Here is a 72,089-nt window from a genome sequence, read left to right as displayed (position 1 = left end):
CCTCACTCAGCACCGAGCCCAGTGCAGGACTCAAATTCAGGAAACCATGAGATCATAACCTGAGCTGAAATCAAGAGTCAGATACTTAACTGACTCAGCCACCCCGGCAGCCACGCCGAGACACATTTTAATCAAACTTTTAAAAGCCAGAGACAAAGAGAGAATCTGGAAAGCATCAAGAAAGAAGTGCGTCATTATATACAAGTGATCTTCATTAAGATTATCAGCAGATTTCTCCTCAGAAAGCCTGGAGCATAGAGGCAGTGGGCGGATATATTAGAAGGGATGAAAGAGAAATCTATCAACCAAGAATCCCTTATCTGGCAAAACTGTCCTTTAAAAGTGAAGGAAAAATGAAAGCATTCTCAGAAAAACAAAAATTAAGGGATTTCATTACTATTAGACTACCCTGTAAGAAATGCTACAGGAAGTATTGCCAGCTGGAATGAAAGGACATTAGACAAAACCTGAAAGCTCTCTGAAGAAATAAAGGCCTCGTAAAAGTAAACACGTGGGCCATTATACAAACAGTGGTTTGCAAGTCTACTTTTTGTTTTGTTTTCTACACAATTTAAGAGACTAATACATTTTTTAAAGATGTATTTTTCTTTTGTTTAAAGTTTATTTATTTTGAGAGAGGGAGAGAGAGAACTTGAGTAGGGGAGGGGCAGAGAAAGAGAGAGAGAAAGAGAGAGAGAGAGAGAGAGAGAATCCCAAGCAGGCATGGTGCTGTTAGTGCAGAACCCAACGTGGAGCTTGATCTCAGGACTGTGAGATCATGACCTAGCCAAAATCAAGAGTCAGATGCTTAACCAAATGAGCCACTGAGTGTTCCTAAAGAAATATTTCTAAAGCAGTGTCTTTCTTTGGATTCTGATTCATGTCGAATCGGAAAAACCAAAAGCTCTCTACCTGGAGATATTTGTACAATATTGTGAATGTAATTAATGCCTCTGACTCATACACTTAAAATGTTTAAAATTGTAAATTTTGTGTTATGTATATTTTATTACAGTAAAAAATACAAAAAAGTAAAAAAAAATCCCTTCAATTTACAATAGTGTCAAAAAGTCAAGTATCATGGAATAACTCTAATAAAGGTATGCTTGGCATCCACCAGAAATTTATTAAACATTATTTAGAAAAGTAAAGAAAAATTAGGGGCACCTGGATGGCTCAGTTGTAATTAAAATCAATCTGACTCTTGATTTTAGCTCAGGACATGATCCTAGGGTCATGGGATTGGGCCCCATATCAGGCTGTGTGATGTGCATAGAACTGCTTGAGATTCTCCCCCAACCCCCGCCACTTTCCCCCACTTGCACATACTCTCTCTCTCAAATTAAAAAGAAAAAGATAAGTTAAAGAAAAATTAAATGCAAAGCCATTTCAAGTTCATGGGTTTGAAAACTCAGTATTGTACAGAAGTGAGATCTTCTGAAACTGATCTATAGATTCAATGAAATACCAAATAATAATCCTAGGAACTATTTTTATGGAAATTGATGAACTGATTTAAAAAGTTATATAAAAATGCAAATGGAAAAATATATTCAAGACAATCTTGAAGAATAAAGTTGAAAGACTAATAATGCTTGATATCAAGACTTTTTATAATAAATGAGCTTGATGTTGGTGCAAAGATAGACAAATAGACTAATGTACAGAATAGAGTCAGAAACAGATTCTACATATCCAGTCGCCTGATTTATACCTTCAGTGTAGTGCAATAAGATGCACCTGTCTTTGGAAAAATAAATATTGGTCTCTACTCATACCATATACCCAAATGAATTTTAAGTCAGCCGTATATCTATGTAGCATAACAATAAAATTTCTTGAAGAAAACTGCTTTTGAACAGGATATAGATATAGATGATATAGATGACAAGTTTTAGAACAGGATACCAAAAAAAAGCAGAAGGAAAGAGAGATTAGACTTCATTAAAATTAAGAACTTCTGTTTATTCTTATCATTAAGAGAATGAAAAGGCCAGCATTAGTATGAGAGAAGATGTTTATAATTCACCTATTTCTTAAATGTCTAACATCTAGAATGTATAAAGAATGCCCACAAATCAGGGCATCTAGGTGGCTTAGAGGGTTAAGAGCCTGACTTTGGCTCAGGTCATGATCTCATGGTTTGTGTGTTTGAGCCCCACATCAGGCTCTGTGCTGACAGCTCGGAGCCTGGAGCCTACTTCAGATTCTGTGTCTCCATATCTCTCTGCCCATCCCCCATTTGCATTCTGTCTCTCTCTCTCTCTCTCAAAAATAAATAAACATTTAAAAAATTTTAGAAAAAGAAAAGAATGCCCACAAATCAATATAAAAAGGAAACCAACCCAATAATTGCTGAACAAAAAGACTAGCTCGGACACTTTGCCAAAGTAGATCAAGATGGCCAATAAGTATATGAAATGAGTTCAGTATAATTTATCAGGGAAATAAAATGAAAACTATGAGATGAATGCACTATCATGGCTTTTTATAAGCACGGGGGCGGGGGGCAGTATTGGTTATAATGAAGAGCAACCAGAACCTATATTTACTATGGCGGGATTGTAAAGGTGGAAACTGCAGGTATTTGCTAATGCTGAACATGCATAGACTTAATGACATGCCAGTTCCATTCTAGGTATATGTTCAGCAGAAATATATACATATATGTTTCAAAAGACATGTATAAGAATATTCATGGCAGAATTTTTACTTATAGTTCAAACTGAAAAGGACCCAAGGTCCATCATGGAGTATATACCTACAATGGAATGCTATACGGCAATGAAAAATAGGTATTATTTCTTACATGTAGCAACATGGATGTGGTGCATGAAGGAAGTCAAATACAAAAGAGAACATATACACTTTAGTCATTTATTTCCATTCAGATAGCTTTCACACACAGGCAAAATAGTGGCGCCTTGGTGGCTTAGTCTGTTGAGCAGTTGACTCTTGATTTCAGCTCAGGTAATAATCCCAGGGTCATGGAATGGAATGTCGTGTCTGACTCTGCACTGAGCATGCAGCCTGCTTGATTCTCCCTCTGTACGTCTTCCCCACTTGCTTGCCTTCTCTCCCTCTCTCTCAAAAACAAAACAAAGCAAAACAAACCAACCAAAAAAAAAAAACAAGCAAAATTAGTCTATGGTAATAGAAGTCAAAATAGTGGTGATGGAGAGTAATGGCTGGGGGGAGGGCACAAACGGAGTTTCTAAAGTTCTTGATCTTGGAGATGATGATACAAGTGTGTTCACTTGGTAAATTCATCAAGACATACCCTTAAGATATGTACCATTTATTGTATTTATATTATACTTAAATAAAAAGTTAGCAAGTATAAAACAAAGAAGGGTGCCTGGATGGCCCAGTTGGTTGAGTGACTGACTCTTGATTTCAGCTCTGGTCATGATCCCAGGGTTGTGGGATGGAGCTCTGCATCAGGCTCTGCACTGAGTGCCAAGCTTACTTAGGGGTCTCTCTCTCTCTCTCTCTCTCTCTCTCCTCTCTCTCTTTCCCTTTCACTCTCCCACCCTCCTCCCCTCTTCCCCACTAGTTCTCTCTCTCTCTAAAAAGTAAAAAGCTTTGAAAGAAACAAACATACAAAGCATTGCATGTAAAAAATATATAATATACACATACACACCCATATATGTATATATGTGTGTGTTAAAAGTGTATGTACTGGAATAATATCCCTACATTCATAAAAATGCCTTTGGGGTAGGAGGGAAAGGAGTGAGACTGGAAAGGGAGCAAAGGTAAATGTAGTTTTGGCTGAAATGCTCCTTTTCTTCTTAGAACAAAATTATATTTACAGCAAAAGTTACATTGTGTTAAGATGTGTTAATTCTCTTGTTTTTGTATGATTTTCTGTTTTTAAGTGTGTTTTAACTTTGGAAACATACAGTTTCAAAGAAGGGAAATAATTGTTACTGCAACCTAGGAATGAGATTTGGAGGAGGAGATTAGGATTAGAGGCGTGATTTAGGAAATGGTTGTCCCGTTCTGGATGAAGATGGGGAAGACATGAACCAGGGTGGTTGGGGTGGGAGGGACTAGAGCATTAACTCCAGCGACTTTTAAGAGATAGGATGATAAGACCTTGGTGATGCTTTGCATTGGGAGCCCAGGCAGTGAGCAGACTCAGGTGATTCTGAAGTTTCTAGATCTGATGTTTGAGGGATGCCATGCTGTGTTCTGCCTGAGAGGCAGAAATGGGGAGAGGTGTGCATTTGGTAGAGCAAGGAAGGGGCAGGTATGGAGAATTAAAAATTGTTTAACACTTATGTTTGAGATGTTAGTTGGACACCCATGTGGATATCTAAATAAAACAATTGGAAATACAGCTATGATTTGGTAGAAACCTACAATAAGTGATGAAATTATATATGAGAGCTTAGAAGACGACAGTGGAGTGAGAAATGACCATCCCCATTCCCTGTTCTTTGTAGTGTTGTAACAGAACATATGTATAATCTGTATAATTAGGTGTTTATATATACCAGGATGCTATTACATCTAACATGAATTAGAGATTATTTGTGTAAACTTGCAAACAAGGGGTTCACTATATTTGTGTATCTTTCATTGGGTTTAGCACAGGCCATAGTAAGAGCTTGGTTTAGGACTGATGGATGAAATAATGAAAATAATTAGTCTTGCTCCCTTTATTTTTTAAATCAGCTTAATTAAATGTAGTTCGCATACCCTATGATTTACTCATGTAAACTGTACAATTCAGAGAAATGTATATACGAGTTGTTGAGTCATTATATTGTACTAGGTATTGATTAGGTATTGTGTTGTACATGAAACGAATGTAACACTGTATATTAATTATACTTGAACAAAGTCTTTTAATACTAAAAAATTTAAGATAATTTTATTAATTATTATATAATAATTAATATAAAATATAAAATTTTTATACACCAATAATGAAGCAACAGAAAGATAAGTCATGAAACTCATCCCAGTTGCACAAAAAAAACATAAAATACCTAGGAATAAACCTAACCAAAGATATAGGAGATCTGTATGATGAAAACTATAGAAAACTTATGAAGGAAACTGAAGAAGACACAAAGAAATGGAAAAGCATTCCATGCTCATGGATTGGAAGAATAAATACTGTTAAAATGTCATTACTACCCAGAGCAATCTACACATTCAATGCAATCTAAATCAAAATTACACTGGCATTCTTCTCAAAGCTAGAACAAACTATCCTAAAATTTGTATGGAACCACAAAAGACCCCAAATAGCCAAAGTAATATTGAAGAAGAAAACCAAAACGGGAGGCATCACCATCCCAGACTTTAGCCTCTACTGCAAAGCTGTCATCATCAAGACAGTATGGTATTGGCACAAAAACAGACACATAGACCAATGGAATAGAATAGAGAACTCAGAATTGGACCCACAAATGTATGGCCAGTTAATCTTTGACAAAGTGGGGAAGAGCATCCAATGGAAAAAAGAGAGCCTCTTTAGCAGATGGTGCTGGGAGAACTGGACAGCAACATGCAGAAGAATGAAATTAGATCATTTTCTCACACCATACACAAAAATAAACTCAAAATGGATGAAGGACATGAATGTGAGACGGGAAACCATCAAAATGGATGGAGAGAAAAATCTCAAGCTCTGCACTGAAAGTGCAGATATGGGGCTCAAACCCATGAAGCCTGAGATCATGACCTGAACTGAAGTCGAATGCTTAACTGACTGAGCCACTCAGGCACCCCCTGGATATTTTGTGTAGATAGACTTATGCAATATACAGTTCTTTATAACTGACTTCTCGTCAGTCTTGACTAGCTTAATGTTATAAAGATTTATCCATTTTGTAGCATGTATCATTACTTCATTTCTTTTTATTGTCAAATAATTGTTCATTATGTAGATCTATGGCATTTTATTTATCCATAATCGGTTGATGAATAAGTGGGTTGTTTCCATTTTTGGTTATTATGATCATGTTGTTATGAACATTTATATATAAGCTTTTGTGTGGACATGTGCTTTTATGTCTTTTGGGTAGATACCCAGAAGTGAAATTACTGGGCCATATAGTAACTTGCTGTTTACGCATTTGAAGAAATGCCAGATTGTTTTTCTTGAGGAACTTCACCACTTAACATTCCCACCAGCAGTGTATGAGGACTCCAATGTCTTTACATCCTCCCCAATATTTGCTATTATCTGACTTGTTTTAATTTTAAAGTTTATGTATTTATTTATTTTGAGGGAAACAGAGACATTGTGAGTGGGGGAGGTTTAGAGAGAGGGAAAGAAAGAGAATCCCAAGGAGGCTTCCCACTACCAGCACAGAGCCCAATGTGGGGCTCAAACCCACAAAGCCGTGAGATCATGACCTGAGCCAAAACGAAGAGTTAGATGCTTAACCAACTGCCACTCAGACACCCCTCTGACTTTTAGATTATAGCATCCTAGTGAGTGTGAAATGTATCTCACTGTGGTTTAGGTTTGTATTTTCTTGATAGTTAATCTTGTGCATGTCTTTTTATGTGCCTATTGAACATTTGTATACTTCTTTGGATGCATCAGTTTCTTTGGCCATTTAAAAAAATTGTGTTGTCTTTGTATTTTGAGTTCTTTATATATTCTAGATATATTTCCCTTGTGATAAAACTTCCTCCCATTCTGTGGGATGTCTTTTCACTTTCTTGATGGTATTCCTTGAAGCACAAAATGTTGCTGATATTTATTTTTTAATTTGTTGCTGGTGCCTTTGGTGTAATATCTAAAAAACTTTGCCTAATCCAAGTTCACTCTCCTTTGGTTTGAAAAAATAACTTTTATGACTTTTATCCTTTTTTTGTTTTTGTTTAATTATAGTTCTTGTCTTAAACATATTAATCTTCTACTTTTCCCATTCTCTTTCTGAATAATCAATCTTTAGAAAATTTCTTCATGCATACAGGGACATCTGGGGGGCTCAGTTGGTTAAGTGTCCAACTCTTGGTTTCAACTCAGGTCATGATCTCGTGATTTGTGGGTTCAAGCCTCACAGTGGGCTGTGTCCTGACAGCATGGAACCTGGTTGAGATTCTCCCTCCTTTTCTCTCTGTCCCTCCCCTACTCAGGCTGTCTATCTCTCTGTCAAAATAAATAAATAAATAAACAAATAAACAAACAAATAAATAAGGTTTATTTATATTGAGAGAGACAGAACATGAGCATTGGAGGAGCAGAGAGAGGGGGAGACAGAATCTGAAGCAGGCTTCAGGCTCTCAGCTGTCAGCACAGAGTCCGACGTGGAGCTTGAACTCACAAACTGTGAAATCATGACCTGAGCCGAAGTTGGATGGTCGTTTCACCGACAGAGCCACCCATGCATCCCCTAAATAAGTAAGCTTTAAAAAAAGAGAGAGAAATGTTCTTTATGCAGACAGTAGTTTGATTCTATTTTTCTCACTTAAGGTTTTATAAAAGTGAATATTTTTCCATATCATTAAAAATATTTGGAAAAGATCTCATAAAATGCCTGTCATCCTGCCATATAAATTAGGTATTATAATGAATTTAATTATTTCCATATTCTTACACATTTATAAACTACTTTCAATATTGTGGTATTTCTATTAAGTGTTAGTGAACATACATATAAATATATCTTGGTCCAGGGGTGCCTAGGTGAGTCAGTCTGTTAAATGTCACACTTTGGCTCAGGTCATGATCTTGTGGGTTGTGGGTTCGAGCCCTGCCTTGGGCTCTGTGCTGGCAACTTAGAGCCTGAAGCCTTTAATAACAATATTTAAATATTAAATATTTAAATATTTAATTCTTTACCTAGAATAGGTTCTAATTAAGAGTTGGAATTACTGGGTCAAAGGCCTGAGCATCTTTCTAGACTGAATGCAAATTGCTTTCCAGAAAGTTGTGTCAATTTACTCTCTCCTAGTCAGTGCCTATGTCATTATATCTTTATCTGTATGAGTATAATTTTTAAAAATCAAGCAGTGACTATAGGATACTGCTCCTCTCTGCAGTCCCCTCTTTTCCTTAGAGCTGAGAATGTAGCTGCCAGTTCCAGTATGATGTAGTCCCCCTGGGAAGCCATAAATTCTGCCAAGGCTTTTACAGTATTTCCATGACTTTGTGGTGACTTCACATTTCATTTAAAAAGGCGTAAAGCAATTACCAGATCATTAGCAAGCACTTTTTTAAAGGAGCTTCAAAAAAGCGTTTATAGAAATGGCGAGTGAGCTGGTGTTTTACTTTGGAGGGAGAGATGCAGGATGGGACAGGGATCGTTGATAGAAATGAACAATTTATTTATTTATGTATTTATTTATTTTCTTAAGAAAGAATGAGCGGGGAAAGGACAGAGAGAGAGAGAGGGTCAGAGGATCTGAAGCGGGCTCTGTGCTGACAGTAGAGAGTCTGATGTGAGGCTCGAACTCATGAACCATGAGATCATGACCTGAGCCGAAGTCGGACACTTAACCTACTGAACCACCCAGGCACCCCCAGAAATGAACCACTTAAAGGCAAGTATCGAGTTATGGCAAGAATGAGTGGATCATCACGGTCACTAGATCTGGGTGATTCTGCTCATGGCAGGGGCTCTAGTTTACTCTTACAATGAGAGGCTCTCAACAACATAGCCTCTGGGTAGGCAAATCTGTGTTAGAACCCAGGCACAACCATTTTCTGGCTGTGTGACCTTGTGTTGGCCTTGACTGTACACAAAGCACTTAGCATAACTAAGCACATTCTCAATAAATATTAGCTATTTTTGATTACTTTTCATCTCTGTATCCCCAAAAGGACAGCAAGCACTGGGGATGGCCGATAACTACAATTATTAAATGAGTAAATGAATAAGTTCTGGGAAAACTAAAAAGAGTGTGTATGTAAGAAACCTTCCAATTTCTATATTATAGGCCACTCATGATCCTCCATTTCAAACCTGAGCCATCTCAGGCTTGAAACTTCCCTAGGCTATTATCCACTTAGGTTCCTTGGTGAGATTTTACCCTGAAGTAAACCATTATTTGTAGCCTGTCATGTTTCTATTCTTGCAAGGATATGCATTGTGCTTTGGTTCTGCTGGTTTAAATCATTTAGCAGATAACACCAAAAAAAAAAAAATCACTTAGAGTCTGATTTAATCAAGAGGCACAGGATGAAGTGTGAAAAACCCAGTGTTGTTCTGATTCTTGGCTTTATTGAGGGCTGCAAAAAGGTATAAATTAAGTGACCTTTCCAGGTCAGGATTTTATGACTCTGATAAATTCCCCAGGCTAGCAGTTGTCAGTGAAGACAGGGGAGTGAGAATATGAAGATCCTTTCTCCCCAACCACATCTTTCCAATGCGTAGTTAGATAATGGATTTGAAAGTACCTTTAGAAAAGTAGTTTGATAAACTTAAAATATGATTATTATACGCAGAACAGAAAGATGAAGGAATTAGAGTCGAGGCAAAGATTTTTTTCTTAAGTTTTTAAAATTTACTTTGAGAGTAAGAGAGTGAGTGTGAGTGGGCGAGGGGCAGTAAGAGAGGGAGAGAGAATCCCAAGCAGGTCTGCACTAGAGCCCGACGTGGGGCTAGAACTCATGAACCATGAGATCATGGCCTGAGCCAAAATCAAGAGTCAGTCACTTAACCAACTGAGCCACCCAGGTGCCCCATCAAAAAAAAATTTTTTTTAATCATAAGATCTTACAACAAGAGGGACTGTTAAAGAGTTTTGTGATCCAAATCCCTCAATTTCGTATATGAAAAATGAATAATGTTACTTTGTCAAAATCATGTTAATTAAAACTGAAGTCCTATTACTTGATGTAAAAATACTAGATAGGAAAAATTAAAATTAAAAATGTTCCTAAAATACTATTTATCTTCATAAGGTAAGGAAATATAAACTTACATTAATGAGGTTTACTTATGAGCTTGAGTGCATTTTAAATGTTATTGACCTAAGGTAAATTTAAAAACCTGAAATGAGGGGCACCTGGGTGGCTCACTCAGTTGAGTATCCAACTCTTGATTTTGGCTCAAGTCATGATCTCATAAACCGTGAGATTGAGACCCGTGTTGGGCTCAGCACTGACTGTGTGGAGCCTGCTTGGGATTCTCTCTCTCCCTCTCTCCTTCTGCCCCTCCCCTGCTTTCTCTCTCTCTCTCTCACTAAGAATTAATAAATGAACATTTTCAAAAAATCTGAAATGAGAAATTTCTTTTTTTAAATTTTTTATAATGTTTATTTTTGAGAGAGAGAGAGAGAGAGAAAGAGAGAGAGCAAACAGAGGAAAGGCACAGAGAGAAGAGGCACAGCATCTGAAGCAGGCTCCAGGCTCTGAGCCATCAGCACAAACCCACAAACTGGGAGGTCATGACCTGAGCTGAAGTTGGATACTTACCCAACTGAGCCACCCAGGTGCTCCTGAGATGAGAAATTTCAGTTATAAAGGCTTCATTGGAATTGATTGTTATTCTATTTTGAAAATGTTTTTTGCTGCATCAACAACACAAAGTTTAAATTCCTGGTCTCCGTGTTCATGGTAAGTTAACTGAACAGCCTCTTCCTTTGCAAAATTGCTTGTAAGGAAGGTATGATCTTCCCTGGAGGTTAATTTACACTGGAATTAATAAAGGTTAATGGAGTCTTTTGGGAACTCCATTTTTCCCCCTGGGGTCCCATATTTAAAGTCAAGCTGCTTCCCTTCGGCAAAATTTTAAAAATGTTCTTTCCTAGTAGCCAGCATTCACATTACCTTTAGCTATAAAAGTCCTGTCTGCAAGGTATTGAGTGACATTTTGCATGCACAAAAAGAAACACTATGTTGCAATTATTATTATTTTTTTTGCAAATACTACTTGGATCTTTGGATTCCCACACTCACTTTTGGATGGTATTCTATTTAAAATACAGTATTTTTGGTCCAGTTCTATCTGGAGGAAATGAAGAGTATATGTGTGTGTGGCGGGNTATCTGGAGGAAATGAAGAGTATATGTGTGTGTGGGAGGAGGAGGAGGGGGGGGAGGGGGGGGGGGAGGGGGAGAGGGGGGCTCTAGAAAAACTACATTTTACCATTGTAATTTTGAAGGACAAATGGATAAGTGGTTGGAGGTTAAAGCTTTTGTATCACTTGTCATTAACTGGAGAGGCCTACTCAAGAGAGGAGCCCTGGAAACGGTCCAATTGGGCATTATTCTTTCTGCACCTGAGTGGGGAGCACTCTCAGATTCTGGAAGAGGAGGAAAAGCAAAGAGGGAAATGGGGAAAAAAAGATGACTCTGCTCTTCTCAGGCTACCGCATATATTGCTAGCTTTGCTCTTTGAACTTGAAATAATGAGTACTGCAAATTATGTATTGCATAAATGCTTGACATCAGATTATCTTGCATATTTGGGAAGCAAGATGATTCTTTCCCCCTTGCCAAAAGACAAAGTACTTGTTCTTCCAAAAGCAGTACTCTGAGACTATTACATAACGCTCGTTTTAAATGATTTGAAATAATTTTAATTGGTACTTACCTGGGAGCCTATATCACTTTCATTTCACCAACTCTCCCAAAATGGCACAGAGAATTGCTGCTCATCAGCAGCTGTGGAAGTGTGATAAGACAGGATGATGTATACAAACGATTTCTTCTTCAGAAGAATTCATCCAGAAGAATTGTCAAATTATTTTTAAATGGCTATAGTTCTTCTTGAAACATTGCAAGAGAAGTTTAAAGCTTCACTTGCATTCTGTGACCTTGCTGTTTGGTAATCCTACGGGAGGATTGTGGGGTATGTTTGAGCTGGGACATGCTTTAGGGACTGTCTTTTGTAGAGCACTCAGTTTTTTGTTTTTTGTTTCTCTTCAAATGAGATAGAGACCCAGGGAGGTTAGGTAGCTTGAAGGCTGTAAAGTAAATTCTAGGCTAAAAGGAGCCTTCAGAAATCCAAAGTTCAGAGTCACTCATATAATTGATTGTGAAGCAGAATGGAGGAAGCTTCCTCAGTATTGACAATGACACACTGGAGACAGGAGCAAGAGAGAAGGAACGAGGTTAATATGAGAAATGAGTACTTCCTTGATTTTGGTTACTCTGCTAAAATACTATTAGTCTTGTTTTGAGATAGTATTTCAGTAGTCTGTGGCTGACAGTACTGTCAGGTTTTTGTATGAAGCACAGAGGTCAGGCTCTTATTCTGAACAGCTATCTAGGAAGGCCTTTACAGGAACTGGTTAAAGTTCAAAGTAAAAAAAAAAAAATATTTTGCATTTATTTAAATCCTAAATTTTGAGTAACATAGCTTCCAGACCCCCTCTTGGTAGTGCCCCCAGCATGGGGAATTAGAAAGAGGAATTCACAGTCTGTTTTTTTTTTTTTTAATCGTTTTGTTTATTTTTGAGAGAGCGAGAGAAACAGAGCACGAGTGGGGGAAGGGCAGAGAAAGAGGGAGACACAGAACTCGAAACAGGCTCCTGGCTCTAAGCTGTCAGCACAGAGCCCAACACAGGGCTGGAGCCCATAGACTATGAGATCATGACCTGAGCCGAAGTCAGACGCTCAACCAACTGAGCCACCCAGGTGCCCCGAGGAATCCACAGTCTTAATCTCTTTGGTTGCATATGGAGGCCAAGACACAGGGCATTCTGTGACAGAGGCAAAAACGAAACCTCAGTCTGTAACTTCTTGCTTCAAAGTGCTTGTCTGATCCTAACACTGGAGACCAGAATCAGTTGGGGGGAATAAAGAGCCTTGGTTGCCTTGGCAATGATTTGGCCTTTGGCAGGGTTGAAGGGAATAGGAAAGAAGCAGACGAGGTGGGTGGAAGGAGCTGGCCAGACTCTTGAAGAAACTGCTCACTCCTGTAGGCTCTCTTGACAAATGTCATGACCTGGTGACTAAATTTCTTGCCCTAGGAAGGATTTTCTAATAGCCCTGGGATTATTTTGCTGCTCTTAGTATCAATAAGGCGAAGATACGAGCTTATAATAATTGCATTTTAATAAAATATTTCTTATGAAGTAAATATGTTTAAAATGATTATCATTTTGCTGGTTCATATTACTTTATCCATATAAATCATAGCATTCTATGTTAGCATCTGGGATTATTTGCATACTATTAAGGCATTCTTTGAATTTATTAAGAAGAGGAATGTTGAGCAGAAATTCCGTGAAAAAGGATGCTAGTAGCTCCTCATATTTATTCTTTCCTTCTTGCCTACTAAGAGAATCCTGATATTAGTGGGCCACATGGCCACCAGGATAAAAGACTACATGGTCCAAGGTCCCTCGCAGCCAAGTGGGGCCACATGACTAGGTTACATTTAAGATGATGTAAATGGAACTTTTTTTCAGGACCTCCAAGAGATCTTCTAAAAGAGTGAGGTGTGTCCTTTCTCTGTTCCTTCTCCTTGCTAGGTGAGGATGTGGATAAAACTCTAGGAGCAACCTCAAGTTCAAGTATGATATATGAAAAACCTGGGGCAGAAGGGACATGGTTCACACAAGTCTTGGGCCCCTGCTGCTGGATTTCTTTAGGCAACAGAAGAATTAGCATCATTTTCTTTAAGCCACTGTTAATTGGGGATCTCCGGATATGTTCAACCAAATATAATCTTACCTAATACATATTGTAAAATATTATGCAAAATATTTAGCTCATATAAAAAGTCATCAAGCAAAGTGACCAACAAACAACATTTGCCAATAAACACAAAAAATAATGACATCCTTTAAATTGCAATTTGCCCTGATGGTTTGAAACTTTTCTGTCATAATTTTGAGTTTTTGAACCTGATTTCTTCTTACATGCTATAAGGGGAGTCTTGAAAGGAGCACTGGACTAGTGTTTAGAAGCCTCAGTTCTGTGCCACTTGAGTCACTTATTTGTGCTGTGATTTGAATAAGCCATCCTGATCTCAGTTTCTCCCTCTGCAAAATTGAAATTCTAGGCGAAGTTGTCTCCATAATTCTTCCAAGCTCTGCAGGCTGTAAATTTATAAAATTGCCTCTTTCTTTTTAAAATCACTAAAACTGATTGGTCCTAGCTACCTATGCAAATATGTGGTAACAAATACTTACGGCGTGCCTGGTATATGCAGATGATCAACTAGCTTCGCATTGTATGAGGTATGTGTGTGTTGGGAGAGACGGGCCACGAAGCTCATTTTCAAGGAATTTACTTTCTAATTGTGTAGAAAACTAGGCAGACAACAAGTCGCAGGATTTTGAATGACCTGTGTCTCCTGGCTCCTAAGTCAATGCTATTCATGCTTTCTTATCTCAAGGCTATCTTGTCTCAGGTCTATCTTGTCTAGTCCATGTTAGAACTCCACATATTAAATTGACAGAGGCCTACTAGCTATGTGGTTTATAGAGCTCTTATGAAACTCCAAAAACTGTATTTAATGCCACAAAATACCATTCTACTTTATTATTACTCATCTAAGACTTATCTGTTTGCCATGATAACAGTCATTCAACCTCTCCCTAATCAACATTAGTTGTGCTTCCTCTTGTTTATAACGCTACATGTCAATAAAGGCAAAATATTGTTATCAACTGGATGCCCACGTGTTGAAAGAGTTCATGGGACATTTAAATCAGAAAAGGCTTTCTGGAGAGGACGAGTTTTGATCCAGAGTTCTAGAGAGGTGATCAATGTGAGTTGTTAGAGAAATGAGGTCATTTCAATTTTTTTATGTTTATTTATTTATTTTGAGAGAGAGAGAAAGAGAGAAAGGGAGAGAGGGAAAGAATCCCAAGCAGGCTCCATGCTACCAGCACAGAGCCCAACGAAGGGTTCAGACTCATAAACCATGAGATCATGACCTAAGCTGAAATCAAGAGTTGGATGCTTAACCGACTGAACCACGGAGGAGTCCTGTGAGATTGTTTTAAAGGGGGTGTAAATGTTATTTGCAAAGAGACTGAATAAAACTGGTGAAGTGGTTTGGCAAGATGGCAGCCAGGTTGGCTGAAGTAGAGTGTAGTATTGATCTGGGGGGAAGCCACCTGAGAACTTCCCTGCCGTTCTTTTTCTGTCCTGATTCTCTTGTTGGCAGGGAATACTCCCCTTAAGCCCAGTGTTTGTTTGGAGTATGGATGAAGCCTATGGAGCGGAGACATGAATGAGAGTATGACTCTGGTGGAAGTCATTTTATAAGAAACAGAGCCAGGGATGGCAAAATCATCACTGCAAGACTGTGTCTGCTTTGTACAAAAGATACTTCATTTGCATATTTAGATTTCATTCTTCATTGTGTGCTTATATGGTGGGGATGAGATAAAGTTGTAGAAGGGACTAAGAATTCCTTGACTTTTGAAAGTTAAGTCAGCTGTGACTTCCTATTAATAAAATATCTTCATAGGCTTAATTTCCTCGTGTGTGTGTGTGTGTGTGTGTGTGTGTGTGTGTGTGTGTGTGTGAGATAGTTAATGAAAAGAGAATAAGTCAGCAGCTGATTGATTGCAAGCAGTGTATTTACCTGAGTGTATCATTACTGAAATTATCATCACATTAGAAGTGGAAAAACATCATGGTGTTTAGCGTCAGCTCTAGACTCTTCCAGTTGCAGCACAAACCTACCTAACAGAGTCATGACAGGTCCTCAGCACTGATTTGGACATTGTCATGGAAATAAAGTGCATAGCCACATGTTTGCATAACACACCACAGATTCTCTCCAGCAAACTGGATTGGCCAAATGGAAAAGATTGCACTCACAGTACAAATCAATGTTAGTATTGGTTTGTGTTTTCTAGCAGGGTCATGGATGCAGCTTTTTTCTTCCTTCATCTTCTTCCAAGCTTCTTTGCGTCTTGCTTGTTTGTGCCTAGTAAACGCCCATGCACATCAACAGAGACAAACAACAGAGAAACCCTTGAGAAGGCGAAGGAAGCAGGTCCTTTACACTTTCTTTTTTTATATAACTAATTTATTGAATTCCTTTCATTTACTGTTTCTCATCTACCCACCCCTGCATACACATATAGCTGGCCTGAATTTCTCTGCAACAATCATATACAAAAACACCACATTGCTTTATGTTTCTATTTCTAATTGAATCTTCAGTTTAGATTCATTTATTGGCTAGGGTAGCTAAAGACCCAATACAAGTCATTATTGGAGGCCTCTGCACCTGAGAATGACCCAAGAGGCCAGAGGCATTTTGCAGTTTAAAAAGATTAGGGAGGGCCTCCAACTGTTTAAGCCATTGTGGTTACTGATGAGATGCATGCTGTTCAAGCCCTTGTGGTCTATTCCAAGGCAGGAGGCCCCTCTCTCTCAGTACCAGATGTGGTCATGATATTATTCTCCATGCCAACCAAGGCCATGTCTCTTGTGCTCAGGCTCCAGCATTCCAGGCCATCCCATCAGACATCCTGGACAGAAAATAGCAACTGGGGGCAGCTCCTTGCACTTAACCACTTCTAGTCTCTTCTTTTAGCCTTGATGTCTTTTTCACCATTTAAACTCAAAGCTACACCCATCGTTTTGGCTAGTCACAGACTTGAAGGCCTAACTGGGTCTCTGGCAGTTTCTGCTTTCATCTTCTACACCTAAAATTTCTGAAAGCCCTAAACTCAAAACTCAAGAGTTTGTTCTACTTAGAATAGGAGGGCCAAAATCTGCCTTATTTCTCCTAGATCCCATTGAGAATATGGATTCATATTTTAATAGACCATCTTGCCACACATCTATTATAGAAATTTGGGACACCTGGGACGAAAAACAGGAAATTTTTTACCAGAGAGAATTGGCAAACTTTTAAATTTGTTTTTATTATTGCTGTTGACGTTCTTTAAAGTTATAAGGTGCAAGGATTTTCTTAAGTCAGTGTGACTGAAAAATTGAGTCCAAGGCAGGATCAACTAGTTGTTTCTGCATCATGAATCTACCAGCCTGTTGTTCCCTTTACAAGTCATTAATTGTTCTTCCATTCTGGTATTGTGGTGGAGGATACTATATCCCTTGAATACGTGAAGAAGCAAAATGTTTTGCTGACTTCTCTTGTAATAATGAAGAGGTTTTTAGAAGAAGCCAAATAAGGAAGTGTTTCCCAGAGAATTTTGTGAGAATAAGAACCAGGTAAGTGTTGACAGTAACGATGTGTGTTTTGAGAATGAGTACCTTTAGATTACTAAGTTTAACCTTGGTCTGAAAAATGACAGTCATTGTGAAATCAATTAGTATGTGCATCATATGTCCAAACAGCTTAAAATAAAGATGAGAGAGACATGTTTTTAAATTTACGGGAGCTGCAAACCATGAACCACTCCTCCCCAAATTAAGCATAGTAAATATAATGTATATATAATGTATTAGCTTTCAGTTTGTGCTGTAGCATACTTCCACAAACCTTACAATTCTGTAGATTGGAGGTCCTGGTAGTACATGCCTCAACTCGGTCATCCACCTAGAGTAACTCACAAAGCCAAAGTCAGGATGTTGGCAGGGCTGTGTTCCTTTCTGTTTTCAAGTACATTCTGGGTGTTGGTAGAATACAGTTCCTTGTGGTTGTAGGACTGGGGTCTTGTCTTCTTGCTGGCTATTAGCTGGGGTCTACCCTCCCAGGACCTCTCTCTGGTCCTTACCCATGGCCTCCATCACATGACTCTCTCCAGCAAAAGCTCTGAATCCTTCTCAAGCTTGGAATGTCTTTGACTCTTTCTTTTGCTGTGTCTCTTCTATCTCTAGCTGGAAAAATTTCTCTACTTTTTACAGGCTCCTTTAAGTGAGTTGGGCTTACCCAGATAATCCAGCATAATCTTTTAAAAGGTATGGCCTTAATCATGCCTGCAAAGTCCCTTTTGCCATGTAATTTAACACATTCATAGGTTCCAGAGATAAGGGCATAGATATCTTTGGTGGGTCATTTTACCTACCAAAATGCCTTTTTTTTTTTTTGGTAGAAAAAAAGAGAAATATTCAATTCAGCTGCTTTTAAGTTAAAAAGAAAAGAACACAAAACTATTCAATAAAAAGTGAAATTTTTAAACTTTATTTCAGTCTAAGGTAATAGCAAATGGGGATGGGCTTGGCTGAATGGAGGTAACACAGAATCTAGAAGAGAGAATTTGTTTTAAAAGAGGGAAGAGGAAAGAAGGAGAGAGCTTTATAGAGTTAGAAGGGCAGAGCCATGGAAAGAGAGGGTGGAGAGGGAAAGAAACAGAAAGGGAAAGAAAGAAATGGAACTAGAAGTAAAGGTGGATAGAAGATGAAAGGGGAGGGATGATATATAAAGGTTAAGAAAGATGCATAATTATCCAAAGGAAGTAAAACCAGGATTTCAGGGAGCTATCTGAACTCCCTTGAGCACAGCAGCATTATGTATACAGCCAAGACATGGAAACAACCTAAATATCTGTTGACAGAAGAATGGGGGAAAATGTGGCCTGTATATACAATGGAATATTACTCCAACATCAAAAAGAAGGAAATCCTTAAAAAACAAAACAAAACAAAACAAAACAACAACAACAAAATGGGGCACCTGGGTGGCTCAATCTGTTAAGTGTCCAACTTTGGCTCAGGTCATGATCTCATGGCTTGTGGGTTGGAGCCCCTCATCAGGCTCTGTGCTGAAGCCCACTCCAGATTCTGTGTCTCCATCTCTCTGTGACCTTCCCCCACTCACATTCTGTCTCTCTCTCAAAACTAAATAAAAATAAAAAAATTTAAAAAAAGAAGGAAATTCTGCAATTTGTGACAACATGAATGAACTAAAAGGACATTATGCTAAGTGAAATAAGCCAGAGACAAATACTGCATGATCTCATTTATACATAAAATCTAAGAAAAGTCAAGTTCATAGAACTAGAGAATGGAATAGTGGTTGCCAGAGGGTGGGGGATGGGGTGAAGAAAAAGGAGAGAGGCTGGTCAAAGGATCTAAACTTTTAGTTATAGGATGAAAAAGTTCTGGGGATCTGATGTAAAGCATGGTGACTAGTGTTAATAATACTGTATTATATATTGAAGTTGCTAAGAGAGTAGGTCTTAACTGTCCTCACCACATCCCCCCAAAAATAAATTAAAAGGTATCTATGTGAGGTAATGGATGTACTAATGAACTTGATTGTGGCGATAATTTCGAAATGTATACATACATCCAACCATCATATTGTACACCTTAAAAACATACAATTTGTATTTGTCAAATATACCTTAGTAAAACTGAAACAAAGAAAGATATATAAAATATGTAAAGAGGAAAAGAAATGTATGAGGACGTGTAGATAAGTTCAGTAGACTGTAAAGTGAAGGTCAAGTGAAGGTCTTTGGGACATTTAGGGCATTTGTCATCTTTTAGGGTGACCATACCAAGACAGTTACAGGTTACACTGGTTGTCCTGGAATATTGGTTATTAATAGCCTTTCACACTCATAAGTGTCCTGATTTGGACCATACATTATAGAGTAATCCTCCCTTAATAGGGTTCCATCTAGAAGGCACATTAGCTTTTTATCATTTTTTTTTTTTTTTTGTAGCTTTTAACATGGTATCAGGACATCTGCTTCACATCCATTTGGTCTTAGAATTCTGCAAAATGCATGACATTCATTAATGACTGACTCAGGTCCTTGAATCAAGTTTCTAATTCCTAAATTCATCCCTTGTTTGTTTGTCTCCAACATTCACATCTGTAAACTCTATTAATGGTATTAGAAAATGGCTCTGTTTTTTTTCTTTAAACAAATTTCCTTTCTCCTCGCCATCTATCATCATATAATACACAGTTTACAGTGTAATCTTATGCTTTTTGCAAAGAGAAAAATGAAAACTTATTACCACTTAGATATTAAAATGTGATTTCTAGTATTTTAGTTTTTCCACATTAAAATCTCAACTTTTCCTTATCATTTGGATGAACTTTAAATGATTTAAGTTCTTAGAAGTTATATTCATGTTTGCATGCTAATTCATCTGTATTGATGAATGCATGTATAAATAATGATGTTAAATAAAAGAACGGGTGGCCAACAGAAAAATTAACTCAGGCCTTAATGAGGCTGCATTTCATGCTTTTGGTTATTACACAACATATAAAGCTCTTGCCTTATAGTTATTATACTCAGCAAGGCTGGTTATTTGATTATGAGATAGTTTCAATATTGGTTTAAGTAAAATTGATTTTCGCAGACTACAGTTTAGTTCTGAATACTCTGTGTATTATTCTGAATTGTGATGCCTTTAGGAAATAGATAAAGGAAATATCCAATTTGCCATAGATTACCATGGCATCCTTTCCCCAGGTCTAGTAACATGGCAAGGTGGTTAAAAAAGCAATCTTGGGAGCCTGCGTGGCTCAGTCAGTTAAGCATCCAACTTCCGCTCAGGTCATGATCTCATTGCTCGTGGGTTCGAGCCCCGCATCAGGCTCTGTGCTGACAGCTCAGAGCCTGGAGCCTGCTTGAGATTCTGTGTCTCCCTCTCTATCTGCCCCTCCCCCCCACTCTCTCTCTCAAAAATGAATAAATGTTTAAAAAAATTTTTTTAATTATTAAAAAAAAGCAATCTTGAGAGTAAGGAAGATGGACCCTGTCTCTTAGCAGATATGTGTCCTCAGACAAACCCCTCCTCTTCTCTGATGCTCAGTATATTTATGTGGAATATGAGGATATCATTATCAGCCTGGGCAGATGGAGTTGGTGTGGGTTTAATGAGATTAATGACAAATCCCTAGTACAGTTGCTGTACTGTACTCAGGCCGACTTCAAAAATTAGTAGTTACCATCTTGACTTTTGGGGTGGCTAGTACTCTAGTATGTTAACCTTATCTTTACCACTTAACCTGAACTGAAACCTTAATTTTGTGATAAAAAGTTGGTCTATTTAGATTTCACATCCTTTTATATTGTCTTTTTTTTATTTAAATTTTTCTGAATTACAACCTCAGGGTCTACTAAAAGAAGTGTAAGTGTTTTGTAGGATCACTTGCTAAATGAATAAAAAAATGTATTCTTAAAAACATTAGAAATTTGAAATTTTATAACAGGAACAGAAACAATTTGTGATTTCAGTAGCAAATGCTCGCTGTTGAAAGGTCTTACTGAGACCAGCTTAATGTTAGTCACTCTTCTCAAGAGTAGCAAAAATCTCTTTACGTTACATGTTTTTTTTGAGTAAAATAAAATAGTTTTGATTGGTGATTTGGGAGCAGAGGCACAGTCTCCCTATGGTTTCTTTGGTGCCTCCTTTATGACTCCTTAGAGATGCCCCTGTCCATGGTACTGGCCTCTAGACAGGCTGTGCTCCAGTTCAAGTATTTGTGCTGGCCCAGGGTGCCAGGCACATAAAGAGTGACCTTTGGTTTGTAGCTGCTGTTCTTCTGTACTGTGTCTGTTGTCATTTTAAAGCTCTTCTTAGACTCCTCAAATGCTCACAAGGCCCATTTGTTCCTGGTTACTATTTTTTAAACACTCCTATTCAGTGTCTTTTTTCATGCTGTGGTTCAGAGTTTTTTGAAATGTTTCTTGGCCCAACTCACTCCTGGTTGTTGAAATTCAAGTCCCCTACACTGGTAGCTGTTCCACAGAATTTTCCCGATCCCCTCCTATTTAGTAAAATCTCAGTCTTCCTCCTGTGTTTCTCTTTTACTCTCACACTACTACTACACTCACAACACTTCAGATGACAGTGGCAAGTCCAGATTGTCCCTGTGCTTCTGACCAACTGGCTACAGATTCCAGGTTCCAGTGACTCTCCATCTTAGGTTATGTTAACTCAGAGGAAAGGTATAGGTTATTGGTTTATTGTAAAGGATGTAACTCAGGGATGGCATAGGGCAGGGTATGAGGAACAGGTAGGGAGCTTCAGTGCCCTCTCTGGGCACATCACTCTCCAAGCACCTCCATCTGCTCACCAACTTGGAAGCTCTCCTAGCCTTTCCTATTGGGTTTTTATGGAGGCTTCCTCATGTAGTCATGATTGAATAAGTCATTGACCATTGGCTTTTGACTCAAACTACAGCCTCTCTTCCTTCCCTGAGGTCAGAGGTGGGACCAAAATTTCCAACTCTCTAATCACATGGTGGGCCCAGGCAATTAGTTACTGTCCTTAGGTTCTCTAGCAGCTTTCCAAAAGCCATGTCATTAACATAACAAAAGACACGTTAATCACTCTCATCACTTAGGAAATTCCAAGGGTTTTAGGGGCATCTCCCTCAGGAAAGGGATGCAGACCAAATTTGTATTTCTCCTTATAAATCTCAATATCATACCTCTTAAATATAGATTCCTATTGTAGGCACTATAGGGAAATAAAGTTGAATGTAATTTGATAACTGACTTCAAGAAGCTTAAAATTTGGTGAGAGGTAGGGGGAAAATTAGTAAACAGATTCAGGAAAGTGAGGCTAATAAATTAAGTATTGTACGAGAGATACAAGTAATGTGCTGAGTCTACAGCAATGACTCTCAACCCTGGCTACCCAGAAGAATTACCTAGGAGAAGAGAGACTTTTAAAAGTTTTGGTGCAAATGCTCAATCCCAGATATAGTCAGAAGCTCTAGGGATGGAGGTCAAGTTGTCAGTGCTTGAAGTCTCCAGGTGATTCCAAAGTGCAGACTCAGCTAAGTAACACTGGCCTAACCATGGACCTCACATATTCTAACTGGCTTTGCGGGAGAGCAGTAGTAAAGTCTTAGACACCTTTGTTTTTGTTGATTTCTTACACTCATCTTCATGCTCCATATTGAATTTTGATGGCTGCCCATTTCAGTGTTGTGGCCATTAAACCGTGTATAATTAGTATATACTTAATAAATATTTGTTGATAGAGGAATACCCACTTTTTAATGCCTTCTCCTTTTTTTAAAAAAATGTTTTTATAGTTTATTTATTTTTGAGACAGAGACAAGAGCATGAGCTGGGAAGGGGCAGAGAGAGAGGGAGACACAGAATCTGAAATAGGCTCCAGGCTCTGAGCTGTCAGCATAGAGCCTGACGCAGGGCTCGAACCCACGAACCGTGAGATCATGACCTGAGCCAAGGTCGGACGCTTAACCGACTGAGCCACCCAGGCGCCCCTAATGCCTCCACTTTTTAACAACAAGCATTTATTGAACAGCTACTATGTTTGGGGTACTGCACTAAGTGGTGGGGATAGGGCAGTAAGTGCAATCCAGTTTCTTCCTGGATACTTTCTGTTTCCCACACCATGCTTTCCATTCCATCAGAACCATCTGGGAAGCTTGCAAATGGAGCACATTCATGGATCCCTACCCAGCCTATTACTGATTCTCTGAAATCCAGAGATCTTCCCTGTTTGCCAGCTGCCCTGGTGATTCCTGTGCACAAGAGAGCTTGAAAGCACTAAGTTGTGGTATTTGCAAAGCCACAGTGGCAAGACAGAGCTGGGTGGGGAGCGCTGTGGGGGACACCTCAGAATGACTAACTTCTGGGAAGCCAAGAGATGGTGCTGGGAGGGGGTGGCCTTTGGGCTGGGTCCTCAAGGATGACTCCTCAAAAAGAGGGAACAGGAGAGAGCATTTCAGGTGAATAAAGGTTCTGAGTCAAATTATAGAGACATGAAGGAATGGGGCACATTGAGGAGACTGGAGGCCAACTGTGTGAGGGGCCTTTTGTAATTTTAAGTTAATTAACCTTTATTGATTTCCAACTATGCTCTAAGTATTGAGGGTGGTACTGCTCAACGTACAAGGTGTTCCTGGGTCTGGCTCTGAGCTCTTGTTTGGTTCAACAGAGTGGTACCAAGCTCTGGAAGTCCCCCAAGAGCTCAGAGGCCTTCTTGATTCATTGTTCTAAAGCCATACACTGGTGTGGCATTATCTTTATAGGAAAGACAGAGAGCTGGCTTATGTAGTCAAGATCACCTCTCCTGATGCACCCTTGACAGATGGGGTAGGGACTTCCCATCTCCAAGCATCTGGAGGCTCTAGAAGGAGGCAGACTCTGGTCTGGGAGGTTAGGCATGGGGGTTGGTTCTTGGAGGTCACAGCTGGTGATCTTAAAAAATTGGTGGGTTGATTTTATAACACCATTAATGTCAGGGTATAAGCATTATATAGACTTTGGTATCCTAACCTGGAATTCTAACCACCACTTACAACTTGTCTAAGGGAAAGGGTACACCGTGTTCCAAAAACTAAACATTTTAAAGAAACAACAGTAAATGCTATGACTTTTATATTCACGTCTCATTACTACTTATCTAGTTTTCTTATCAACCCTTTGAAGTATGCCATATTATTATAGCTGTTTTACAGATTGTGTGGCTTGTAACTGGCAGAGCTAGGATTTGAATCCAATGTGTAGCATTGGAAAGTGAGTATGTAACAACCATGCCAGGCTATTTTTGGAATGAGGATTTTTTATTAAATTGATAGATTTTTTGCCTTCTTATTTTATATACACATCTCACAGTGTCTGTAAAGGTTTTGGTGAATAGTTAAGGTGAAACAGATTGAAAATAAATAAGATGCCTCAAATAGAAAGAAAAATACTGCCCCTTTTCTTTCTATGCTTCTACAGTGCTCATTGCCATACAAAAAAAAAAAAAAAAAAAGAAGAAGAAAAATCCTTCCTCCTGAGTACTTTGGCTCAAAGAATGCCAGATAAAGGGGTAATAACATGTAAAGTTATTCAGTTTGGCAGGAATTTCAGCTAAGGCTGCATATCTATCAGATTACTTTGGTCTAAGGAGTGTTTTCAGATATAGTGGCTATATGATGATTCTGATTCTGCAAAACAAAACTTACAAGGTTAGGATGAATTCAACAGAGTTATAAAAACAAGTGCTGGGATTTGCTAAGTATGTTCTTTGATCATCTACTTTCCCTTTGATACCTAGATCATTGCTTGGGGGCTTGAATCAGTTTACACTTGGCTATTTGTCTGCAGTACCTGAAGGGAAGGGTAAACTTTTGGCTTGGTGGATTCTGTTTCAAGGTATCCTCTCCACAGGAGAAAACCAGAGATTGCCTTGGTGAGAACTTGTAGCTGAAAGGGGAGTGCTGCAAGAACAAAAATCCTCCACAGTGATCTGGAGTTTCAGAAATATTCAGTTACTATGTGTTTTCTTCTTTTTATTCAAAAGTTGAGTTATTCACACGTTTACGATTTTCTGCATGGCTTGACGTCTAATCCAACTGTTTTATGTTTATTCATTGGATAGTCTAAACATGTTCTCCCTTTCTAAACTACTGCTAATCTTTACAGTCATTTGATATGGTTAAATTATCTCTTATAATTTAACTAATACTCTACTGAGTGCCTTTTATGTACCAAGTATTTTATTGGTAAATCTTTTTGGTACGTGTATAATTTCAGGCACTAAAGGGTTAACAAAGCATTGCATAGTTGTTAGACATTTCAAAATATTTTTAGTGAAGATATGAATTTACACAGCCTCTTAGTAAAAAGAAATTAATTGAGCTCATGCTGTGAAACTAAATAAATCAGTAGGAAGAAAAATGGCAGGGTTTACTAGCGGAAGTAATTAGATCAAAGGATTCTTCTCCATTGTACTAAGTTGCCTCTATTTGTTTCTGAATGGCTGCTAATGTTTAAATCTCTGGGCTGCCAGATTTTTACTATTTTGTCAACAACATTTTCTCTATTCCAAGTGTTACTGGATAACTAATCAGATGCAGTAATTGATTTAACGACAGAATGATTCAATAGTTGCAATCTTCTGTAAAATCTCCCTTCTTTATTCTTAAGGTAAATTATCAATTCATGGGTCTTCACAGGAAAGTAGTTCCCTTTGATCCCCTAAAAAAAAGAGTTGTCTGCACTCAAATTTGTCTGGGGGTAAAATGTTCCACCTTTGGAACCCTTTGCTGGGGTGCAAATGCTTTATTAACAATCGAGTCAAAGACAGTAGTCCCATGTGTTAATTATATGGCTGTTTAAAATTGTGTGTAATCAAAATGATGCAGCCTTGATAGACAGATGACCTTGTCCAGGACTGTCTGAGAAGAATTTAATGATAGAAGTTTGTGTGCTTGGCTGTTTCTGTGATAACAGTTCTAGGGTTTTGCTTTCAGGAGCCATTGCTCTGTCTGAACTGCCCCCCTGTACCCCTAGAGTCTGTCTTCTGATGGACAACATACGGCCTTCCCCTTACAAGCATGTGTAGTGTGAAGTGTTCTATACACACATCTGCATATATGTATATGATTTTTATATATGGGTATATGTTTAATGACCAGAGAAAGTACCAGACAGACGTGACAATTGCAGATTTCGTATCAAGGCTTCTCCATGTGAAGTGTCCTCCAATGCCCACATGTTCTGACTGTGACATAAGGCTTGTAGAGAGTACCCACAGTGCGGTGGGCAGGAGACACCACTCTGTAGAGCCCTAAGCTGAATTGAACCCTGTCCCCCACCTCCCAACCCCCTATTTCTAGAACTTGCTTCCATGATCATTCCTGGGTAATCAACATCTTCTCTCCCTTCAACTGGGGACCTTTTTGCTCTCTGCATGCCTCCACTGTCCTGCTCTCTTCACAGATGCCGTTTCCTACCCCCCTTGTACACTTGAGGGATTTTGTAATATACATGTAATGTGCATACTCATAGTAGAATTTGAACAGTACAGAGGCAAGAATACAGAAAATAAATATCTCTCCCCCAACCTTATCTTCCATCTCCTCCCTTTCTGTTTTTAGTTCTTCTTGTGGTTAAATATGTAATGATCCCAGGTAATGTGCTGATACTTCCATCTTTTGATTTATCAACTTTAAATGGTGGATATTGATTCCCTGAAATGAAAAATTAGGAATTTAGCACACTGGTACTATTTCTTCCACTTCTAAAAAGGTTTTATTCATATTAGTGATCCATTTATTCCTTGACTTTGTAATTTTAAATAATATAGTCAAATCTCTTTTTCCTAATATATCAACCTTAGGCACTATATCTAGACTCCTCAATATATCTATAAAATGGGGATAATTATTCTTTAAGGCTGTTATGAGGATAAAGTGAAAGAATCTGTTTAAAGTATTTAGCAAGGGCCTGGCACTTAGTGAATTCTCAATAAATTTGGCCAGTATTCTGTGAGGCCAATTGCTAACCTTCAGCTCTTCACTATCCTCGCTAAACATCTGCCTTAGTCAGCTGTGGAGCATGACTTACACATTATCAATGTGAATGTCATTTACATTCTCAACTGCAGCATTTCTTGTTGGCATAAAAACAATCTGCTGCCTTCACCTGATTTCTAGCACCATCCAGCTCATTAATAGCCCAGTTTGTTACATTTGAAGACATTTCCTTTGGGCCCTTTACTTTCTTACTTGAGTTTGGACAGATAACTTTCTAGGTCTGTTGGACACTCATCATCTTGGTTAGCTTTTATAAAATGATTAGGGAATTCCTCATTGGAAAAGTGATATTTGAGCAAAGACATGAACTAAGGAGAAGAGAATTCTAGGCAGAGGAAGTAAATGAGAAGACCCTAAGGCTGGAGCGCCTTTGCCTTCTTTCGGGCATGGCAAATGGGCAACTGTGGCCAGAGTGGAGTGAGCAATCAAGGTAGAAACAATGAAGGTAATGAGAAATACTTTGAAGACAAAACTAAATGCATTAGATGTGGAATAAGAGAGAGAGGAATCAACGACAATTCCAATAATTGCATTCTAAGCAATTGAAATGATGAGGTCGCTGTTTATTATGAAGACCTCAGGAAGAACACATCTGGGTGATGTGGGGTAGGGACAGAAACAAAAGTTCCTACCTTGCATGTGGTAGGAAGGGGCAGAGAGTAAAAGTTCCATTTTGGAGATACTCACTTAGAATGCCTGCAGGATATCCAGGTGGAGATGTGACATGCAAGATTGGATGTGTGCCTTGGAGTTCGAACACGTGACAGTTAGGCCATGAGATGAGAGAAACCATGCAGGGAGAGAATGAAATCAGAGATGAGAATAACTAGGGCTGAGTGTCAATCGCTACATTTTGGGTTATGCCTAAGTGTAGAGGTGGACAGGGTGCAGGGGAGCCAGTAAAGAAGACAAGAAGAAGAGGCCAGCGAAACATGACAAGTAGAAAAGAGTGGTTTTAGGGAAGCCAAGTGAAGAAAGCATTTCAAGAGGAAAGAGGGAAAGAATTGCAAAGAGGATTAAAAATGGAAAAAGAGAGAGTGATAAAATAGATCGAACGCTAGTAAAAGGAAAAAGACTGAGAAGGATCCCCGAGCAGACTGCTGGATTTAGTTAAATGGAGCACATCGGTAAACTTCATAAAAGCTAAGTGATTTTTTTTTTTTTAAACTTTTCAAAGGAGAGGAGGGGGACCATCCCCAATCCTTGGCGTATTTTTATTCCCAGAGATGATGAACACGCCACTGCCTGCTGGCATGTGCATTAGTACTCAGCAGGGCTGGGCTTCAGCCATTGATGTTTCTGCCCTATTCTTGGTCCAAAGTGAGATTTCTTTCTTTTAAAGCCTGGCTCTGCTGTCTTTGTTTGCTCTTTTTCTATTTGATCACATTGGCATGTGTGTAGGGAAGCGGGAGTATGAGAAAGTATGAACCTACTAGACTGTTTTGACTGAAGTTTCTTTCTACTAAATTTTTAACTTCTTTACTAAATGTTCCTTTCATTTTCTGGCCTTCCTGCCTCACCATTGAGGATGTGATCTTTGTGGTCACTTTCTCAAATGGAGATGCTTTCTCTTCCCAGCTCTACATACAACTGGATTAGTGAAGTTCATGTCTCATTGCACCACAGTACCACTAGAAGTCAGTTCTCCTTCATTTGATACTCCCTGTCTGTTGCTCCTAGTTTTTGTCACATATCAACTTCCTGGTCACTGCCTGTTATGGGCCGAATTATGTCCCTCTCCTCAAATTCAGATGGTGAAGTCCTAACCCCCAGCATTTCAGAATGTGACTGTATTTGGGGATGGGGTCTTTAAAGAGGAAATTCAGGTTACATGAGGTCATTCGGGTGGACTCTAATCCAATATGGCTGGTGTTTTTATAAAAAAAAAAAAAAAAAAAAGAGAGAGAGATTCGGACACAGATATACAAAGAGAAGCCCCTGTGAAGACCATGGTTGATGACAACCATCTGCAATCCCCAGAAGAAAATTGACCTTGATCTTGAATTTCTAGCCTCCAGTATTGTGAGCAAACAAGTTTGTGGGTTTTTGAAAAAATATTTATTTATTTTTGGGAAAGAGAAAGAGACAGAGTGCAAGTGGTGGAGGGGCAGAGAGAGAGGGAGACAGAATCTGAAGCAGGCGCCAGGCTCCGAGATGTCAGCACAGAGCCTGATGTGCTTGGACCCACAGACCGTGAGATCATAACCTGAGCTGAAGTTGGCTACTAAACCAACTGAGCCACCCAGGCACCCCAACAGATTTGTGTTTTTTAATGCTACCCAGTATATGGTACTTTCTTATGGTAGCTCCCTCATTTGCAGATTTTGGTACTTAGTTCACAGACCTTCTTTCCACCCAATGTCCTGCCTTCCTCCTGGCTGACTTCAAGGGCAGTAAAAATGGTTCATGCAATACCCTGGTAACTTATTCATCCCCAAGGCCCTCTTCCACTCTACTCAAGCCATGTACTAACAAGGCCAATTCCCAGTTTTCATTTAGAACTGTTTCACCATTGAAATGACATGCTCATCTTTCCAGTAATCTCATTTGATTATTTTTAGTATACTGGTTCTTCAACCACTTTATCACATAGTCTATGAAAATCTTCTAGATTTTCTCCTTGTTTATCAGGCAACTCTTTCCATGACTTTCTCCTTATCCACGTTAGACTCCATGAACCATTCCTTCAACCAAAGCCTATTGGCAGCCTTCACCTTCTTGTTCTACTGTCTTTCTGTTTAGCAAAACCCAAATATGGATGGATCTGAATGCCCATGTTCTCCATGTCTGCAACTGAGATGCATTATAATTTGTTTCATGATGATTGAACAGAGGGAGATTGTTTGCTCTTTTACTACTAAATGAGACTATGATGAGTATCATTCATTGTACGCATATCTTTGTGTGTTTCTTTGATTACTTAAACTAAATTCCTGGAAACGTAGGTGCCGGATCAAAAGGGTTAAGACTTTCAAAACATATCTGATTGCCTTTCATTGAGTTTGTAGTGATTTTTCATCATTGACATTTGAGAATACATGTTTCTGAGAGTTGAAGAAAAGGGAGTTAGTCTTTTTAAATAAACTAAACAAATGGAAAATAACAGCTTTAATATATTACTTTCCTATATTGCTAGGAAGATAATAGATTTATATGTTTAGTGATAATTTGTTCTCTTGTTTTTTTTTATTTCATTCCATTTCAGGTGTGTGTTTGGTTTTTTATTGTTTTTATATGAGATCTTTTTCTTATTAATTACTTGATATATTGTTGACTCAGGACTTTATATTAAACTCATAAATGTTCTATTCTATTATGAATGGATTATTGTTTTAATAATCTATCTTTTGCTTGTAGTGCATCTTCAGAACTACAAATTATACATATATGAGGGATTTTTTTCTATTTCATATTTGCCATACTCTTTATCATTATGTTCATCTCCATCTTTTCCTTCTGTATTCTGGAAGATCATCTCAGTTTTTTTTTCACATTACATTGGTTTTTTTCTTTTGTATTTTTTAGTCCTTTTTAAAAAAATAATGTCACAAGCAGATTTTTTTATTTTGTTAATATATTTTTAGTTTTCTTACAACATCTCCTTATTTTATCTAGTTCCCTTTCTTCTCTTCCTATGTCCTAAATAGCTTTTTATTAATTTCTTGATGTCTTACTCCTTTCTTTTCTTGTTTCACGGCCTGTTTAAATTTTGGCAACACTAAACTATATTGCTGTCAATCTTGTGAGTCTTACAGTAGATCTTTTTCTGAAGCATGTCATTTAATATGACAATGCTCTCCTTTTGAGTTGCAGAATTTTTTATTTTTATTTTATTTTTTTTCCTGTTTGCCCATCTTTAATGAGATGGTCACTCTGTAAGTCTGATTTTGTTAAGGTTGGGTGAATGAATTCTTTTTGGTGTCCCACACTGTTCACTTGGTTGGGCTTAGAATTTCTCCCTCATATAATAATAGCCTGGATTATTTTCTAATTTCCTGAGTTCGGTGGTCATTTATATACAGTATGACTGTGCTGTACTGCAAAAGGATCCTCTGCTCTCTGGTTGTCTATTAATGTGAAGGGGAATTTATTATTAGATTCTCTGATGATTATCCCTTTCCAGAAGTAGTGTGAGAAAACTGTCACCTCTCCAGCTTGGATGGCTCCTTTAAACTCTTCTCCTCAGACAATAGATTTTGTTTCCCAGGATTGATGCTCCACAAACCTGTCTTTTCCACCCCAGCCAAATAGTTTTATTGAAAATGCATTTGTCCAAATGCGTGTGGAAAAGCTATACTTTTTATTGATAGAAATGGCGGGGTGGGGGGGAGGGAAGGGGTCCTGGCTGCTGCACATCGCAGCTTCTGCCGCCTTAAGTTGGTGGCTTCCCTCATTTTGATCAGAGAATGTTAGCAAACCTCCATGGGCAGTGGTAGAAATCACCTAATGTTCTGTCCTTGGGTTCTATCAATACTTGGTTAGTATATCTGGTATCTTATTGGCCAGTATTCCATATTGCCAGTGCTCTTGTAATTATGTCTCTTCCAGTGTTATTGCATTTCAGTGAGAAAGTAGAAAAGGGTGAATGGGAAACTATTAACTATTCTTCATCTTAATCTGGAAGTCTTATTAGAAGTTACAGAATTTGGTTTTTTAAAAAAATATTTAAGATGTTTTTATTATAGAATGGGGACAGGACCCATGGACAGAAAGAGCTGCCAATTTTCTTATTTGAATATGAAATGCTATTTTTTACATTAAAATATGTGCAAACAATTATGAGGAAATAATTTTTTGGTGCCTGAAATTCCTTCCTCATATTATCTGATGAACTACTTATCCTTTTTTTTTTTTTTTTAATGTTTTATTTATTTCTGGGAGAGAGAGACAGCGTGAGCAGGGGAGGGTCAGAGAGAGAGGGAGTCACAGACTGAAACAGGCTCCAGGCTCTGAGCTGGCAGTCAGCACAGAGCCCGACGCGGGGCTCGAACCCACGAACCGCGAGATCATGACCCAAGCGAAAGTCGGACGCTTACCCGACTAAGCCACCCAGACGCCCCTACTTATCCTTTTTTTAAATGTTTATTTTATTTTATTTTTTAATTAGTTTTATTTATTTATTTTTTAAATAGTTTATTGTCAAGTTGGTTTCCATATAACACCCAGTGCTCTTTAAAAGTGTAAGTTTAATAGAAGGAAAGTAAAAGAATGAGGAATTAGTGATCCTTTTACATTAGCTTCCATTATATCATGTAAGAAAAACTTAAAAATGATTGAACTTTTATGGATAACAGATTTTCACTTATTTAGTACATTTTATTTTATTTTTATTTTAATTCCAGTGTAGTTAACATACAATGTTATTTTAGTTTCAGGCATACATTATAGTGATTCAGAGATTCCATATATTACTCAGCGCTCATCAAGATAAGTGTAACTTTTTTTTTTAAGTTTATTGGTTTATCTTGAGAGACAGATAAAGTGCTAGTGGGTGAAGGGAGAGGAGCAGAGAGAGAGAGGGAGAGAGAATCCCAAGCAGTCTCTATATTGTCAGCGCAGAACCCAGTGTGAGGCCTGAACTCACAAACTGTGAGATCATGATTGAGTGAAAGTCAGAAGCTTAACAGACACAGCCATCCAGGTGGTCCAAAACAAGTGTACTCTTAATCCTCTTCACTTAGTACATTTTAGATTTTTTTAGTTGATGAAGGTACATTTATTATAAATTATAGTTCATTATCCCTAATACTTAACTATTTACAAATCATCTTCAATCTTTATGGAAATTCATGGAAATGGATATAATCATTGAGACAATATGAAATATATAAGTTTTCTAGATTGGAAGAATTCAACAGAACTGATAATAGTTGACCTTTTTTGTATTACTCTATTGGTGGTTGCATTTTTGCCATATTTCATTTTAAGAGTAAACATAGCATTGGGTGAAGAACATGATCTTGGGAGTCAGATCCCCTGAATTCATCTTTCTTTTTTTTTTAATTTAAATTTTTTTAAAAAATTTATTTCTGAGAGAGAGAGACAGCATGAGCAGGGGAGGGTCAGAGAGAGAGGGAGACACAGAATCTGAAACAGGCTCCAGGCTCTGACCTGTCAGCACAGAGCCTGATGCGGGCCTGAACTCATGAACTGTGAGATCATGACCGGAGCCGAAGTCAGACACTTAACCAACTGAGCCACCCAGGTGCCCCCTGAATTCGTCTTTCAAGTCCACTAATTACTAGCTACAGGTCTGGGCAATTTTACTTAACCATTTATATTTCCATTTACTCCTGTACAATGTGGGAATTATAATGGTATATATACATAAACTTGATATGCAGATTAAATAAGTACATGGGTAGAGAATTTGGCTATGGTAAGCACTATATATGTGACTTTTATTAGTATTAGTTCTTTGTGATAAACATAGGACTATTTAGCAATTCTTGTAAACATAATTTTTTTCCTATGGTTGTGTAGAAGCCTGAATGTTGAGGAGTCTAATATGAGACTAGAGGGAAGACTAGTCTGTAATATGAGACTAGAAGAAACAACTGCAAAAGCCCTGAGACAGGGGTGAACTTGGCAGGTTCTTGTCTACTGTGTTCTTCAGTGTAGGATATTAGTTGACCTTTTTCCTTCTGGAAAAGCAGTGTCAGTTTCTGCGGTTGTTTTTGTTTTTGTTTTTTTTTTACCCCCTTGGGCTGAGCAGATTTCTCAAAGAAGGCGCAACTAATCTCTTCCTAGCCATATAAGCCTGGCAACAATATATAAATCAAAGGAGAGGGCTTTTCATAAATTTTGATTTAAGCCTTCTATTATTCAACATGGTTCTCTATCTTTGATTATGACTGGAGTCTGTTAGTCCAGAGGTCTTGTGTTATTCTGCAGAGAATAAACATCCCTGTGTGTGTTGTGTGGAGGAGGGACAGCTATATAACTATGCATTGTGAAAACAGGCAAATGAAGATTTCATTGCTTTTAAATTATTTTCCGCCAATTCTTCTATATTTAGCAATCCCTTCATCCTCACTTCCAGAGGGACCCAGTGTTACAATTTCCTGAAACTTCTGGTACGATCTGAGATGTATTGTATGTTGTTCCTTTGCTTTTCCTACTAGTTTAGGATCCAGAGTTTTAGAGTATTCAATGGTTTCTAGTTTCTCTTCCTTTCTCTTTGTAGTTTATACCTTTTTAAAAATTCCTTAACTTTTGTTTTAGTGGGGATTTGGAAGAGAATGGAATAAAAGTCTTGTTTCAACCCACCATCTTTAATTGGTGGTCTCTCACCTTCCTTCAGCTTATTTTAGTGGTAGTTTCTATCTCCATTATACTACTAAAATATCCTTTGCTAAGTTACTAATGATTTGTGTTGTCATATCTGAAATAAAGGCAGGCTTCTCATTTTACTTGATATTTTAGCAGCATTTTATTACGTTGACTGCTCCTCTTTGAAAGAGTCTGTCTTCTGAATTTACAGATAGCACACTCTTCTGGTTTATCTCTTTGATTATCTCCTTCTCAGTATTTTAAGTTAATAAATGTTGGAGTGCTTCAAGGCTCAGTTGTAGGCTCTCTTCTGAGCTCACTCTATACCATTTCCATAGACATCCTTATCTATGATTCTGCCTTCAATTTCCATCCATTTCCTCATGACTTTCAAATTTATGTCTCTAGCTAGGTATCACTTCTGAACCAGAAGTGCCCAGCATCTGTACTTGAATGTCTCAAAAGACCCTCCTAATCAACATGTTCAAAACTCAACCTAGCATCTCTTATAACCTGCATGAAACACATGCACCATCTGCCCCCAAATCATAGGTATCTTCTAAGCGATTCATATTTTAGTGAATGACAACATCAGCCATGCAGCTTGACAAGTCTCAGGGGGTCATCCTTGATACCACCCTGTTTCTCACCCCACACGTCTAATACATCTCCATTTTCTCTTTTTTTTTTTTTTTTTTTTTTTTTTTTTGGTTTTAAATTTTTTTTCATGCAGCTTTACAAGTCTCAGGGGGTCATCCTTGATACCACCCTGTTTCTCACCCCACACGTCTAATACATCTCCATTTTCTCTTTTTTTTTTTTTTTTTTCTCTTGTTTTTACTTCTACATAGCGAGTTGCCACTTAGAGGACCATTACTGTCTGTCCTGGAGAATTCAATGGTTCTTTAGCAGATTTTTTTGTGAACAAGAAGTATACCTTTGCTGTTGCAAGCAATGAGATGTTGAGATGGTGGTCACAGCATACATTAGCTCATTCTGACTAATACAATACACATCATAGTTTGTAATTACACATTCCTTCCAGTTATTTTTTTAAATACATTTTGAATTTTTAAAAATGTTTTAGTTATTTCTGAGAGAGAGAGAGAGGCAGCATGAGCAGGGGAGGGTCAGAGACAGAGGGGGATACGGAATCTGAAACAGTCTCCAGGCTCTGAGCTGGCAGTCAGCACAGAGCCCGAGGCGGGGCTCGAACCCACGAACCATGAGATCATGACCTGAGCCGAAGTCAGTCACTTAATCGACTGAGCCACTCAGGCACCCCGACATTCCTTCCAGTTATTAACTTAATATCTTCCTCCCTTTCAATGGTTAGCTTGAGTAGAGGAGAAATTGTGTCTATATTTGTACTTCCAGAACCTGGTACAGTCCTAGCACATAAAAGGAGCTCAAAAGTATACATCCAGTGAATTAATATATTAAAAGACAATATTAAGCTTAATGTTATTGTTGATACAGTTCCTCAAATAGGTAGCCATAAGTATTGATAGAACAAATGAATAAAAGAGTTGATTTTTTGGTTATAATTTGTAGCATTTTACCAATGGAAGCCTTAAAATACGTAGATCTTCAGTCAAGAACTAGTAATTAATGCTGGAAATGAGCAAGAAGCTGACATTGAGTTGTATTTTCTGGGAACCAGTTCTCATTTACACATGCAGTCAGCATCCATTCAAATTCGATATATTGGGAGCTTCAATAGCAGCTAGTTTGTGTGAAAAGTTCTTTGCCCACCTGCTTCTCAGGACCAGAGCTCTGGGTCTGTGTTGAAATAAGGGGAAGTGAGGCAGTTGTTCTAAAATCATTTAGAGTAGCACTTGGTTAATAGAATGTTACTCTTTCAAACCTTCCTCAGGAATATTCTGGAAGTTCATGTTAAGCTAGCATTCTCTGAAATACAGCTCAGCCTCACACCTCACTAATGCTTAAGAATTGCTCTTGCTGGCTTTTCTGATCTTTCCAGCTGTGGCTAACTCCCCTCTCATTCCCTAGATTAGTCAGAAGACTTTCTGTTCAAATTCACTCTCAGCTGTGATGGCCTAAGGTCTTCTGAGGTGAGAGTCTCTTCTTAGTTGACCTTTCTCTCTTCTCTCAGGAGTCCTCTGACAATTTCCAAGCACTTATAAACATTCATACATACAACAGACACATTGCAGTCTAGCTGGCTTTATAATCTGAAGAGCCTATATATCCAACCATCAGGGACTGCTGTGAATTTTTTATTGTGTGCTCAAACCAGGAGGCTATTTTTAAGCACAATTTACAAATTGGACTTTGGAAATTGAAGTGTACCAAATTCTAGCATTTACCACAATTAAATGCCTAAAAGTCCATTCCATTAAAGAGTTTTTAATTAAAAAGAACAACCCACAGGTGCCTCATTGTTCTAGCATACAGGATCATTCAGCAGCTTTTGGAGGAAACAGAAGAGTTGGCTTCATGGTTATTGTTTTCCTGACAGAATTAACCCTAGCAAAGAGCTGGGATGGCCATTAGAGGCCAAGGTAATTTTGTTTGAAGTGCCACCAGCTCCTCACTTTCATTTCTTTAAGTTTCCTAGAATAGCAAAGAAAAGAGAAATTATGGCCTCAACTCTTTTCTTTTCTTCAGGCACCATTTTAATATGGATCTCAAGAATACCAGTTGACAATACCACCATAGGAGAAAACCAGATGCAGCAGTCTAAATAAGGATAACATTCTATTTACTCCTAAACTGTGATCTGCGTGAAGTAAAGGGCAAAGATTAACACACCTGATAGAGCACATCATACTTAATACACTTGCAATCGATGTTTGTTGAATGAAATTCCAATAAGATTTTGCAGTGTTTTCAATTAATAAATTATGATCTCAGAAAGATAAAAGCCCAATACTTTGTTAATTTATGATGGACTTCAGGGGTCAGTAAATTTTCTTCTTGAGTCTATGAGAGTTTCCTCTGTCACAGGTACTGAACATACTGTCCAGTAAAGTTGATTGGCTCACTTTATTTCTTAGAGGAAAAAATAACAGAACTGAATAGGAGGCTGGAGATAGAAAGGAGTGGGGGTCAAATGGTCAACCGAAGAAGGCAGTTCCTAGTAGCAAAACTCTGTCAGTAATAATGATGAGCTTTACTTGTAATCAAAACTGCTCGGGGCGCCTGGGTGGCTTAGTCGGTTAAGCGTCCGACTTTTGCTTAGGTCATGATCTCGCGATTCATGGGTTCGGGCCCCACCTCGGGCTCTGTGCTGACTGCCAGCTCAGAGCCTGGAGCCTGTTTCAGTCTGTGACTCCCTCTCTCTCTGACCCTCCCCTGCTCACGCTGTCTCTCTCTCTCCTAGAAATAAATAAAACATTAAAAATTAAAAAAAAAAAACTGCTTTGTAGATTTATTGATGCCTGTGTAGCTTGGAGTAGAGGTCCCCATGCCTGTGTCTGTATAGAATAACTTGGGCAGTGATGGGGTCAAGTAAAAAGTGTTGGAATCAGAAGCTCGAATGCTAGGACCCGGAATCTGCATTTTATATAAGTGACTTACACATCACTGATGCACAGCTAGTCAGGAAACTCCATGTTTCTAAGCATATCCAGTATGAGTGGACTGCCATGCCATCCCCTGTAGGGAAGGAGGAGTATCTTTTTTCATGAACTTTGCATTGGTGGATGAATTAATAAAGAAAACGTGGCATATATACACAATGGCATAAAAAAGGAAATCTTGCCTTTTGTGATAACATGGATGGAATTTAAGGGCATTATGCTAGGTGAAATAAGTCAGGCAGAGAAAGACAATACCATATAATCTCTCTTATATATGGAATCTTTAAAAATAGTCATGGGGATGTAATACAGCATGACTATGGTTAATAATACTATATTGTATAGTTGAAAGTTTCTAGGAGTATAGATCGTAAAAGTTCTCATCACAAGAAAAAAATATAATTATGTGAGGCAATGAATGTTAACTAGACTTATTGTGGTGATCATTTTGCAATATAACTAAATATCATATCATCATGCTGTACACTTGAAACTAATGTCGTATGTCAATTATATCCAAATAGAAAAAAAAAACCTTCACAAAGAATCAGTTGTAATCCATTGAAAGAGAGAAACAAGTTCATGATAGATTGAGAGAAAGCTGTAGATATGGTAAAAAAATCTTCTGATGTAGAAGTTAGGGGGAAATACAGTTGTATTAAGTCTATGTCAAAAACGTTTTAAACTTGAATGTGGTTATAAGAAGGTAGTAAGAAAAAGACTTCGAGTGGGAGGCAGCAGAGAGGAGACAGGCCAGGAGAATCAGATAAGGAAGTGGGAGAAAACAGAAGATATTGCTTGGTAGCTTTCACTTGGATGCAGCAGGAAAAAACATCAGAAAAGGATCTCACTGCTCACTTACAGGGGGAAAGCCAGGGCCAGTTCCACCCCTCTCCCTGGTTCTACCTATGATATACTGGGACCAGCTGGGTTCTCCACCAGCTCCGTAGTTTGCTAGGTTGACCAGAGAACATAACTTAATCTTGCCAAGTCTCTGCTGCCTCCTGCTTGAAGTCTTTTGAACTTAAAGCCGTATTGTTCTCTGGGAATGGTAAACTTTGCCTAAAAATCCTGGTTGTCAGTTGGTATGCTTTCCCAGACACACCAGGCATACCAGAAAACTAGAAAATTTCCTACCTCATTGATTCTATTGCTCTCCCAGTCAACTGTACAATCTCAAAGTCTTTCACATCTTTATCAGGATAGAAAACCTTCCTTTGATTTAAAGCTCCCACCTCTCTCCTCTTCTTATAACTTAATTCCTTCAAGGAGCTTAGGGTTTCAGAAATAAAAAGCCTGGAAGAAATTCAAACTTATTCTGAGCCAGTGTTGTGCAAAGAGCCTGACTACCATCTTGGAAAGGAGAAGAGAACGTAAATGATTTCAATGTTTTATAGTTGAAAACGTAGTTAAGTACGTGGGGATATATTTGTGTGTATGGGCACACGTACTATTTGTATGAGGTTTGTTGCATTTATAGATTAATGGTTCCCATGGAAGGTTGAGATCCTCTGGACTAGAGGATCCAGAAGATCCATTCCAGCCCTAGAGTTTAGAGCTTCTAGGATCTCTTTGCCCTTTGTTATTGACCTTGACTGAGAGCTTCTGCCACCTACAGCTTCCAAAAATAGGCAGTAAACTCTCTACCTGTAATGACAGGAGCAACTTTGGATAGAATTGTCATTGTTGGCTGGCTGATTGGTTTTCTAACCTGAGGTGAAATAAAAATGTATTCAGAGTGATATCTGGAAAAATAATGGCAACAACCTTCCACTAACCACATGCCTTGAGGCATTCTTTGCTCCGGTACCCAAGGGATAGCCAGGGCCTACGACAGTCCCAGACTTCGGCTTAGGATTTCTTGAGTTCTCCCACATATAAGCAGCTGTTCTTTAATATTTCACATTTAAATCTACACTTTATTACTTTTGGCCATGGCATGCTGCAAAGCTTTCAGTCCAAAACACAAGTACAGTGTGTACCTCAGAAAAGGTTATATGCGTACAGCGGCATTTCTAAACAACCTATTTACAACATTGTAGAGATGGGTTTATTAGCCTCATGAAAGCATCACTGTGGTCAGCCCGAAGTGTCTAAAATGGCTTTACTCTGACTTTTTTTTGGCACCCAGTACAAAAACAATTATTCAGGGTCACAGATGTCTCAGACTCTTGCTTTGGACTTAGGGTAGGGTATAGACTTTCCGTGGCACAGACACTCACGGCCATATGCTCATTTGCCTGGTGGCATTTGCAGCCATTATGCCTGAGTGTCACCAGTCTAATTGGAAGAGGGCTGAGGGTCAGCTGGAGGACTGAGGCACACAGCAGCTCTGCCTCTCCCACGTGCTGACGTCAGTGGCCTTTTCATTTCAACATAGGAAGCAGCCCAGCACAGGGCCCTGCCTGCTTCTTCTCTGTGCTGTTTGACTTGCATCTCCTAGTGCAGCTGGAGAAAATGCATATGTTTTTATCTTTGAAAGTAAACTCTAACTGACCCTAATAGTGAAATCTTTAAAAGTGTACACCTCTGTTTTCCTAGGTGATAATTTAATATCATTCCTCCTTGTTTCCAACCTACCTGGAAACTATTCCATTTCACTTTGGTCCTTTATTTAGTGTGATCTCCATGATATTAGCTCCCTGAAAGCTGGCAGGATTCCCTTACCATCTGTAAGAAGTATATCATTTAGTGACATTAATATTACATGTAGTAATAGTATGTCTATATGCAAGACTAACCATGTTTAAAATAAATAGATGAAACAAATAGAGTTTTGGGGTTAAGAGTTGTTATTCTGAGTACTTCCTCTCTTACTTAGAAACAATGTAAGCATCCATATTTTAAAAACCATTCAAATACATTACTGCTATAGTAATAAAATAAAGACAGGAATTGTTATAGCGCTAATCATATGGACTATAACTATGTTTATGGCTTGCTTTCAACTTGCTATGGGCAAAATACAGATCGAGAAACATTACTTTTTTTTAAATGTTCTTTTGTATCTATTCCTCCCCCCCCCCCCCCAGGGAAGAGTTCACTATTTCTTTGTTAAACAAGGAATCTGACTCTTCAGAGTTCTTGATAGGAGGCATAGACAGAATGTGTTCCCCTAAAATTCATATGTTGAAACCTACCTCCCACTGTGATAGTATCTGGAGGTGGGACCTTGGGGAGGCGATTCCTCATGAATGAGATTAGTTCTGTCATAAAAGAGGAGACTCCAGAGGGTGCCCTCCCCCCTTCTGCCAGAGAAAGACACAGAGAACAGACAACCATCTATGAATGAGGAAGCAGGCTGTCCCCGGACACTGAATCTGCCAGGGCCTTGGTCTTGGTCTTCCCAGCCTCCAGACTGTGAGAGATAAATGTTTGTTATTCAGGCCACCCCGTGTGTGGCATTTCTGTTAGAGCAGTTCTAACAGAAAGCCCGTGGAATGTACCTGGTCTGATAACATAGGCATGACACTGGCATGAAGGAAGGCAGACTTTGCCAAGATTTCAAGTGGACTTGGATTGAACGATGAACTATACAGACACAGGGATTATGGTCATCATTTTACTGGCTAGAGCAGTGAGGTAGGCATTATGGATACCAAAAATGTCTGTGCTTGAATCCCTGGATTCAAGGGAGATTACCCCGGATTAGCTGGGTGGGCCCTATTTAATTGCATTCATCTTTAAAAGAAAAGGACTTTCTCCAGCTGGAGTCAGAGAGATGTGACAGAAGGGAGATTCAAAGTATAAGGAGAGAGCCTGCTGTTGCTGGCTCTGAGATGGAGGCAGTTTTATGGTGAGGATAGCAAGGAGAGGAGGCCTCCAGTCCTACAGCCACATGGAAATGAACTCTTCCTATAATGGGAATGAGTCTAGAAGTGGATTCTTCTCCCCAGAGCTTCTGTATAAGAACCCAACACCAGCTGACACCTTGCCTTGATTTCCACCTTTGGAAACAGAACAGAGAAACCAATCAAGCCACTAGGATTTCTAACCATAAGAACCAAGGGAACCAAACAGCAGCATGAGAAACAAAGCATGTTGTTTAAAGCACCTTTGAGAGCCCAGGGATCCCATTTGGGGTGAGTTTCCTAGCTAGACGGTTCTCAGGCTGGATACATTCTAGAAGTACCTGAGGAGCTTTGCTATCCTGTCAGTGCCCAGACCACACTCTCAAAATTTCTGAATTAATTAATTATAGTCACTGCTCTTGCAATGAGAAGTTAGAATTGAGAACTAGTGGCTAAGCCAGCAACTAAGGCATTAGGTGACACGGGAGTGACAGCGATGGGTTTTCAATGCCTCTTAAAGACAAGTGGTGTGAAAAGTCAGTAGCGTTTTTTAAATCACACCAATCCTGAATGATCTGCCATAAAATTTCTTGAAACTTACTGGAGGAAGGCATATATAAATAAAAGTATAGGGCAAATCTTGGTTTTACCAGAGGAATTTCTTCAGTGTTTTGTGTCTGTGAGAGATGGAAAAAAGAGAGAAAAATCATTCACACTGTGGTTTGAGCTCTGCAGTAAATTGATGATCTCCACATGAATTTTAATCTTCCCTCACCCCTGTCTTCAGATAAAACATCACTCATTCCTCACTTACTTGTCTCTTCTGACAAATGCAACTTCCTGTCCTCTTCCCCCCAAATCTCACCTGAACCTCTTCACTTGTACAAGATGTTCCCCAGTTAACCTCAACCCACTGTCTATTCTGTGAGACTTGGGTGCTCTGTTTTTGCACTACCTTAACTTGTGGTACCTGAATTCTGTGTGTGTGTGTGTGTGTGTGTGTGTATGCACAATTAAATTATGGCCTTCCCGAGAAGAGGTAGACATTCTTTCAGATTAATTTAATTCCTTTAAAAATTTTTATTAAACTCCTATCATGTATCAACAACTATTCCAGTTCCTGGAGTATTATAAGGAACAAAGTCTCTCTTCTCATGGAGCTCCCGTTTGGTGTTGGAGGGCAAATGTTAAGCAAGGAAATATATGATAGTGATGAGGAAAAATAAAGCAAAAAAAAAAAAAAAAAAAAGAAAAAGAAGGGGATAGAAGGGATGCTGTTTTGGATAAGTTGATCAGGGAAGGGCTCTGACAAGGAGATATAGCAAACATCCTGGGGAATAGNATTATGGCCTTCCCGAGAAGAGGTAGACATTCTTTCAGATTAATTTAATTCCTTTAAAAATTTTTATTAAACTCCTATCATGTATCAACAACTATTGTGTGCTGAGGAGTATTATAAGGAACAAAGTCTCTCTTCTCATGGAGATCTCGCTCTGTGTTGGAGGGCAAATGTTAAGCAAGGAAATATATGATAGTAAAGAAAAAAAAAAAAGCAAAAAAAAAAAAAAACAATGGAAAATGAAGGGGATAGAAGGGATGCTGTTTTGGATAAGTTGATCAGGGAAGGGCTCTGACAAGGAGATATAGCAAACATCCTGGGGAATAGTGGTTCAGGACAAAGCAACAGTGGAGTGTAAAGTACCTGTGACATCTGGAGACAGAGAGAGAGAGAGAGAGAGAGAGAGGGCGCCAGGAACAAGGAGGAGACTAGGGGGAGATTAGCAGGTGATGGAGCCAAAGAGACAAATGGGGCCAGATCAGATAAGACCTGTAGGCTAATGTAAAGATTTTATTTTATTATGAGGGTGCTAAGAAGCCTTTGGAGGGTTTCAAACAGAGACAAGGCATTATAACTGCTTTCCTATCTGTCCCCTGTCCTTGGATGTTACATTCCTCGAAACAAAAATAGTCACTCTGAATCATTTCCTTTTATGTTGTGCTCTTAAAGCTATCGAACTCAGACCCTAGTAAGGATAAGTTTGCCTCCCAATTGCCAAACCCAGTGTCTGTTTTCAATAGTTAGTCTTCTAGGCTTTTGGCAGCCCTTAATGCCTTTGACCATGGCCTCCATTCTGAAACTGAAAGCATTCTGAAAATGCTCCTATGCACCCTGAAATAAACTAATCTTGTCAGATTTGCTTCAAATCATTGTTGTACGTGCATGTCAAACCCTTGATGATTTTTCATTGTGCACAGGGTAAGTTAGTGCTCTTCAGCCTGGTGTGAAAGGCTCTTAACAATCTGGTCCCAATTTGTCCATTCAAAATTTAGTTGATGTGTCTTTATTTTGATGCATGTTCAATTTTTAAATAATATTTTGTTCTACTTTATTTCACATCATCCTATTTCCATTTTGCTATAGACTTTCCCCCCTTATCCTCTTCCTCAGTACACACACACACACACACACACAGACACATGCTCACACACCCCCCCCCCAGTATTTTTAGTTTGCTGTAGATTTTTCCTTAATTTTCCCCATATGCATACAAACCTATACAAATATAAATTTGTGTGCATAGGATATTTGTTTGTTTGTAACTATGGAAATATCATGTGTGTATATTAGTTAGGGCTATCCAGAGAAACAGAAACAACAGGATCTATATACAGAGAGAGAGAGACACAGAGAGAGGAGTTTTAAGGAATTGGTTTACATGATTGTGGGGGCAGGCAAATTTGAAATTTGCAGGGCAAGCCAATAGGCTGGAGACTCAGGGAAGGGTTAAAGCCTCAGTCATGAGTTCCAAGGCCTTCTGGAGGCAGAATTCCTTCTTTCTTTGAGGGACTTCAGATTTTTTTCTCTCAAGCCTTCAACAGATTGTATGAGGCCCACCCATATTATGGGGGGTAATCTGCTTTACTCAAAGTCTACTTATTCAACTGTTAATAACATCCAAAAATAATATCTTTACAGCAACATCTAGACTGATGTTTGACCAAATATCCAGGTGCCATAGCCTAGTCAAACTGACATATAAATTTAACCATCACAATGCATTTCCTTTTTTTAAAAAAATTTTTTAATGTTTATTTAATTTTGAGAGAGACAGAGACAGAGACAAAGCACAAGTAGGGAAGTAGCAGAGATAGAGGGAGATACAGAATCCAAAGCAAGCTCCAGGCTCTGAGCTGTCAGCACAGAACCCAACATGGGGCTCGAACCCACAAACCTTGAGATCGTGACCTGAGTCAAAGTTGGCCGCTTAAATGACTGAGCCACTCAGGTGCCCCACAATGCATTTCTTTATAGCCGTTTTTTTTTTTTTTCTCACAAATAAGGTATCATTGACACCCTTCCATGTCCATAGCTGCAGATCTTACTTATTCTTAATAACTACATAGCATTTCATATTTTCCATATATTTTTAACAATACGATGTACCATAGTGTATTTAGCTGTTTGCCAATTGATGGATATTCAGGTTATTTTCAGTGATTTCTTTCTTGTATTATTTCCATCATTTTCCTGTATTTTCAGGGAGTTCACTACAAATAATGTTATACATTGCAGTTATTTTACTAGATAGCATTCGATTATGTTTTGAAACCATAGTATCCATGTTTCTACCAGCTGTATGTGAGAGAAATTTTTCCTTTGTGCTAGCTGGAACATGAGATTAGTATTCTTTGTAATTAATGCCCATCTAATGTATGGAATATGGCATCATACAATGCCTTTAATTTGTTTTTTCCAGACTATCAGTGAAATTGGACATCTTTTAATGTTTACTAACCATATGGATTGTCTTTTGTGAATTTTACTTAAAAAATTGGATTGTATTCCTTTCCAATATTTGCATTGATTTCTATGCCTTTTTAAAAATCAATTTAAATATTATAGAATTGAACTTTCAATCTTTCATGTGGTTTGCAAATAAGTTTCACAGCCTATCATTTGTCTTTTGACATTGTGGAATCGTTTATCATTCCAAATATTTTTCTTAAATTTCTTTTCATAATCAAAACCGCCTTACGGATTATAGCTTTGGAGCTCCTCAGTTTGCCAAAGAACTCTAAGTTTCATCTTGATTTTCAATTTTTGAACATTTAAGTCTTTAGTTTATCTAGAATTTATTTTTGTATTTGGTGTGAGATGAGGTCTAAATTTGTTTTCCTCAAAACGGTTAGTCAATTATGCTAGTCAAATTCATCAAAAAATTATTACATTTTAATATAGAGGAGAGAGGGCTAAGTAAGCCATCCTTTCTCCTCTAAATTAAAATATCGTTTTTGTTCCGTATCAATTGCCCAAGGATACTCAATTTCTGGATTCTCTATTGATTTTTCTGTCACTTCCATGTTAGTTTGATCAAAGAAAGTTTAAAATAAGTTTTATACTGGTAAGGAAAATCAACAACTTCGTCAGCCTCAAGCACAGTGTGCTTTATTCCTATTTCTTTTAATTTCATAACACTATTGGAGGCTTATTCCTCCATGCAAACACCAAATTGCTTTACCCAGTTCCAAAAATAAAATAAATAAAGTAACTGCTACTGTACTAAATCAAACAAGCAACCCTCTCAGATTCTACTTATAATTGCATTATATGTTATTTCAGGGAGAAACGTTGCTGTCTTCGTGATATTAAATCTTCCCATCTCAATAAAAATTGCTTATTCGCTGAACCAATATCATAATAGTTGCTTTAAGTTGATCAGGCCTCAAGGAGAACTCCCCCATTGGGTCCTGATGATACTATCTCATTGATTTAAAAACACTAAAATAAAAATAGGTGAAATTTAGTAGAATAAAATTTTATATTTTCACAAGTTTCTCTTTGCTGGACAAGGACCTAATATCTCCAGTCTGTATATCCACCCTTTAGAATTCCCAGGAGCAAGAAATTTCCAGGAGACCAGGGAGGTCAAGAGAGGGGGTGCTGATTCCTCTGGGTGACTGCACCCTTGTCCCAGGCATGTCTTCCTGTGGTGGGAGGAGGGACCCACTCCCCTGCACCCTACCCAGGCTTAGGAGGGAAGGTGCCACAAGAGCTTCTCTGAGGCTCCTGTCCCTCACTTTCCCTTTCACCTGAGCCCCCCGGGCTGGCCACACTGTTTTCAGACCTTTGCATCCAGTAGATACCCAGCAAACGTGCCATGGCCGCGACAACATGAGCGAGCCTGACACTCTGCACTTCTGTCCTTCGTGCCATCCTGGTTATGCAAGTTTTCGTATTTCCTCATTTCCCTCTAGTTCAGGCCTGTTTGTTTTGTGTTCTTTTTGCCCTTTCTCAATCCATAAAATAACTCCAGAGCACATGGTTCTCTTTGCCACTGAGAAAGCAGCCCGGTTAAGCCCGTCTTGGCATGAAGGATTCTAAGACAGAGCAGCCAACAGTCTGAGCAGAGCCAGGGCAAAGACTGCCCTGACCCAAGGGCACAGTGACAATCAACACACTGCTCACATTGTGCCCGGGGCTCTGGGAAGAATGAGCAAGTATATTTGCCTAAATCTCTGTCCTTGTCTGTATTCTCTCTGTATGGATGTTACAAAAAAAAAAAAAAAAAATTGTCCATCTGTCACCAAACCATGGCTCTCCTGGCAGTCTGCCCGAGTCAGGCCGCAGTAGTTACTTCCTTGTTCCTTCTGCAGGTTGACATTTTCCAACATCTGCAGCCTCCATGTTGAGCAAACAAATGGCTGTCAATTCACTCGGAGGGAATAGCCTTCATTTCTCTTGTGACCTACGTCTAGGACACATGGCAGGGCCTGAGCTGTCTGTCCTCTTTATTAGCAATGTCTGCCGGCTCTCAGGCCTGGTACATGGTCGGATGTTCTCAAAAGCACTTTATTGGACGTAGTAGCTAATAAAAAGTTAGCATTTGGTATCACAAGTTGAGGCCCCCCTTTCTTTGAGTGCATATTTTTGAATAACATCTGAAAAAGTGTCTTTCCTTTGGAAAAGCTAAGAATGCCTTTTACAAAAATAGACCTATTCTAATGTCAATTTTCTGCCTGAATAAAAGTGAATGAATATTAAACATTGCTGCAGGCCGCCTTGTCACTGGAATTAAAGATTCTCTGCTATAATAAACAATTCTGTAAAAACACAAATTTGGTCGGAGCGATGTTCAGCCCCAATTTTTTGTAAATGTATTTTCAGTCCAGGGTACATATATTTGCAGCTTAATGTATGAACATCAAATGTAGGTTTGCGAATGAGGAGCATATAGTTTGAAATGGTAGTATGCCCCTGGAAAAAAGGTGGTCAAGTGGCTAAATGGAGAGGAGACAATTCCTCCTTGTAAGAAGGTAGTGTATGTCTTGGAGGAAAAGTGAGTCATATCCAGCACTACTGAATTGTTATTCACTTAAAATTCAACACAGTAAGTGTCTGCTGACGGAAATGTGATGTGTCATGTAAAACGACCCCAATCAGCAGCCTTGGTTTCAAAGGGGGTGGTGGCTTTGCTACTCGCTAATGGTGTGGCCTCGGGCACCTTATTTATGTTTTCTGAGCATCACTTTTTATCGACTACAAAAGGGAAGTATCCGACTATGCAGGGGACTTCTAAACCGCGTTATTTTACACGTTGGCATGTCTCAATCAATCCTGAGGTAAGTAATTTATTGCTACTAGAAATAAAGTCCTGACATCTGCAAACAATTTATTGTTGTAGCACAGATAAGTTTAGTTGGCCCTGTGATGTCATTCTCACCACCTTGGCTTCTGAAGCGATTCCTTGAGCGAGAGAGAAGGTATGAGTCATGTTAGCCACATGGGTAAGACAAACGTCACTGCCACCAAAAACTTCCAAATGGCCAATTTCATTATTTTCATGCCTTCAAAATGTTTTCATAGATACCACTCCCAAGAAGTTTCTGGATATTTGCCTTGCTTCCGTACAAATATTCCTTGTCCATGTTTTCTCAGTATTTTGTCAACATCTGGACATACATAGCATGAAGAAGCCAGTATATTTTTTAATTGTTTTATTTTAGAGGGAGAGCATGAATGGGGGAGAGGGGCAGAGTGTGTGGAGAGAGAGAGAGGGAGAGGGAGAGGGAGAGGGAGAGAATGAATGAATGTCAAATAGGCTTCACACTCAGCGTGGAGCCCAATACAGGGCTCTAGCTCACGATCCTGGCATCATAAACTGAGCTGAAATACAGTTGGATGCGTAACCAACTGAGCCACCCGGGTGCCCCAGAAGGCAGTATCTTTTAAATGTGATTCACCATGTGTGAACTACTGGGCTGGATTTTCCCCCAGCATTCCCTCCAGTGAACTGCCGCCTCTGCAGCGACAAGGGACAACTTGCATATGTCCAGAGTGGGGCAGCTGAGGGAGCAGAGGCAGCAGATGTATCTCTGGAATGTTTCTGCTGCTCTTCTGATTCGGGGTGTTTGCTGCTGGCTGCCAGATCAGAGAGACTGACTTCCTTGCATTTGAGGACTAGGAGTGTCAAAGTCCATCTTCTCATCTTCTAGATTTTCTTTGCCTCAAGACATCTTAATAAAGTTATGTGATATGAGTTGAGTCATAATGACTCTGCTTCCTGCTCCTCCCTGCTCCACCCTTAACCCACCTGCTGCCACCAAACACACACACTTCAAGAAACAACAATAAATGGGCATGAGAACACCAAAGAGTGGTGGAAACAGCCAGGGTAGAGAGGACTCAGCCCAGTTCTGGGGCTTATTTAACTGCTTCTTCTTTGCCAGGCAGGGGGCTAAGTTTTCCATATGGTAATTTGTTAATGCACATAACTCCATGAGGTAAGCATTAATATCCACATTTTATAGGTGTGAATGCTGAGGCGTGGAGAAATTAAGTAAGTTTCAGCCAACTGGTAGCCGCTGGATGAGAATCACACACAGGCAGTCTGGCTCCAAAGTCAAGACTCTTGAGCACTCTTCTTACCATGTCGTCTGTACTGCAAGTTAACTGAGCGTCTCCAGCTGTTTTCGCCTGTCGCATGAAGTCACTTCTATTATCCAGATGTTATATTTGAAGAATCCAGGGATCAGTGAAATTAACTAATGTGACTAAGTTCACATGGCTGGAACTATCAACAGGCAGTGAAGGACCTGGGATTTGAATCTAGGTCTGGGATTTGACCTACAAAATGTAAGAGGAGCACAGGAAAGTAATCATCAGTACCTTCCCAAAGATGAGGACTTCCCAGGAACAGATGAAAAAACACTCCTGGAATGAACCTGGAAAGGACAAATAGATTTTGTCTAGGAGAAATACTTAGGAGAGGCAGATAGAAAGGGAAAGAAGTTTAAACATTAGTACTAAGCCTCATTCTCAATGTACAGAAGAAAACGCTTGCTTTCAGCTTCTGAAGAGCAAAAGCTGCCGCAGCTGACTGTACCGTCAGTTTCCAGGGGACCCCCCTCCCACCAGGACCTCCCCCCGCCAAAGACTGGCTCGCTGTAGCCTCGCTAAGTCTGCAAAGAGCTTCATTTATGGCTGCCACAATATCTCCACCAGTTAGTGTTCACATTAAGGGAAACAATTAGCAAGTTAATTATTCCCCCCCCACCCCCACCCCGGTTTCTCTATTTCCAAAACCACTCAGCCTTGATCGGAACCCTAAGCACTTTTATGTGACCACCAGCCTTGCTTCCAGGGTTCCCAATGCAAGGTTTCTGAAAACAGCATTGCAGGGAAGCCAGCCCACGAATGTGAAAGTTTAATTTCTAATGACTGTACTCAGTGGAGGCTCTTTACACATTTATATATGGTTAATTTTTAGAATAGAAATAAAGATATCTTGTCAATTGCTCTTCTTGGAGTTTGTCAATGACATTCATATTTGAACCAGATTTCTAGCATTTTCAGAAGGAAGCAAACCCAGAATAAGCAAGTAGACAGTCTGAAATGAAGTTTCAGCAAGTGACAAAAGTCTGTTACAAAATCCATGTGGTCTATCAAACCAGAAATATGGGAGTCTCAGGGGCACCTGGGTAGCTGCTTCGGTTAAGTATCTGACTCTTGATTTCAGTTCACGTCGTGGATCTCACAGTTCATGAGTTCAAGCCCCGCTTTCAGTTCTGTGCTGACAGTGCGGAACCTTGTTGGGTTTCTCTCTCTCTCTCCCTCTCTCTCTGCCCCGCCCCTGCTCGCTCTCTATCTCTCCCTCTCAAAATAAGTAAGTAAACATTTAAAAAAATGTGGGAGTCTTTTACTGGTTAAAAATTATATATAAAAAAGAAAGAACCAAATTAGAAGCAGGATACTCTGATAGTAGAAATCAGACTCAGAACAACACAGTATAAGGACAAAAATGTGGAGTCATTAAATGTAAGGGCAAATAACTTCCCATACCTTAATACCCTTTCAGAGTACCACAGCTTTTAAATAAAATAATTGGTAGTTATACTCTTCTCAAGCATAAAATCAAGTTATGTTTAGTACAGACTAACAAAAACAGGGTCATGATTAATGTTCTTTATAAATAATTCAATAAAAATAATAATGTTTTTCTGAAAGATGACTCAAAGGAATGTAATTTATCTGAAAAATGGATTTGAGTGGAATATTTCTTCTGTGAAGATGCTAGATATTGCGTTAATATATATCATTGAGCATAGTGCATCTTATCTTACTTGTAAGTTTGGCATTACACTCCCAGTTTTAGATGGGGCGATGAGTTATGGTAAGGTGAATGGACTTAAGCAGTGTTTGAGTATGCCAGGGCCAATCCAAGATGCCATCGCCTCTTCTCCAGTTACTGATCTCAACCTACGCAAGTTCAACCTACAAGGTTGGAGGGAAATCATGGAGAACCCTATTCTATCCTTTTTTGGTCCTCCAAACAATTCCTTCCCTTCCTTTCCCTTCTCCTCCCCTCCCCTCCCCTCCCCTTCCTTTCTCTTCACTCCCTTTCCCTCCCCTCCCCTTTCATCCCCCTCCCCTCCCCCTCCCCTCCCCCTCCCTCCTTCTCTTCTCTCCATTTCCTTCTCTCTCATTAAATTGAATTGGAAGTTAAAAGATTCTTTGCCTTAGGTAAATGGAGATTACAAAATTTCAGTCTTATGCCAATGTTAGGCAAGAAAATATGAGTATACACCTGGTACAATATTAAAGCATTCCAGTGATATGACCTTGCACCATCCAATTCAGTTGGGTTTTGCAAAGTGGCGGCAGTGAAGTGAAGTAGCATCTATCATTAATTGAGCATTTGCAGTATGCCAAGCACTTCATTTTACATGGTAAGAACATACCCAATATGAATTTTACTTATAGGGTGAGAAAATAAGCAGTATTTATGGAATCATTTTTGTACTTCATCCAAATCTGTATTCTGTTTGATATTAACCAAATCATGTTTGTTTTTTTACCCTGACTTTTACCACTCATGGTTTACTATCATGTGTCAAGCCTCTAGCCTCTCCTACAAGATTTATAGGAGCCATAATGGATTTATCTGATAATATGTCCTTGAATGGCATTGTGATGTTTACCCCTTGGTTGCCATATGTTTTGTATTTTCTGAGTAAAACTGTCACTTCCTTTTATTTATATTCTAATTTTTCTCTTGTAGATGTCAAGGAATATCACTACACTGTTTAGTCATTTTATGAGGCTGCGGGACCAGAGTTCTTGCTTTGACACTAGTTAGTTTTGAGGTCTTGATTTATTCAGTTAGTGTCCCTTGACTTCAGTTTCCTCATCATTAGAATAAAAAGTGGACCTTAAGCTTCTAATGTCCCTTCCAGCCTTAAAAGTGTGTTATTTTATGATTTAATTTACACCCTTCATGATTCCATAATCTGTGTTCATATCTCCTTTATCTAGAATGGAACTGTAATTATATACACCATCATTTGGAAAATGCCTGATCTTCCACTTCCACTCCCAACCAATTAAATCTGGGAGTGGAGTCCAATATCATATTTTCAGAAGTTCTCCAGTTTATTCAGATATGCAGCTAGAATTAAGAACTACTAGTTTTCACTAAAGCATCCCGATTTTATCTTTGGTGTCTCTACTGGTCACTGCTACAAATCAACAGACAGAAGGGCAAGGGAAAAATGTTCTAAGATCCTTCTGCATGGAAGCAAAGGGCCAGGAGTCTGATAGGAGGAAGGTAGCTAATAGCAGAAGAGGTAATCATGGCTTTGGAAGATATAAAGGAGCCATTCTTATTCAGCTACAGAATATAATCCTTCAAAGGCTTGGCTGGTGAATTCCAGAATAACCAAGAAAAAGAGTGTTTGGTCCTCCACTTTAACCACTGCTTAAATATGAGTTTTCCCCCCACAAAAATACACCTCCAGTTTTATATGGCACAGCGGTGAATATAAGGTATGCTTTATGAATATGCTTTGGGGTCAGCATTGCGGGAATGGGGCTCCAAAAACATGGTACATGCACACATCTGTTACAAATCTAGCCTGTGTCCCATGTTGCATGGCCTCCCCTTTCATAAAGTCTACTTCCTTGGAAAGCTGTCTTGAGCAATTGAACTGGATTCTATAATTCAGTGCTTTTTTTCTTCATGGAAACTTCTACCTTTCTTCCCATAAAAAAAGAAATGGCTGGATTTAAAGCAATATGTGCTCAGGGCTGAGAACACCATGAAATTCTACAACTATATTTGATGACATCAATAAGGGGTGAGTCATGAAAAGTCAGGTGTAGGGTGAGAGGTGGCATAGAGCAGTGGAGACACTGGCTTATGTGTCCCTTCGTCTGGAAATTAGACTTACTCTGCCACTGAGTAATTTGATCCTGCAGACTTCTTTTTAATTTTTAAAAGTTCTCTATTTTCAGAACTGTGGGAAGGGAGCAGGTGACAAGATCCTCACCAGGATCCCGTTCATCAGTCAGATTCTACAGTTTTAAGCTTGTATGTCACTAGCTGTACTTTCTTTGGCTAACAAATGGATTGTCTGATTTTCTTCTTTAATTGGTACTGAAGTTTCTAAGACTTCTATGAGATGGGGTCACATGGAAGGCAGAGAGGCCAGTGGTGTCTTCTCCAGGGCAGGCATTAGACCAAGGGACTTAATAAGTCCCAGCGATAGTGCCGCGTCCTGATTGATTCCTCACTTTAATTTTGTATACGTTTTCATATCTGCAGGAGAAAATTTGTTTTTCATATGTCCTGATGTGTGAAATTCTATTTATCATTTTTAACATTTCTAGGACAGTTCCCCTTGACCTTCAATCTAATGCTTTCCATCCGTGAGCAAAACTCTTTACATAGCTAGAGATATCAAATACTGGGTAAGCAAGAAAACTCCACAATTGACATGTTTGTATTAACAGTGTGTATGCCTTGATATCTTGAGAAGTTAATATATTTTTTACCTGAAGTAATTACAGTTTTCCTACGAGAACATGGACAGGTTTCACTGAGCCATATATCTTTTTCCCTGTCAGATACATACAATTGTCTCTAAAAATTAGGAAGCTAATTCCCTTTGATAGCTTCTGAATAAATGTTCACTATCAAAGGCTTTAACATTATATATAAGTTGACACTTGAATATAAAATAAGCTTTAAAAATATCTCTTCTTACTTGGCTATCATCTGTTTTGTTATATACCAAATAAACACTGGTACATAAAAGATTCATATTGTGATGCCAATGTTCCTGATAGAGGAGTTCGCGGATACAGCAAATTCTTCATTTGCAGCCACATAAAGGCACTGGTTTTCCACTGTTTCTTGTCAAGCTCCCGCAGAGGCACCATGGGAACCAGATTGCCCAGGGCACACAGTTCAGCGGTGTCTACAGCAAGTGCAGAAGAGTTACCGGTAACACAGATGCATATTGTCACGGTAAAGAGCCACAAATGCCCTCCTCTTTTTTCCTGGCAGGGAGGCTCTAAAACACGGCGACTGACTTATGAGACAGCTTGGCTCTGAGCAGTGTGAGACACTGAGTCAGATCACAGCAGGAAAAAACCCAGACGTGATTTATGTGGAAATAACATACTCTTCACATACAATATTTTTTGGAGGAGGCATAGTTATGTGCCAGAGTGTTTTTTTCTGTTATCTCCAAACCACTGGAGAGCATCAGAAGGTGGTGTTCCCAGCACAGTTTGGGTCAGCTCTTCTTACCTAAAAAGATCACGCTATTTTTCTCTTGATTTAGTTATATAAGTTTATTTCCAGAGGAGTTTGTTTGCTAGGATGTAAAAGATGCAATCGTTCATTCAGCAAATATTTATGTTCATGTTCTAGGCTCTGTTTCAGATGCTTGGTCTTCTTGAGTCTGTGTTTGAAGGGAGTGGCAGAATTTATAAATAAATGAAAGATGTGGTATGCCATTCTGTGATAATTGCAATAGAGTAAAATAGAGAGCAGGGATATGACATGCAGTGTGGGAGAAGGTGCTTTTTAAAATAGTGTGGTCAGGGTAGGTCTCCATGAGTAGACCATATATGGGCAATGAACTGAAGGAAGTAGGGTGCAAGCCATGTGCATGTCTGGGGGAAGGTGATGGGGTTTGTAGCAGGGCGCTAGTAACGGGTGGTGGGAAGTGACGGCTTCAACTATTTTGGAGATGGAAATGACAGAATTTCCTTTCAGATTGCATGTAGGGTAAGAGAGAGAAAATTGCTCACAATGCAAGGATTTGGCTAGAGCAACTGAAAGATGGAGTTGTCCTTTACTGGCGTGGAGAAGTCTACAAAAGCAAATTTGGACAGGATGGCATTGGGCATTCTGCTTTAGATCTGTAAAGCTTGAAATATTTATTAGACATCCAAGTATGGAAGTCATGTGGGCAGTTGGATATTCAAGTATGGAGTTCAGGGGCAAGATTGGTGATGAAGACATATTCCAGGGTATGCATTCTTAGATGGCTTTCAAGGCTGTGAAGCTGGCTGAGATCATCTAAGGCAGTGATTTCCAGTCAGTGGCCACATCCACCCTTAGAATTTCTTCTCTAATTGGCCCGTAATGGATCCCAGACATTGGTATTTTTAAAAATCTCTCCAGAGGATTAGTCTACACAGACTGGGTTAAGGAGTAAGTGTGGTTAGAGACAAGAAGAAGGCTAAGACAGAGTCTAGGGTGTGCTAACACATAGAGGCCAAGGAGACGAGGCAGAAAGCAAAGTGAAGGAGTTACTGTAAGGAAGGAGGAAAATCAGGAGAGTGAGGAGTTCTGGAAGCCAAGTGAACAGAGTATTGAGGAAGGAGTGACCAACAGTATTAAATGTCATAGACAGGTTACATTAGTGAAGACTAAGAACTGACCATTAGATTTAGTAATGTGAGGCCACTCGCTGTGGCTTTCAGAAGAGCTGCATCAATGTCTCATTGAGGTGACAGGCTGATCAGAATTGATTCAAGAAACAATAGAGGAGAGAAATTGGAGTGAGTCCTTATAAAACAACGCTTTTGACAAGTTTCACTATAAAAGGGAGTAGAGAAGTAGGGTTTCCTGGGGGAGAGGTGAGAGTAAAATAATGTTATTGTTTTAAGATGAGAAACATAATGGCACACCTAAATAGTGAATTAGTATGCTCTTGAAAATGATCCAGTAGTTGGGGCGCCTGGGTGGCTTAGTCGGTTAAGCGTCCGACTTTCGCTTAGGTCATGATTTCGCGGTTCGTGGGTTCGAGCCCTGCGTCGGGCTCTGTGCTGACTGCCAGCTCAGAGCCTGGAGCCTGTTTCAGTCTGTGACTCCCTCTCTCTCTGACCCTCCCCTGCTCACGCTGTCTCTCTCTCTCTCTCCTCGAAATAAATAAAACATTAAAAAAAAAAAAAAAAGAAAATGATCCAGTAGAGAAGGGAAATGATGTAGGAGAAAGAAGGAAGAATTAGTGGAACAATCCCATGGGGCAGGGAAGAGGGGTATGTGTGTGCGGGGATGGTGTACTCTGGATGGAAACATGGCTGGTTGCTCCATGGAAACAAGGAAGGTTTGAGTTCATGGACCAAATAGTCCATAGGTGAATGCTTTGGGTGACAGATGTGAAGGATGTTGCTTTCAAGTGCTTCCATTTTCTCAGGGAAATAGGAAGCAAGTTCTTCAGATGGAAGAGAGAATGGGGAAGAAGGGTGAGAGGCTAGGAGAGAGAACAAAGCATGAAATACACATAGGGAAAATAAGTCAATGGACAAGGGGAATGACTTGATGGGCAGTTCAAGGATCATGTGTTTATGGTAAGACCATCAACATGGCAGTGTGTGTGTTTTCCAGCCATATCCAGCTGCATGCCTGGTGCAGAGGACCTGGAACACTGGATTTAAGCAGGGGGGAGTCTTTCCCAGGTGCATAAAATAAAGAGAGGGTGGGCCACAGAGTGGAGTTATTTGCAATGGTGTGATTATAATGATGAACGCTACAAGTTAGGCTAGTTGGGGGAAAATGAGAACCCCCTGGAGATGGAGAATAGTGAAAAGGTGGTAGGATTAATGGACTGGAGGTCTGGATAGGGTTAGGAAATTGCTGAAGACATGTTTCTAGTAATTCATTTATGCCATGAAACCACTGTCTATTTCAATGAAAGGTAAGTACATCCATCACTGAAGCTGATTTCACTTTGAATCTAGTTAATTAAGTTTTCAACCATTAAAATTAGTTAAGTTATGCAAAAAGGGCCACAGCTTTGAACATTAGTATGCATTCTTTCACTTACAATTATGAAATGAATATATTAGTGTATAATCTAAAAACAATTAGTGATTGCTAGAATACATCTCAGTAATCTGTCTCTTGTAAAGTAATAAATTGCCAAAGACAGAATTAAACTATCCTGAGCACTTTTAAAATATTTATGCTTCTTTGTAACCCCAGTGGTTTGGGGAAAAAAATGATGACAAACAACATAATGTATCTCTCTGTCTGTTTCGTAAATCACTTTAATTTTGCTAAATTGCTGGAAAGGGATTTACTCTGGTTAAGAAACACTTTTCGAAAATGTAATTGATAAAATTGTGTGATATAAGACCGATGCCAGAGCTATAAAATGCTTGATTTTGATAAGATTTTGTCCAGTACACTTCAGAATTTCTATGTGTGAATGGGGGTTTAGCTGTCCAACAACCTATTTGAATCCTATTCTAATGACCTTTCATTCCACTGACCGGCTTGGGTGCCCTGCTCCTTTCATTCCACTTACTGGAGGGGGCAGCTTGGGTGTGCTACTCCATGCCCTGCTTCCCCGATTGGATGAAGAGAGCCAATTTCTTCTAGAATGAGGACCCAGCATGGTGGGACAAGTAAGGTGAATTGTTAGTATCTTGCATCCTCTTACCCCACCCCACACTGTGCCCTGCCTTTCCCTATCTTTCAAAACTAAATAAATATTAATAAATAAATATTAAAATTCTTTTGAATATAATTTAGTGTCAAATGGGTTTCCATACAATACCCAGTGCTCATTCCAACAAATGCCCTCCTCCATGCCCATCACCCACTTTCCCCTCTTCCCCAGCCCCTATCAACCCTTGGTTTGTTCTCAGTATTTAAAAGTCTCTTATGGTTTGCCTCCCTCCCTCTCTGTAACTTTTTTCCCCACCTTTTCCCTCCCTCATGGTCTTCTCTTAAGTTTCTCAAGGTCCACATAAGAGTGAAAACATATGGTATCTATCTTTCTCTGCCTGACTTATTTCACTTAGCATCATGCCCCCCAGTTTCATCCACATTGTTACAAATGGCTAGATATCATCCCTTCTCACTGCCAAGTAGTAGTCTACTGTATTTATAAACCACATCTTCTTTATCCATTCATGAGTTAATGGACATTTAGGCTCTTTCAATCATTTGGCTATTGTTGAAAGTGCTACTATAAACATTGGGGTACATAGCTGTCAGCACAGAGCCTGATGTGGGGCTCAAATTCATGAACCACGAGATCATGACCCGAGCTGAAGTCAGATGCTTAACCGACTAAGCCACCTAGGTACCCTGACTAGTGCTCTTCCTTCTACCTACCTTTCAAAAATAAATAAATGTTAAAAAAATTTATAGAGCCAAATACTACTATGCTTTATTAAAATTACAGCATCTTTAACAGAGTAAAATTGGAGTAGCATGTTGTCTTGAACCTTAAGAATTGAGTTCTAGATCCAGTCAATGTGGTAACTCTCTTGATTTTAGGCAAATAACCTGAAGGAAGGGCAGGAGACTAGGTAATATTTCAGATTCTAGCTGTTACATTTTAAATTGTGCAGAATAAAAGGTAGGAGACAGATGACCTATTTTTGCCTCTTGCTAAAAAAGTCAAATAAAAAAAACGGTACCTGAGTGTCGATTGCTATATACAAAAGAAAATATTGGTGTACTTTTCTTATCCATTCTTGATTATTCTTGAAGACTGACAGTGTCTCTGTGGATACTCAGAGATGCCTGACCATTGGAAACATGATGACAGCAGGAAAGGGGAATGTGCTGTCAGTGTAGTGACTGTCTACTTGTCCCTCCTCACAGCAGCAACTGGACATGCCAGTTGCAGCTTTTGTTCACTTGGTCATTCTACAAACCAATTTAGCCTGCTAATGCATTGTCAGTTCTATAGCCTCAGAAGAAAAAGGATTTTTCAATCTAGGGAGGCCTTTCTTTCACCAGGAGCCAGACTGTTATCCAGGGAAAAATAAAATTCAGCCACTATCATACATAATATCTTGCTTTTCCAGTTGCCTTTTGAATTGTCCTATCACATCTATCACATGCATGATACGTGGTAGACTTAGAGGAATCATTTCAGCACATTTGCCCTTCATGCAGGCTTCAGACTTGTTCCAAGTGTCCTGTTCTTTGGACTAGTAAAGGGTCTGGCACCTGCTGACTTCCCCAGGATGCTAATAATCCCAGATCTGTACAGTTACTCTTTAACCCTAGCCTTCAGTCTTCAGCTCATTGCCTGGAAGTTTAACTTAGAACAGCACTGTTTAGGGTGGGTCACCCATTCCACCTTGCCTTCTCTCCTCTCTTTTATCACGCCACCCTATTTTCTCCTGGTTGCTTAAGTTGCTATTTTCTAGAAGGAAGCATTTCTGCTTTCTCTAGTCAAAATCTGGGTGGTTTATTTATTTGTTTGTTTGCTTATTTATTTATCTATTTATTTATTTATTTTATACTTCTCAGCGCACTGTATTAAAGCACCTAAGCTGACACCTCTAGATGATAACAAGGATGGAGAGTAGACTTAAAGAGAGCGTCCTTTACCAAAGAGGGAGGTCAGTAGGGAGCAATATGGGGAGCAAATCAGAATGACGAATGCTTCTCTCACTAGCTCCCTTATAGATTTGAACTCTGTAAGTTCAGGAGAAGTGCCTTGCTCATCTTTGTATCTTCAGTGTGTAGCCGTGTGTTTGGCCCTCAGGAAGTACTTGATAAATATTGTTGGCACTGAATGGAACACAAACACACACTGCTGCACTGGGGATGGCTGACAGTTAGCGACTGAGTACAGTTGAAGACGGACCAATGGGAGAAGGGAGGAAATAAATTTCTCACTCTGGCTTCTGTCTGCAAGTATGTCTCTGTCGTATCCCTGTTTGAAGCTCTATTCTTATATAACCCATTAGTACAATCGACTCTATATTTTAGAGCTGTCTTACAAATCATTGAACTAGTAACTATTGTACCCATGTTTAGTGGATTATTTGTATAACCAAAGGGGCTCAGACAAAATAGCTGTTTCCCAAGATCACTTCACATTTGTGTTGCCTGCAATTTGTGTTGTAAATGTAATGACTTGTATTGCGGATTCCATTCTGGATATGATCGTGTTGCTGAAGCCTTCTGTACCAACGGTGGCTGTAGAGTCTGCAGCTGTTAGTAGATAAATCATTATCCTGATGTTGGCTCCTGCTCATCATCTCTCTAGATTTTACAGAGTCAGAGAGAGATAGAGAAGAAAAGTTGACTCTGTAGTGACATTGTAGTGAGTTTTCCTGATTTCCAATAGCCCAGAGCACCAAGTATCACTTTTGTAGCTGTTATTGCTAACTTAGTGGATGTCAGCATAGGTAGCTCTGTATCTGCATCAGAAAAAAGTCTTTCTCTAAAACACATTTTTTTTACAATCTGGTCTATCATATTTCATTCAAAAGGAGGTCACCGGTTTACACAGTTGCCTGATCTACCAGTCACTGCTATTTTTGTCAAAGCCCTACCTAAAAGACAAAAGTTGTGTGTTAAGCATGCTTGGGAGAAGTGATTGCAGATGTAGCCCTATGGGTCAGTGGGGTCAGATTCCTGGGGAGTCAGACCAAGGAATCTTCCAGACTTTGGTAAATTTATCTCATTGTTAACACACTCGCTAGGGTGCGGCAGTGAGAAGTGTGTGTTCTCTGCAATTGAAGCTATCAGCCTTGAAAAGCCAAATATCTGAGGACTGATGGGTGGCGGGGGGAAGGAGGGAGATGTGCATGGAGGAGGGCACTTGTGGGGATGAGCACTGGGTGTTACATGGAAACCAACTTGACAATAAACTATTTCTAAAAAAAAAAAAAAAAAAAGCCAAATAACTGACTTAAATCAAGGACAGCTGAGTGAACAGAAGAGACACCGAGTTCAGATTCAGGTTCATTTTGGGTGTGTTCATTATCTGAAAAGATAAGTCTTCCGTTACTAATTTTACTTCTATGAGACTGGGTGGTTATATCTTTATTATAAAGTATTTTTCCCCTAAAAATGGTGATTTGTTAACAAAGTGGTTGTTATTAAGGTACTAGGAGCTAAAAGATCTCTCTCTCTCTCTTTTTAAATTTTGGACTCCAGTTCCTCAACCCCTGTACCTGTAGACCACATACATTCCCATGCCTCATCTTATAAGCCTATGAGTAGTTATGTAAGGGATTTCAGATCTCTCCTAACTTAATCTTTGCCATTAAGATATTTCTGGCTATATTTGATAGATAAAGAGATTAAAGCTCAGGAATCCTAGATTTTAGGTTTGGTGTTGCCAGTTTCTAGCTTTCTTACCTTGGGGACCTCATGTAACCACACTGAGCCTCAGTTTCTCCAATTGTAAAAAATAAGAGGATCATAGTATCTCACCCACTGATGATTGTATCCAATAAAGTATGTCAGAGTGTTTCTAAAAAGTGGAAAGCATTATGTAAGTGTTTCTGTTGAAGACAAGGTACAGATGCAGAAAATGGACTGTGTAACTGCTGGGGGCGGTGGTGTTTGTTTTCAGTCTCTAAATCACATTCCCTTCAAATTTTTCCATTACTGATGTTCTTACAACCGAGTTTCACAAAAAGTAAAGAAAGAAACACAGCTATAGGCAACCATTAGGATAAATTAGAATCTGTGTCTAAAGAATATACGGCTTTCACATCTCTGTCCTGAGGGGTCAATATCTACAATTACACAGGAAAAACAAAATTATATCTGCGAATACAAACCAGTCATGAAATTTACTTATACTGATTATAATCAGGATGTAAGAGTACTTATTTTTAGTTATCTTTTTTATGTCACATTTCTTGGTTTCTTTAAAAAAAAATCCTACCTTGTTGGGCTTCCGTGAAATTTCAGATGCGATTGGCTTATACAAACTTGAAATTTAAAGACAACTAAGAAATTTTACCAGTGACCTGGATTTTATTGGCTCTTGGAAAATTTGAAGTAAGTATTATCCAGTCACTATTCAGTATTTATTCTATATCTCTTATGAAGTAATCCTCTTTATGATGTTGTATGAAATCACATTCATTTTTATAAATTTTTTATTACATCTTTAATGATTGTTTCCATAGGCAAGATTGTATAGAGAACAGTGTGTTATCTTTGTAATATCGTTAGAAGTTTACATTTACAAAACAGAATACTAGCAGGTTTGAAATTGTTTTTGTGTGGCTTTCCAAGTATTGCCACGTGTCCTACATAGGATATTCCAGCTGTGCTCGGGGAACAGTTTACTATCTATTATTCATTTTACCAGGCTCCCACCTTTCTACCATTAAACCTTAGGACCAAGTTGATGAATTTGAACTAACACTAATTGGACCTCATTCAGTAACCATCAGAAAGGAGACCAAGACTGAAATTAAGATAGACATTTGCTTGGATTGCTTTTTCTCTCTCCCCATTTTATTAACATCTCTCTCATTGATTGATTGATTGGCATTTCCTAGGGAGAAATAAGTGAGATGTACTATTAATTTTTTTTTCTTTCTTTAACTGAGGTATAATTGACATTAGAACATTATATTACTTTTAGGTGTAGAGCATAATGGTTTGATATTAGTATGTATTGTGAAATGATCACCACAATAAGTCTAGTTAACATCCATCACCAACACAAGATGGCAAAATGTTTTTTCTTATGATCAGAGCTTTTAAGATCTACTCCCTTAATAGCTTTCAAATATGCAATACTTAGTTGCCATGATGTACAGAATGTACTACTCTTGAATAGGCAGTTATATATATGATCATGGATCTAAAATCATCTGTCTGGATTTTGAAATTTAGGGATAATATTTAGTATATTGTTTCACATTCAACTCTTAGCTAGACTTTTTCTTACAACTTGAGTATAGAAAGCCAAGTAATGTACAGAGACAGATGACAATGAAAAGCCTATTTTTAAGTACATAATTTAATGAATTTTGCCAACTATATAGGCCCATGTAACCAACACCTAAATCAAGATATAGAATGTTTCTATCACCCAGAAGGTTCTTTCTTGTAGAGTTTCAGCCAGTCTACTGCCTCTCTTCACCCACAGCAACTGTGGATCTGATTTCTAGCACTACAGATTAGTTTTCCTTGTTTTAAAGTATCAGATCATTGGAGTCACATATTCAACTGTGTCTGGTTTCTTTTAGTCAGTAGTATGCTTTTGAGATCCATCAATTTTGTGGCACGTAGCAATAGTTTGTTCCTTTTTTTAAAAAGTTTTTTTTAATGTTTTTATTTATTTTTGAGGCAGAGAGAGACAGCGCATGAGAGGGGGAGGGGCAGAGAGAGAGGGAGACACAGAATCCGAAGCAGGCTCCAAGCTCTGAGCTGTCAGCACAGAGCCCAACGCGAGGCTCGAACCCACAAACCGTGAGATCATGAACTGAGCTGAAGTCGGAGGCTTAACCGACTGAGCCACCCAGGCACCCCAGTTTGTTCCTTTTTATTGCTGAGTAGTTACTATAGATTGAATGTTTGCGCCTCCCCCCATTCACCTACTCCCCAAATGTGGTGGTATTAAGATGTGGGATCTTTGAGATGAAATTAGCTCATAAGGGTTGAATCCTCATGAATGGGATTAGTGATTTTATAAAAGAGGCCCTGAGAGCTTCATCGCCCACCCTTCCTACAGTGTGAGGTTGCAATGAAAAGAGGGTGGTGTGTGAACAAGGAAACAGTTTCTCACCAGACACAGAATCTGCCCAGTGCTATGATCATGGACTTCCCAGTCTCCAGAACTATAAGAAATAAATCTGTTGTTTCTGAGTCTGTTCCACTATAGCAGCCTGGACAGACTAAGGGAGTAGCATAGTTGTTCTCCCTTATCTGTAGTCTTGCTTTCTGGGGTTTCAGTTACCCAGAGTCAACCACAGTGCAGAAGCAGATGATCCTCCATCTGACCTGTTGTCAAGTTAGTAGTAGCCTAATTTTACATCATGATATCTATGTCACTCACCCCACTTCCTCTCATCATGTAGGCATTTTATCATCACACGTCATCACAAGTAGGGTGAGTACAGTTCAGTAAGATATTTTGAGAGAGAGAGAAAGACCACATTCATATAACTTTTATTATAGTATATCATTACAGTTGTGTTTTATTGTTTAATCTCTTATTGTGAATAATTTGTAAATAAAATTTTGTAATAGGTTTGTAGGTATAAGAAAAACATAGCATATATAAGGATTGTACTATCCACAGCGTCAGGCATCCACTAAAGGTCTTGGAATGTATTTCCTGTGAATAAAGAGAGAGGCTATTGTTGTCCATCTTATGAAAATAGCACAGTTCACTTTCACCTTTTCTAGACAGTTGAGTAGGTTACAGTTTGGGGCTACTATGATTAAAGCCACTCTGAATCTTCAGCACAAGCTATGGTTTTGACAATATGCTTTTACTTCCCTTGGGCAAATACTCTTGGTCATAAATGACCAAATTGTTTTTAATGTTATGGTACCATTTTATACCCCTACTTCTAATGTAGGAGAGTTGAGTTGTTCCACATTCTTTCCACATTGTTGCTTGGTAGTGTGAGTCTTTTTATTTTGATTATAGATATTCTAATGAGTATCTATTGGTATCTCATTGTGGTTTCAACTTGCATTTCCTGATGACTGGCAATGATGGGCATCTTTTAAGGTTATTATCCATTTACAAACCTTTTTTAAAAATATGTTTCTTTAAAGTTTTTTTATATTTATTTTTGAGAGAGAGAAAGCATGAGCAGGAGAGGGGCAGAGAGATGAAGAGAGGGAATCCCAAGCAGGCTCCTCACTGTCAGCATGGAGCCCGATGTGGGGCTTGAACCCACGAACTGTAACATCATGACATGAGCCAAACTCAAGAGGTAGATGCCTAACAGACTGAGCCACCCAGGTGCCCCCAAACCTTTTGTACAATGTCTATTCTTATCTCTTCTCCATTGATCAAGTTGTCTTCATTACAGATTTGTAAGAGTCCTTTCTATATTCTAGATACAAATTATTTGTCAGACATGTGTTTTGCAAATATTTCCTTCCAGATTGTGGTTTGCACTTTAATTTCCTTAAAAATACTATTTGGGGAGCAGAAGCATTTACTTTTAATGAAGTTTACTATATCAAGTTTTCTTTTATGGCTAGCATTTTATTTTTTTCCATATAAAAACATTTGTTCACCTCAGACAAAGTCAAAAGGGTTTTGACCCGTTTGTTTTGTTGAAAAATATCATTGATTTTTGTTTATCTTGTAAGATTCAAAGCTACTAAATTTAATAATTAATTCTTATTAAATATTTATTTGGCCCTTTATCATTTTCTTCTTCTGTGATTCCAATGACACATATATTAGACTGTTTTATATTGTTTCATTGTTTCTTGTAACCCTTCATTTTTTACTTAAATCTTTTCATGCTCTATTCTTCCAGTTAGACCATTTCTACTGGTCTTTCTTGAAGTTCGCTAATTCATTTATTCTTCCATCTCCAATGCTGTGAATGTTTCATCTAGTGGATTTTTCATTTTGGTCATTGTAATGTTCAGCTCTAGATCTACCCTTAACATATAATTTCCATTTCTCTTCTGACATTCCTCCTCAGTTGACTTCTTATGGTCATTTTTTTCCTTATGTGCTTGAATGTATTTTTAAAACGTGGTTATAAAGTCTTTAGCTGCTAAGTTCAACACAGAGGTGGCTTCACAGTCTGTTGGTATTGGTTGTTTCTTCTCTTGACAATGGGAGCCGTGTTTTCTCTTTTTTTACATTGTACATGGTAAATTCTGAATGGTACTGGAAATTGTAAATAATATGTCATAGAAACTGGATTCTGTTTTCTTTCTCTAAATCAGATTGATTTTTGGTCTTGTACAAAGTTTAATTTCTGAAAAATCACATTGGGTTTTTATTAAGCTTTCCTACACTTTGTTAGACTAGATCTTTGGAAAGTGCAGCATGTTTCCTAAGCGATCCAAGTTGACAAATCTCTGAGCTCTGTCTCCCCTGTGACTCTTGATGACTTATAGTGGAAGCCTTACTTTAAGTTTTGGTACTTTCTCCAAAGACACGGCCTTTCCAGTGTCTCAGCAGTGTCGATATCGCATATCACAATGTCACCGAGGCCTCTCTCATCCAACTGAGCCAGAATGCCCAGATCTCCCAACACTGCTTGATCTCACTATCCGTGTTTGGCTCTCAACCTGGTAGCAACAGCCATGTGACAAGCCCTGAGTATTGCTCTGTGCATGCACAGCCCAATCCTGGGCATAGGACTTGTGGGCAATATATATTTAGACTTCTGAGTCTATTTCCCCCCACATGCTGGCAGCTCTCTTCCCTTTAAGACCCAGCCATTCAACTCACAGCAGCTTCAACAACCTCAGTCTCTGATCTTTTCTTTCTCAGATCACCAGAACTGCTTTGCTTTTTCGTGGGCTCCAACTCCTTGAGTAAGTCAGGAAATTGCTCTGAGGCAGAGTTCCAGGGTAATTATGAGGCTCACCTCATGAGTTTCTCTTGTTTCAGGGATTGTATCTTGGTGCTTCCTTTCGTCCATTGCCTGGAAATTATTGCCTCATGTATTTTGGTTAGTTGTTAGAAAAAACCAAATCTGACTCTGTTGAGGTTAGAAGTTGAGGTCCCTAAATTCTTTCCATGATTTTCTTTTATCTGTTTTTTCCTGACCTCCAGGTGTTCTTTTTCTCTTGTTACTTTCCCATTGTTTTTCTGTTCTCAGCACTATTTCCTTTTACCCTTCTTAATTTAAAACTTCATTTCCCTTTGAATTCTTACTTGCTTGATTTTAAAAATGAAATCACAGGAGGGTGATATAAATACATATATATTTATATTATATATATATTTATATATATTATATATATAATTTGATGTTTGGAAAGTAAATGACATTCATTCACACAAACCATTAATCAATATATAAAGAAAATATAATTATCAAATGCTTTAATGTCTGTTCACTTTGAAAATTACCTTTTAAATGTTGCTTGTCAGGTAGTGATATATAGAGAGTTTCTTTTATGAGAACATGGGTAACATGCAAGCAAACAGAACTTTTATGAGATTTTCCCTTAGTCTGGTTTCTTCTAACTAATGGAAATAAAATTATCACTACAGTAAGCTGGGAGGCTGTTTCTGGTCCCCGATGGCATGCTTCAGAAGCTTTGTTGAGTTTTGTGGTATATCTGGTAGAGCCAAGTGAGTCATCTTTCATAATATGTTCAGTGTCTGCTGGCCTCGGGACTAGGAGTCTGCTCACGAACCTTAGCCTTTCAAGTAACAGAAATCAGCCGTTGAATTAAGAGTTATTAATGACATGCATTAAGCATCAGTTTTCACTTCCTCCAGGGAGGAGAGATCTCATGGACAATTTGCACAGTGTACCTCATTTATTATGTTAAACTTCTTTTAATAATGATGGCTGAGTTTTTAATTTTATTCATTTGTTCAGTGTTATAAAGAAAAGAAAAGATGCCTCAGTGAAGAATTTTGATAGAACTGGGGAGAGAATAAACCTACAGCTGAAAATAAGTAATGCCATCATCAACAAACCATGACCTGGTGATAAAAGAAATTGAATCCCTGTTCCTCCTGCCTGATTTATGGGATAGAAAAGATAACATGACGTTGAAGCCTCTTTGAAAAGAGGAAGAATAATCAAAGGCAAATGGCTGTATATTTCTTTCTTCAATTTACAGGATCACTTGTGTCCATTTTCCAATTCACTTTTTGTTGTTTTTTGTTCTTTCTATAATCATCATCCACATCATCCAGTTTATGTTAAATACATCTTTAGATTTTATTTCAACAAGTGAGAAAAAACTTCTGAATTAATGTGTCACACTTCCATCAACATTCATATTCCACATACTGTAAGGTGTTCTTGCTTTATATCCCCTATCCTCTCTCTCTCCCCACCCCCACCTCCAAGGAAGTCATTACCTCACTACAATGTCTTAGCTTTGGGTTGTGAATAGTGATCTTGTTGGTGACCTCTACAGTGGTATTTCATTCTTTGGTAAGTCAGATCTGATTCCATTTTGGCCTTTTGACATCTTTAGCCTATTATACAGTTGGGTAATGTGTGATAATGAAGACTTGTGAAGAATACTTTTAAAGCAAGCTTTTAAAAAGTTCTCTCTTGGATCCCTAATTCCCCTTCTTTTACAAATAGAAATTCTATTTTGGGTGAGGCTAATAGTAATAGTTTGGAGAGAAAGTGCCAGAGCATCTGTGATATGACTGGGTTTTTATTTTTCAGTGCCAATGCTCAGCTGTTGCTAAGTGAGTATAGGAAAACAGTGGCTACTCATATTTTATTGAACAAGCTGCGCATAAATTCTGACTCTAACCAGGAGATTGGGTGCTTTATTGCAAACAGAATGACTCTCTAGCCTGGAACTTGGTTTCATATACTCTATCATACTGATCTCGATTCTGACACTCATACCACAGCATTTTGGCTTGAAAAAGTTTATGTATTTATAAGATGTGTGTATGATACATGTGCAACCATAAAACTGTATCCAACACCCAATTCAAGGCCTTGAACCCAGCTATCATAATTGAAGAACTCATGCACTCTTTGCTATTTCACAGAATAACTTAACTCTTTGTTATAGCTTCACCATGAATGTTTGCATCTCTAAGAATTATGTGGTGAGTTTCCAGGTGTTTGAGATTCATAAAAATCAAATTATACCCTGTTCATTCTTCTGAAACTTAAAAAAATTTACTTGTGGTAAAAGACACATACTGTAAAATTTAACATTGTAAGCATTTTCAAGTGAACAGATCAGTGTTCTTAAGTATATTCTATTCATATTATTGTGCAACCAACCTTCAAAACTTTTTCATCTTGCACAACTGAAATTCTGTATGCATTAAACAACTCCCCATTTTCTCCTCCTTCTAGCTCTCAGCAAGCAGAATTCTACTTTCTGTCTCTATGGAATTGACTACTTTAGATCCCTCAGAGAAGTGAAATCATAGAATATTTGTCCCTTTGTGACTGACCTGCTTCACTTAGCATGATACCCTCGAGGTTCCTCCATGTTGTAGCCTGTGTTGGAATTTTCTTCCTTAAGGTTAAATGCAGATTTCTTTTGATCCACTCAGGATTATATTTATGGACTAAACCATGTTGATAAGTACAGTTCTTGATTTATTTTTACTGCTGTAGTTATTCATATGTAACCATTCCATCACTTATTTACACATTCTGGACTTTGAGTTGTTCCTGGAGGTTTTTTTCCCCTAATGTTTGTTTGTTTGTTTATTTATTTACAGAGAGAGAGAAAGAGAGCGCAAGTAAGCAGGGGTGGTGGGGCAGAGAGAAGGAGAGAGTGAATCCCAAGCAGGATCCACACTGTCAGTGTGGGGGGACTCGAACTCATGAACCATGAGATCATGACCTGAGCCGAAACCAAGACTCGGGACACTCAACTGACTCAGCCACCCAGGCGACCTCCAGAGTTTTAAATTTTACTTTATACTCAGTTACCCTGGAGCAGTTTTGCTCATGGCATCTTATGTTATATGTACCCATGCAAGACTTTCTGTAACGTGTAAGCCTAAGGAAGTGCTGAGCGATAGGGTATATGCACACTCACTTTACTAGACAATGCCAAATTAATGTCCCAACATATTTATACTGATTCACAGTTTTATATGAGAGTTGTTGTTGCTTCATAGCATTGCCAGTACTTGATATTGTCAAAATTTTCATTGGTCAATTTGATGAGTGGGAAGTAACCTCATGGTGGCTTTATTTTGCATTTCCCTGATTGCTAATAAGTTGGGGCATCTTTTTGTACATGTGATTTGAATCTTTGAGTTTATTTTTGGATAGATGAGAAGAAATATAAATCAAGGGAGAAAGAGAGTAAGTACTCTATATCCAAACCTTAACTCTATAACCCAAATTCCATAACTGACCATAACACTGGCAGCTTTGTTCCCCATCGGAGCAGTCTAAATATATAAAATGAGCACTTCCCTTGAATCCCTTCTTTTTTTATGCTTATTTATTTTATTTTTGAGAGAGTGTGATAGAGAGAGAGAGAGTGAGCAGGGGAGGGGCAGGGGGAAAGGGAGAGAGAATCCCAAGCAGGTACGTACTTTTATCACAGAGCCCAATACAGTGCTTGAACTCATGAATTGTGAGATCAAGACCTGAACAAAACTCAAGAGCTGGATGCTTAACTGAGCCACCAAGGCACCCCTGAATTACTGTTTTATTGAGATATAATTGACATATAAAATTATATTAGCTTCAGGTGTACAGTGTTATAATTCAATATTTGTATATACTGTGAAATGATCACCACAATAAGTCTAGTTAACATCCATCACAACATACAGTTACAAACATTATTTTCTTGTGATGAGACCTTTTAGGATTATTCCTTTAGCAACTTTCAAATATGTAATAGAGTATTATTAACTACTGCCACCATGTTGTATGTAACATTCCTATAACTTATTTATTTCATAACTGGAAGTTTGTACCTTTTGACCCCCTTAACCCATTTCACCCTCCCTGCACCCCTCCTCTCTAGTTCTGTGCTTCTCATGGTGCTCAGAACCTTTGAAAGGAATCCCATGGTCTACCAGCCGGGCCATGAGAAACCTCAGAGGAAAGAGTCTAACTTTCTTGATTATGTGTGAATGTGTAAGTGTGTATGCAAATGTATGTAAATCATATAGAAAAATAAAACAAGCAAAACAAAATAAAAAATAAAACAAAATTTCATAAAGTAATACATTCACTAGGTATAATATCATTTAATATTGTTACTTTAATTGATTCTAGCCTTCTCTTTTGTGTCTTCCCTTCTCTCTCTCTTTCCTTCCTTCCTCCCTCCCTCCCTCTCTCCCTCTATCCTTCCCTTCCTTCTTTCCTTCCTTCCTTCCTTCTTTCCTTCCTTCCTTCCTTCCTTCCTTCCTTCCTTCCTTCCTTCCTTCCTTCCTTCCTTCTTTCCTTCCTATAGCACCAACTAACTTGACTTCACACTCCAAAAAGATGGTAGTTCTCCATAAGGACAATACTGCTTCCAAGGAATGTGTTGGGTATTTGTGAGTGCTTTCATTGATTTACTGGCCAAGAGCCAGAGATGTGATGTATGGCATTGTCTCAGACAATGAAGAATTACTGCCCATATCACAGAACTTTTGCTATTGCTACAGGTGATCATTGGTTATTCAAGTAAGTTTAAGAAAGCTGTTTACCTGAGAACGTCCTTCCACAAAGTACATTTTTCATAGTTTCCATATGTCAGCCTTATAATATAAGTTGGACTTATATCAGGCTGTCTTGTAAAATTATGGTCCATCACCTGCTGAAGTGGAGGCTTCTTGAAGGCAGGAGGTGTGTAGTATTCTTCTGGGTAATGTCTACAAGTGCTTGAACAAGGACCTTATGTCGAGCAGGTAGGGAGGAGTGAGTGCACAGGCTTCTGTTAGAGAAAAAGATGGTTTAAATTCCAGCCATGTCATGGGCACCTGGGTGGCTCAGTCAGTTAAGCGTCTGACTTTGGCACAGGTCATGATCTCATGGTTTGTGGATGAGAGCCCCGGGCTGGGCTCTGTGCTGACAGCTCAGAGCCTGGAGCCTGCTTTAGATACTGTGTCTCCTTCTCTCTCTGCCCTTCCCCTACTCACACTCTGACTCTGTCTCTGTCTCTCAAAAATAAATAAATATTAAAAAAATTAAAATATAAATTCCAGTTATATAATTTCTAGTTGTTGTGGGTAAAGGTAAGTCATGAAGCTTCTTTAACCATCAATCAGTCATCAGCAAAA

This window comes from Hyaena hyaena, unplaced genomic scaffold (genome assembly GCF_003009895.1).
Source record: "Hyaena hyaena isolate Hyena2069 unplaced genomic scaffold, ASM300989v1 scaffold_72, whole genome shotgun sequence".
Classification (NCBI taxonomy): Eukaryota; Metazoa; Chordata; class Mammalia; order Carnivora; family Hyaenidae; genus Hyaena; species Hyaena hyaena.
The sequence above is the reverse complement of the archived record's forward strand: the minus strand, read 5'-3'. Positions refer to the sequence as shown.